Here is a 72,089-nt window from a genome sequence, read left to right as displayed (position 1 = left end):
TGCCTGCGATGTGACACTCGAGGCTTCCAACATGCTCAGACCAAATATACTAGTCTCCCCAAAGCCATCACCCCAATTGCAGCCATACGAGGACGAGCACGGAATATATGCTATAGTATAGTATACCTTATGTACACCTGCCTTTCATAGCTACACCAGTACATTACAATGGTAGCAGGGCAGATCCGTCCTACAAAATGAACACTATGCACAACTCTAGCAAGACAGCACCTCCTCCGAGGTCTACTCACTGAAGATTCCCATCTCAGTAGGCACTGTGGGGTCTACCGCAACACACCATACATGCTATGGCAATGCCATTAAACACTACCCGATTTACACAAGCCCTCATCCCTCCCACCGATCTCTTGCGCCAAGTGGCTGGCCGTTACAACCACCCTTCCTATTCAATGATTTTTTGCACACTTGGCCGATCAAGCGCTGAAGCACGCTGCAGGTAACGCCCTGAACTGAGGGCACAGCATCGAGACATTTTTCTTAAGTGCAATAAAATGTTTCTTTTTCTTTCTGTTCCTCTGGAATGTTGTATGCACAAGCATTTCAAAGAGGCAGGAGTACAGTCGGCACGAGATCGTGATGAAGAATCAAACAGGAGCAGAAATGACTCGAACCCCTAGAGATTTATGCCCACGCTGTCATTGGGCTATGTAGAGAAGAGAAGAAGCTACAACGAGCCCTCTAATTGGGGCAGCGGGTATTTTAGACGTTGGTAGTCCGGTCTTGAAAGAAGAAATTTGTGTGCAAACGCGAACATTCTTATTTATTTCGTCTGCTGATGGTGCTTATATGTGTTGAAGACACCGGCCTGAACGTAATGGGAGTGAACGTGTAAGGACGCGTACATTTCCTGTTTAAAGCCTGTTTAAAGGATGCAGAACTCTACAGGAAAACCTTGATTCAGATCAGTTTCATTCTAATCTCTGAACACCACAGGGGAGCGGCACTTAAGCTTCGCATTATCTGTTCACATTAGCAATCTGCTTTGAGAAGATCTTAGCGCTACCACGTTATGACCAAGAAGTACGCGAATGAAAGAGCTCACCATGGCCAAATACAAATGCCGAAAGCAGTACAAATCCAGCTGCAAGCTTGGTAAAAGTCGTCGCTACCATCCTGGGCAGTTGCTGTAATTGACCAATTGCTGTATTGCGGGTATATGCTATTGTCTCTCAGCTTTATATAAGGACAAATGTCCGGTTCAGTGGTCAGTGCTTACTTTGGTCAGTTTGTTATTGTCATCTCACATTTAATTAGTCGTACTATCTGATTCTGTCTGCCGGCACCTACAACTTCATATTAAAAAGATTGCTTATCTATATCTCAATTGCATGTTCTTCAGTTCCTTTTTAGGAGCAATAACACTATGCCGCGGAGGCAAACCTTTGTGGTCCTTTGCCTCCAACGCGCTGACGAATTCCCACTGATACTGCACTGCCTTCCATGTATGGGTTTTGACACATGACACGCAGGACAAAACTCATAACTGGTGATATTTACATAATGTTATCTACGCATCCGCTTTGTTCTTCAGATTGCAACTAATATTGTTCTCTTGCAGTAGTTCGTTCATATTGACATAGATTGTCCTCCTCGACGTTCGGAAACACAAAATATTCTACAAACAGTGCGGTGCTTTTTTTTTCGTATTCCCTATAATGCACTAATGGTCAGCACCAAGCGAAGGCAGTCGTAGAACTGAAGACGTTGTCAAGACATTTAAGCCACCAAGATGCACGCCAAGCGTAGAAATAAAGTTTAAATGTGACCTGTGCTCGTTTTATTTTCGCTTTGTGAGGCGCGCAACAACGGCGGTTCAAGTCTACTTGAATTTGCCAGAAGTACTTTTTTTTCTACATTTTTGTATTCCCACGAACTATATTGCTTTGCTGTTTTCTTCCTGTTATTGCAGCAGTTGTGAGTGCGCCCTAATAAAAAATTTACATTACGGTTACGAGTGCCTCACACTAATATCTAAGCGTTAGCTGTGGAACGGGCTCCCGATCTCGGTTTCGTCGAATAGCTTGTGGGGCTGAATGACCTGAAGGTCCTTGTTCCTTCATTACAATTCAGTGTGAAGGGCGATTTATTGCGTTATCATTTAAACTAATACGCTTCTCCCGATGTCCGAGTGCTCGCTGGCTTTCTAAGCCTACACTGGCGCAGCCGAAGAGGGTGTACGACGATGACCGTAGGACGACAACTTTAAGAAAATTCTGAAATGAGGACGATGCTATAAGGACGGCGGCCTGATGATGATGGCATGGTGTCAATGGGATAACTACCCAAACGGCATGATTACGATAGCGTGTGACGACTGTGTGAAATAGGCGGCATGATCAGAATGAGATGAAGCTTGAATGACAACGACTTCATGAAGATGATAGCTTCACGACAGCATGACAATGACTATGATGCAAACTGCATGATGACAATGACATGACAACGGCGACATAATCACGATTGAATGACAAAAGCAAGCGATGGAATAACGACGAATAAATGGAGCCGACTCAACAACGACGTGCGCTATCGTTGGGTTACGCAGGCCATGATGCGAGACGGGCAATATTAACCAATGGCGTTCCAAAGAATGAGGGAACCGAGCTTTGCAACGCCATGACCAAACTGTCTTCTCTCATTAGGGGAACCACCCACATCATCGCGGGCATTTCAACCAATGAAAGCCCGTTCTGGCGTGGCTGAGGTCTGCGCCGTGAATGGCACCAATGTCTCGAAACGCAGCTGTCGTATGTTGTGTTGAAGTCGCCCTGACGGCTTCTACCAAGCTATGTATAACCATAAAAAGCACCACTGAGCGCCACGAAAGACGCACACGCCAGTGGCCTCCAGAAGAAGCCAGAGATTGAAACTCGTGCTCACTCTTCTCTCTGCGGTGCGTGCTAATGCCGCAAGACTGAGCAACTGTCTAAGAGCTAACACTTTAAAGCATGAGACTGTGTGCCTGGCAAATATCTACTCAATATTACGAAGTCCCCGAATGGTTCAAGTTACCCAAAGCACTGGGGAGGTATTCTGTAAGAGTCCAACTGGTGGACATGTCCATTTCGTCTGCTGCTGAATTGAATTGCTTTGGCGCCTCGCTGCTGCAGACGCGCAGCATTTAGTACACGCGAAGCTAACTGCGACACAACGCCAGGCGTGGCTACTGTTCGTGAAAAGTGAACTAACAAGTAACGAAATTAGTTGCAAAAATTTTGTGGGTCAGAGAAAGCTCCAAAATATGTCCCGGTAAGATTCAGTACACGCGAAGCTGCGTCACACGACCGAGGTGCTTTTGGCTAACTGGGTCACAAAGCCAGGTGCGGCGAGCGCGCCCAAAAAAGCACCGAAATAAGTTATAATAATGTTGGGGCTCATGGAAAGCGTCGGAAACATCTCCCATTACGAGTAATTAACTCAAATTAACCAGACCAGCACGGCCGACTTGGTTTTCGCTAACTGCATCACGAGTCTCGGTTCTGAGCCGTAAGCCTAAAATTGACAGAAATGCGTCGCAGACTGTCAGACAAAATTTGTCACCTTGTCCTAGTCCAATAATGCAGTGGTGCCGCGTAGAAGTGGAGAAGGAACGCAAGAAAACACCGGGAGCCCAATAAACATGCTACATCCAACATAGACGGGTCGCCGAACAGGCGAACTCCATATGCACAACCGGCCTCGCTGGCCTCGGTGGACTGGCATATGACGCATGCATCTGTCGTGCCTGACGTGCCGTTAGCTTGTTGCTACGTAACGCAAGAAAAATAAGCCTCAATGCAAAAGTAAATTGACACGCAAAACTTTCTAGTTTTAGCGGGAAAGAATAAATAAAGCATTGTCTGTAAGTTCATTTTACATTCTTTTATCGGATGCTCGCGTCAACTAAAGGATGGGATTAGCACTAGCCGGGAAGTGTTTCCCGTTGCCAGTTTTCGCCGAGTGTCCCCTCTTGTTGAATTTCTTTCTCTATGGTGGCACGCGGAAAGGAAGCAACGTCGTCCCAAATAAGCGATAGGCTCGACATGCGGTTGAGAGCGCTGCAGTATGATAGCGCACGATAGGACTCACGTGGTTTTATTTCATATTTCATGGGTTTGCTTTGAACGCCGAATAAAATCGCCACGCAGCGTGTGCGTTGGCACTAAAAATTGGATCGTTCGTTTCTGAAACCCGTCTACAACACGACGAAACGCACTTCACCCTAAACGAATATTAAACATTTCGCATAATTGAGCCAAGTTAATTCACTCATTAGGCGCAGTATAAGACCTATACTATGGAGCACCACATGACGGCAAACCATATGTCGTGGGTTCACTCAGTTGAAGGTTGTACAAGGTGAAAATGAAGGTTGTGCAGGTCTACGCCCCTACATCCAGTCATGATGACCAGGAAGTCGAAAGCTTCTATGAAGACGTGGAATCGGCGATAGGTAGAGTGAAAACAAAATATACTATACTGATGGGCGACTTCAATGACAAGGTAGGCAAGAAGCAGGCTGGAGACAAGACAGTGGGGGAATATGGCATGGGCACTAGGAATAGCAGGGGAGAGTTATTAGTAGAGTTTGCGGAACAGAATAGTATGCGGATAATGAATACCTTCTTCCGCAAGCGGGATAGCCGAAAGTGGACGTGGAAGAACCCGATCGGCGAGAACAGAAATGAAATTCACTTCATACTCTGCGCTAACCCTGGCATCATAAAAGATGTGGACGTGCTCAGCAAGGTGAGCTGCATTGACCATAGGATGATAAGAACACGAATTAGCCTAGACCTCAAGAGGGAACGGAAGAAACTGGTACATAAGAAGCCGATCAATGAGTTAGCGATCAGAGGGAAAATTCCAGATCAAGCTACAGAACAGGTATTCGGCTTTAACTCAGGAAGAGGACCTTAGTGTTGAAGCAATGAACGACAATCTTGTGGGCATCATTATTCAGTGTGCAATAGAAATCGGTGGTAACTCCGTTAGACAGGATACCAGTAAGCTATCGCAGGAGACGAAAGATCTGATCAAGAAACGCCAATGTATAAAAGCCTCTAACCCTACAGCTAGAAGAGAACTGGCAGTACTTTCGAAGTTAATCAACAAGCGTAAGACAGCTGACATAAGGAAGTATAATATGGATAAAATTGAACATGCTCTCAGGAACGGAGGCAGCCTAAAAGCAGTTAAGAAGAAGCTAGGAATTGGCAAGAAGCAGATTTATGCGTTAAGAGACAAAGCCGGGAACATCGTTACTAATATGGATGAGATAGTTCAAGTTGCGGAGGAGTTCTATAGAGATTATTACAGTACCAGTGGCATGCACGACGATAATGGAAGAGAGAATAGTCTAGAGGAATTCGAAATCCCACAGGTAACGCCAGAAGAAGTAAAGAAAGCCTTGGGAGCTATGCAAAGTGGGAAGGATCAGGTAAGAGCAGATTTGTTGAAGGATGGTGGGCAGATTGTTCTAGAGAAACTGGTCACCCTTTATACGCAATGCCTCATGTCCTCGAGCGTACCGGAATCTTGGAAAAACGCAAACATAATCCTAATCCGTAAGAAAGGGGACGCCAAAGACTTGAAAAATTATAGACCGATCAGCTTACTGTCAGTTGTCTACAAAGTACTTACTAAGGTAATCGCAAATAGAAGCAGGAACACCTTAGACTTCTGTCAACCAAAGGACCAGGAAGAATTCCGTAAAGGCTACTCGACAATAGACCATATTCACACTATCAATCCGGTGATAGAGAAATGTGCGGAATATAACCAACCGTTATATATATAGCTTTCATTCATTACGAGAGAGCGTTTGATTCTGTCGAAACCTCAGCAGTCATGGAGGCATTACGGAATCAGTGTGTAGGCGAGCCGTACTTAAAATACTAAAAGATATCTATAGCAGCTCCTCAGCCACCGTAGTTCTCCATAAAGAAAGCAACAAAATGCCGATAAAAAAAGGTGTCAGGCAGGGAGATACGATCTATCCAATGCTATTCACAGCGTGCTTACAGGAGGTATTCAGAGACCTGGATTGGGAAGAATTTGGGATTAAATTTAATGGAGAATACCTTAGTAACTTGCGATTCGCTGATGATATTGCCTTACTTAGTAACTCAGGGGACCAATTGCAATGCATGCTCACTAATCTGGAGAGACAAAGCAGAAGAGTGGGTCTAAAAATTAATCTGCAGAAAACTAAAGTAATGTCTAACAGTCTCGGAAGACAACAGCAATTTGCAATAGGTAGCGAGGCACTGGAAGTGGTAAGGGAATACATCTACTCAGGGCAGGTAGTGACGGCGGATCCGGATCATGAGACGGAAATAATCAGAAGAATAAGAATGGGCTGGGGTGAGTTTGGCAGGCATTCTCAGATCATGAACAGCAGGCTGCCATTATTCCTGAAGTGAAAAGTGTATAATAGCTGTGTCTTACCAGTACTCACCTACGGGACAGAAACCTGAGGCTTACAAAAAGGGTTCTACTTAAATTGAGGACGACGCAACGAACTATGGAAAGAAGAATGATGGGTGTAGCGTTAAGGGATAAAAAAGAGCAGATTGGGTGAGGGAACAAACGCGAGTTAATGACATCTCAGTTGAAATCAAGAAAAAGAAATGGGCATGGGCCGGACATGTAATGAAGAGGGAACATAACCGATGGTCATTAAGGGTTACGGACTGGATTCCAAGGGAAGGGAAGCGTAGTAGGGGGCGGCAGAAAGTTAGGTGGGCGGATGAGATTAAGAAGTTTGCAGGGACGGCATGACCACAATTAGTACATGACCGAGGTTGTTGGAGAACTATGGGAGAGGCCTTTGCCCTGCAGTGGGCGTAACCAGGCTGATGAGGACGATGATGATGACTTTCTTTAAATCCTTGATTCATGTTACGTGAAGCACCCTTCTTACATTTCGCACATATATACTTTCATCCACTTTGAAACTCCTAATACTACCGCATAAGTAAGAGTAAATCGAATTCATTTAGTTGAGGTTCATCATCTGCGATCTTAGAACTCGGCTTTCATCTAGAAAATATTTGCCGCCCTCGACCTATTGTCATGGTCATGCGGTGTCGTCGTCGCCCTGTCGCAGTCATTGCGACATACTTGCATCAGAACCAGTTAGACAACGCCGCACATTTAGACAATGAAGGTTTCGTGTTGTGAGCAATTGGACTCGGGAAGATTTCTGATAATATGTAAAGCGAAGTTGCGATTATGTTATCTTTCATTGTGACAATGTAGCATTGCAATACGCTGTTTTGCCTGTTTTTCAGTATGCAACCACATAATCAAAAATGCCTTTAGGTTAATTCTTTCAGAATGTGAGACGTGATAAAATATTGATTGCGGTCCTACATAAGATCATTTCAACCGGTTTACATTAGATGACTCTTTTATGATGATACGTTCAGAGAAAGCTCCGGTATTCAATAAATCTTGTTCCGACAAACGCGTTCATGGCTTTTGAATTGATGGGAAGAACTTCTATTCTTGTATTCCTCGTGAGCACCTGCTCATGACTATTAAAGAGTGTCATTCCGTATAGTTATGTAAGCTTTCTAAGCATGTCCGGTGTACCTGCGAAGAGCTTAAATGTATTTTCTTTCTATTTGAAGACAATGTGCACCTTTTCTTTCTTTATTTATTGATTTATTTAAGAGAATATTCGAATTGTCTTGGGGACACCGCTAAAGGCAAAGATTGGCCTGACTAGGCCATGCCAGCCGTACACTGGCAGCAGTATGGCAATGGCAGGCGTTCAAAAGAGCACGCATGAAATTAAACTAGTACACTTCTTTAAACACTTAAGTACACAATTCATGTGAAAAGAAAGGATACCTTAATCTTACACACTTTGCTTGTAGGATTGAAAACATTTTATTCAGAAAGCCAGAAAGTGCATTGGGTCCTGTATTATTCTTGTCTTGGGTGATATTGTTGCGTGAACGCTCAGTAGGGAAACTGTTTACAGGGTGTATTCACAAAGCTAACAAGCACTGGCCAACATGGAAGCCAGCCAACATCAAGCAGCGCACGTTGTCGTAATCAGATAAGCAGTGGCTACTTAAGGGCACGTCCCACTAAATCTAAGAATCGACGGCATCGTCTTCGAGCAGCACGTAGCATGACCCCCGCCGGCAGAAGCACCGATCCGAAGCCACTGAGGACCCAGAGAAGAAGAAGGGTGTTATGCTTGTCTTGAAGCGTGAGGTGAATTTCGGAGCACAAACAACATCATCGAGATAGCACAGGCATATGTGCAAATTCAAGCCGCGCAAAACACATAATAGTCCATGATGCGCTCAAAGGTTGTGGGCACATTAAAAAGTGCATAAGGCATCACGTTAAATTCGTATAAGCGATCAGGCGTAACAAATGCTGTCTTCGGCCGGTCTACTTCAGCCACTGACACTTGCCAATATCCTTACGCAAATCTAGTGAAGAAAATAATTCCGCACCTTGCAGACTGTCAATGGCGGTGGTGGTGGTGGTGGTGGTGGTGGTGGTGGTGATGTTGAAGCAGGCGGGGTTAGCCTGGCATACATAGCCGGCAATTGTTCCGCCTGATCCTCCTTCGAGTTGAGATCAGGGGTGTGTCACCAGGTTTCGATGAGCCCCGTGTCTCGCAGGAAGGCTATCAGCAGTCGTTGCGCTCTCTTCCTGAATGCCGCGGGCCCTCCGGGGAAAACAACGTCTTCAAAGGTCCTGTGCGTGAGACCGCTTTTTTGCAGGTTGTCGACCAACGCTTTTCTTTCTGTGTCAAACTGTGGGCATAGCCAAATGAAATGTTCGATGTCACCAATGTCACCACAGAAAACACAGAGTGGGGAAGCCCGAAGCCCAGTCTTGAATAACCAAGCTGGGGTGTATGCGGAGTCGGTCCTGATGCGGTATAAAAGCGTCGCTTGTTCGCGTGTAAATCCATGAGTCACACAGGATTCGTTTGGATTCTTGTGCATCTGTCTAAAGTGAAGGCGGATTGCATCCTTAGGGTTTTGAAAAGCTTTTGGAGCTTTCACTTTTGGGACACATGTCAGCGCTAGGCGTGCAAGGGCGTCAGCTTCCTCGTTTCCATCAATTCCTACGTGTGATGGAATCCACTGAAACCTTATGTTGAATCCTTTGCTCGTTAGGTCGTCAATCAGTGCCAGAGACTGCCTTGTAAATTTCTCTAGAGGTAGGCCCCGATATAATCTTTGTAATGCTGACTTGGAATCCGTCAGCACCACGACATCTCGTGCAGAAAAGGCACGTAGTTTCCGCAAAGCCGAGGTGATGGCGTCATCTGTGCGCGGTAGGGAATAGATATATTTGAGAGTGATCTTCATATGACGTCGGTAATCTACACAGAAGCGAAGAGAGCTATCCATCTTAGTAACAAGGACCACAGGAGACGCTCACGGAATATATGATGGTCGAACGCCCGGATGGCAAAGCATCTCACCGACATTCTCGTTGAGGACATCATGCTCTGAAGCAGATACGCGATACGAGATGTGTCGCAATGGCGGGTGGAAGCCGGTATCGATGGCAGGCGTAACGCTGGACGTGCGGCCCAAACAAGTTTGCGTGACATCGAAAAAAGAACGAAATTCGTTTAAGACGCATAGAAGCTGTGAACGCTGAGCGAGTGTAAGATCATCGTCGTTGGAGAGACCAAACACATATGTGGACAATGCTGCAGACGTAGATAAAGCAATCCGGGAAGGTTGGCTGGCAGAAGCGGCATAATGCGATACGTCAATGACTTGCTCGTCAATGACTTCCACACTGCCCAAGCATTCGCTTCAAAGCAGTAACACAGAATACGGAAGCGGGTTCGAAATAGAGATTGCTGCTACCTTGCTTAATGTCAACAGCAGCGAAGAGTAGCACAACAGCTTTTCGTTTGAGGAACACGCCAGATGGAGACAACAGTGCTAATGCGTCGGAGAATCTGCTTCATACGCAAACAGAAGAGCGGAGGCGTAGGGGGAATGTTCATAAGTTTAGGGGGATGGGTGGAACATTGGCTGAAGTCACATTTACCATGGTGATAGTTCAAGTTCAGTACGTGTGCAATGAATGGTGGCGTTATGGTGCGAAAGAAAGTCTCAACAGAAATAAGAACAAGCCCAATGATATACAGGGCATCCTCAATGACTACACGCGCGATGCACACCGCGAGAGGTTGAAACTTCTGAGCGCTTGCTGCGTGACGGGTGAGCCAAGAAGGTGGCATCGTAATTTTCCGAAATGAGTGACAAAGCTTTGCATACATAACCGAGACGACGGCTCCTGTGTCCACGAGAGCAAATGCGCATACACCTGCAACACAAACTTTGATAACATTTGATGGGAGACGGCGAGGGCTATCGTAGTTCAACGGCGCTGCAGTCTTTGCCTCGCGGACTGCGACGATCAGTTTCCCTCTTCTATAGCTACACAACGAGGTCGCATCAGTATAGTGAGCGGCGACGCAGACATGGTGAATGGCGGGTAACGGGCATCGGTAGAACTGCTGACGGGACCGAAGATGACTCATAAAAGCTGCAGAATGGCCTTGGTACACCTGTATCACGGGAAGTCATGGGTCATGCGGCACCAGCCAATTGAGCGCGTACACAAACGCGGGCAATGTGACCGGCGCAGCCACAGGCAAAGCATATTGGCCGATCATCGCACGTACACCACGACGGCAAATCCAACCCGGGTCAACAGAACGCAGTGGACGTGGCGTCTAGAAAAACAATGGCACGGCGACTTGTGGTCAGGGACTAGGGACCACGTGGGAGTAATTGAGGGGTGGAGCTGCAGGTGCAGGGGAGAGTTTGGCCCTGGTGAAGACTTCAGCATAACTGAGCGGCGCCTCTGCAATGATCTGTTGGCGGTGGAGAGGCAAGACAGAGGAAATTTCTTCCTCTCTTGCGTCGCGGAGTGAAGGCCCGAAATCTTGACCAGGCTGTTCAATCTGCTGCCGCTGAGCGAAGTACTATGAGGAGAGCTGACGGGAACCTTCCCTCCCGCAAAAACGCCTTTATCTCGGCGAGAAGCGTTGACTTGTCGGAAAGGGCAGCCAACCCCGCCAGATGTTGGACATGGGAAGAAGGTTGGCGGGTCAATGATCGCTGCCTTTGCAACTCCTCGTAGCTTTGGCACAGAGTAATTATTTCTGCAACAGTGCGCGGATTCTTTGGAAGTAGCATGTTGGAAACGCCGTCCTCTATTCCATTCATAATATTCTTAATTCTAGAATGAAGTCTAGAATGTCTTCGATGTAGCTCAGGAATGATTCACCCAGCTACTGAGCTTATTTATGCAAATGCTGCTCTGCGTGCAGCTTGCGAACAGCAAAGAGGCCAAACACGTCTAGGAAAGAGGTCTTAAGCGCTTACCACGTCTGGAAATCCGTCTCATGGTTCTTGTACTGGAAGCTGGCCACTGAAAACAGCGCCACTGGAAACAGCAAGGTCCCTTTTCCAGAGCACATAGGTGAACGGACCCAATACAGGACCCAAGAAAGGCGTCAGGCAGGGAGATACGATCTCTCCGATGCTATTCACAGCGTGTTTACAGGAGGTATTCAGAGACCTGGATTGGGAAGAATTGGGGATAAGAGTTAATGGAGAATACCTTAGTAACTTGCGATTCGCTGATGATATTGCCTTGATAGTAACTCAGGGGACCAACTGCAACGCATGCTCCCTGACCTGGAGAGGCAAAGCAGACGGGTGGATCTAAAGATTATTCTGCAGAAAACTAAAGTAATGTTTACCAGTCTCGGAAGAGAACGGCAGTTCACGATAGATAGCGAGGCACTGGAAGTAGTAAGGGAATGCATCTACTTAGGACAGGTAGTGACCGCGGATCCGGATCATGAGACTGAAATAATCAGAAGAATAATAATGGGCTGGTGTGCGTTTGGCCGGCATTCTCAGATCATGAACAGCAGGTTGTCATTATCCCTCAAGAGAAAGGTGCATAACAGCTGTGTCTTACCAGTACTCACGTACGGGGCAGAAACCTGGAGGCTTACGAATAGGGTTATACTTAAATTGAGGACCACGCAACGAGCTATGGAAAGGAGAATAATGGGTGTAACGTTAAGGGATAAGGAAAGAGCAGAACAAACGCGAGTTAATGACATCTTAGTTGAAATCAAGAAAAAGAAATGGGCATGGGCACGACATGTAATGACATGTAATGACATGTAACCGACGGTCATTAAGCGTTACGGACTGCATTCCAAGGGAAGGGAAGAGTAGCAGGGGGCGGCAAAAAGTTAGGTGGGCTGATGAGATTAAGAAGTTTGCAGGAACAACATGGCCACAATTAGTACATGACCGGGGTAGTTGGAGAAGTATGGGAGAAGCCTTTGCCCTGCAGTGGGTATAGCCAGGCTGATGATGATGATGATGATGATGATGATGATGATGATGATGATGATGATGACAGGTGTACGCGACTGACGGAGGAGGAGGCGCCTGCGGGAATGCTTGTCGCGTATTTTAGACGATAGTGTGCGGGATTGTAGTTCCAGCGTGGTGGCTTTCAGAGTACCCTGCACTTTCCACCATTTGTGAAGAGGTTTACGGGCTGCGGACTGCGAGGGGCTAACGCGCCGCTCAAGCAGCAGCAAGAGTACTAGTACGAGCGACGAACCCAATGCCCAGCGGTGGCAATGATGGTTGGCCAGCGTTCGTCGTTTTCACTAGACTAAATTTAGCTCCGATTTCGTCATGCGTGGCACGACAACGGTGACATTTGTGCGCGCGGCGAATACATTATCAAGTAATGGCTTGAGTCTTCTACAGAACAATACCAAAGTAAGGCGCGGTAATAGTATCGGTTGCACACATATAACATTACAAGTACATGTTTCATTACATTCATTTGTCGTTAGATGCGCCTTAGCGGGCGAAGGACCGTGCTGACCAAAATGAAATGTGTTTCACGTTAAAACTAAATTATCAAACTGACAAACACGCAATTCAGCAATAGACAATGATACGACAATCCTATAAAGTGCGCATATCAGGACATCTAAGGCAATGAACTTGATGTATTAGTAAGGGCTGTACTACTGATTTGCCATTGCTCGACCCATTTCTGAGCACAACTATTTCGAGAGCCTCCAAAATGGTGTAATACTCTCACGTAAAATTTGACTTCACAAGAAAACCTTCCGCTTGAAATATTCAACTGATGCAGTTTACACACTGTGCTATATGTTTTAATGTGGAGTTTAGTAAATGTGGACTTCCTACAGTTTTTTTGTTTACCGATTTCGACACTTTTAGTTGATAGTGTGATACCCTAAATAATGCTTCGATTGCCCCACTAACTATACTTTACCCATTTGTTTTTTCATATCAACAACTTTTTTTGAGATCAGCCATGCCGCTGCCTCACGAGAGCGTTTCTGCATTTTACATGTATTTCTATAAGTAAACCGCAGTTTGCCTGGAGCTGGAGCTTCCTCTTTAGTGACCAGATGTTTCTCCCATCTGTGCGATTGCCGCTCGTCAATCAGCTGGCATCGCGTGTGATGACCCATTAGATACAACCTTTATTCAAAGTGGGCGCTTGCAAAGTGAAGTCCAAGAATTGTTGTAACCAATACACCCGAACATGAAAACGTGCGAGAACGGGATACAACTCTGCGCACTGCGGCATACCATTCCGTGACTTTATGGTTATGTTTTTTTGCTATAGTTGTAACAATAGCACGGTCGTCAATCGTTAAGTACACTCTAAACACCGTAACATTTGCTAAGGTGCACATTTTCACACTTTCGTGCACCTTTACCATACAGGTTACAACAATGTAACCTTTACATTTTTAACCTTTGCAAAAGTTGCAATGAAAAGGTTACTTGTTTGTGTATGTGGGTTACATGCTTTTTTTGGAATGTAACCTTTACGAAGGAATAAAACCTTCAAAAAGGTTACTTGCTAAAGCCCATATAACCATTGGACGGCGCAATGCTTCTCGTAAAAAAACTTATTAAAATGTCCTTGGTGTTTGATCAGGGTCACGAAATACAGAAGTCCCATGGGCTGCGATTTCACGTGCACGAATAATACCCATCGAAAAAAAAGGTCTAGAGACAAGACAGACAAAGATATTTAAAAAATGCTTACCGCCTTTAATATCACTGATGACAGACATATATGTACACAAAGCACCTTAACCACAATACCAACGCATACCTCCCACAACAACAACGCTTTCAATTACACAATGTAGCCTGACATCTTGAGTCTAGGCTATAATAAAGAAAACCTACGTTATACAGGTGATGCATATAAGGTCAAGGCACTATATTTGTAAAATACATTTCTTATGTAGTGAACAGGTACTAGAGCAAATATCTATCACAATAAGTGCTGCATATAATGCACTATAAGTCTGAGCTCATAGTATATCACTGTTTGCAATGCGAAAAAAGAAACCAGGATGAAGGCGCCGTGTAATAAAGCAAAGTTCTAACATGAAATCACAATTTCCAAAAAGTCCACAACAGATTGCTCCCCTCACAATATAAATAAAAGTAGACACTGCTATCATGATGTAAAAATATGCACACTAAAAAGCCATGTTTTTAAATGAGGTATTAAGTCAGCTTGACTTCTTTATGAATGCCACAGTAAACATACAACTGGTATAAAAAGTGGCAATGTAGTATTGTGACTATAGACTTTAGCACATTTCTGAGGAGACATTAAAGCAGACACATGTTGAAAGCTCAAGAATGATGCTATAAGCACAGACAACACAAAGACCGTCAAAGCTTGTAGCCAAATACAAAAATAATGGAAGAGGGCCGTGATTTTAAACAACTATGCTAACCTATATGTATGTCACGTGCATGCGCCTGCAGTTTTTAGAGTATGAGTTTAGCAAATACAGCACGTATCGCCAAGAGTATACCAACATATACCTGCACCTTAAATACCATAGTAAAATATAACATCTCGTATCATCTCGAGCAAACACGACATCAACTTGTAACTCTAATAGCATTTTAAGTTTGACAACACGCAATGCAACAAATGAAACAAATACACTGAAGTTCAGAAAAAGACTGAAGCCATCCTTTGAGAACATCATTCAGCATCTTGGTACGTACCCTGTCTTAGCACATTTGTTTCTTGAACTTAACACAAATTCTTCTTTTTCAAGAGTATCAGAAGATTCTTCAGGTGGTTTGTGAGCAGTCCACGAGGCACTGTTGTGTCAGGCACGGCAATTTTTTGCAGCAGCACAAGCGTCGGTGAGAATGCCGGCGGGTACTCAAGGTTTTTGATGTTGGAGCCCGCACGTGGATTACATGAAACGACGCCTCACAGCAACCTCCCAGTTGTTTAAATACCTGACAGGAAAGACGTGGGGGATGTCAGTAGACGCAATGCTGAGACTCTACAGAGCTCTCTTTCTCGGTTTTTTAAGATACAGTCTACCTGTACTGAACAACACCTGCAAGACAAATATTCGTGTTCTGCAAGCAGCGCAAACTCAAGCACTCAGAGTTTGTCTTGGTTTGCCGAGATGCACGTCAACTGAGGCAACTATTGCGATTGCTCGGGACCATCCAATGCAGACTCACATCACGGTGGAAACCCTGAGAACGCATATCAGCCATTTGGCACGGGCCCCCTATCACCACCTTGCAACACTACCTTCAGACAGGCACCAAGCATCATTCTCAAAAACTATCTTCAAGTACAACGACAAACTTCCCTCGGGCTTCACCGCTGCATCTAAACCATCGATACCCCCTTGGTGCCTTGTCAGCCCCACAGTCCATCTCAGCGTACCAGGAATCGGGAAAAAGTCTGAGCTGTCGTCGCCTGTGCTGAAACAACTGTCTCTGTTTCTTCTGCACGAGAGGTACGCAGACAGTGCACATATTTATACTGACGGTTCCACAAACATCCAGTGTTCGTCCGGTGCTGTAGTCGTCCCAGAAAGAGGTATTACCATCAGCTTTAGGACTGACCACCCAACGACATCTACATCTGCGGCACTAGTTGCTCTTCGAGCTGCACTTTGTTTTGTCAATCGGGAACCACCTCGACAATGGTCGATTTTCAGCGACTCAAAGGCAGCCCTACAATCTGTACTATCAGCTCTGCGTCGCGGGCCATTCGAACAGCTCGTATTCGATATTAGATGCCTACTCCATACATCACATGAGAAAGGACATCACGTGACGTTTCAGTGGCTGCCAAGTCACTGCGGCGTCATCGGAAATGAAGACGCCGATAAAGCCGCTCGGACAGCTCTTGAAGACACACAGGAAGAGGCCATACCACTTTCACGGTCCGACGCAGCCAGCAGACTTCAAGTGCTTGCACGGGAGATCACGCTCTCTCTATGGTACACACCAAGCAGCCAGACCAACCGCAGCAATCATCAACATGACCTGCCCTCCTTGATGCATCTGTGTATGCCAACTGGACTCCGCCGAAGTAAGGCCACCCTGCTTTATCGCTTATGGCTAGGGGTGGCCTTCACGAAATCTTACTCGTTTCGCATTGGAATGGCCGACAACGCTCTCTGCAATGCCTGTCTTTGCGAGGAGACGCTGGAACACATTCTGTGCGACTGTCCTGAATATAATGTTCAGAGACAGTCCATGGCGTCCGTTCTAGCTCACCTTGACAATAGACCATTGTCAGTTGCAACCATTTTCATATATCGCCGACTGAAGACATCGCAGCTGAAGGCGACGAAGGGACTACTTCGGTTTGTGAAGGATACGGGCTTGGACAAGCGGCTGTGACAGTGATGTCACGTACCGCACAAGAGTGACAGACTGTAACCAACGATGTGTGTGCCGTGTTATGTGCCCTCTATCTCTTCTCCCCATCTTTAATCCCCCCCCACCCCGCTCCCATGTGTAGGGTAGCAAACCGGTTAGGCTAAACTGGTTAACCTCCCTGCCTTCCTTCTCCACTTTTCCTTCCTTCCTTGATGTAGCAGATAAGCAGGCAGAACATGAGGGCCCGCTCTATTTTTCCACTTGTGATCCATGGAACTACATCAGGGCTTCCAGCTTAAACACAAGTGTGTGCAAAGGCGACATACACATGAAATGCTATGATTTGCAGCTAATTAGGCAGAGCAGTCTCTGGAATGTCACATTAGAGGCATGAGTAAACATCCATCAAAAAACCATGGCATAAATGCTCCCCAGTGTGAAATAAAGTCATCGAAAATGCTACGTTAATTTCAGAACATTCATATATTCACTGAATATGAATTTTAAATAGTGACAAAGCACGTGTTGCCACAGCAACTGCTAGATAAATGCAAAATTGTCCCACAAACCTCGTTAATGAGTGCGTGATTTAAATGGCCTTGTAGATGCTTGCCAATGTCGATAACTGTGCACACACGTTGCTCTTTGCATGAGAACGCTTCTGCTATTGCCTCTAATTTTTCCTCCAGGTCACCAATCTTGCATTTAAACTTGAGGTCGACTTCGATGTAGAGCTGGAAAAGGGAGGTATGATGAAGCGAAAGTTGTCAATACCATTAAATGCAAAATCAAACTTTTGATACCCCTCGTACCATCAGGGTTGAAAGCAATAGAAATTTTAATTTCAATCACTTCACTAACAGTTGACCTGATGGCAAGTATTCTTTCCACAGTTGATAATTTTATAAACCAGTGACTTTCCATTCCCTACAGTAAAGAATTAGACAAGACGGTGTTTCTCTTTTTTTCTAACACTGAGACATAGACATGCACTAACAATGTTTTCCGACAAGAAATACTGAGGCAAATATTCACCTGTTACGCACCGTGAATTCTTGAATAGCACATGGTGACCTATGTGGACGAATGTCCTACGCGTCGTTGCAGCAAATGAAACACTCCAGAAACCAATATTCTACGTATATGGTGCGTTTACGTTCAGAAATCACTAAAAAACCCGCAACACTAAACATGCAAAGTGATCGGCGAGTAACGCGCAGAACTCTAAGAAAAAAAAAACTTTTACAAAATTTGCATTTGTGTTCAGACCACTAACATTTCGGGCAACCTGGCTGTGGGCCCTGTTGGGGTACTTCGGCCATTCCAGTATTTTGCTCTGTGTGACCAAGGGAGAATACAGTGTAAAACACGGGGTAATTTCACAACAAAGCGCGATATTATGCCATGCTATCCAGAGTCGCTACCGCGATGGAAGGAAGTGAGCTGCTACGACGGCACGGCCACGCTGTGGGGAGAGCGCCGCACTTAAAAGGCCACTGAGAAAAATATAACACATTTTTGTCGTTTCCAAAATCTCATACTGAGCCTTTCATAGCCTTTTTTTTTTTCGCTTGGCCAAAGTCGAAATACGCACTTATTCTTGAGAGACATAGAAGTTTTTCCCGCCGCTCTGATTCAACCCCGGACTCGCTGGTGATGCCAACTGGAAGAGTGACGTACATACATTATGAACACGCTCGGCATAATGTACCACAACCAGCACGGCCAGAAAATGCAAATCCGCAAAAAATCAGAGAGACCATTACGGTGGCAACAATTCCAAGAAACGTGCACCCCGATTACAACCGAGGTAGAAGAAAGGCAAGAGCCGAGGCTCTGCTCCGTTCATTCGGCAGGGAAAGAAACGCGCGCTTTGTCGACGCAGCCCAATATGCGAATGGAGAAAAATATACCGCCGTAGTCATAGACGCAGAGTCAAAAATCAGTACCACATGCAGTGTATGCACCAAACACTCGGAAATAGCGGAGGAAGTAGCGATTGCGCTGGCCCTCACAGAACAGGAATGCGAAGTCGTACTAAGTGACTCTCAAACGGCAGTAAAGAATTATGCCAAAGGTGGAATTTCCAAGGAAGCCCTGTCCATTCTGGTCAAAGCGGGCAGATCCAAAACCGTGAGCTCGAGGATCATATGGTTCCCCGCGCACGTCACCACGGAAGGCGACGCTCTCCCGAACCTAAACGATACGGCGATCCGCGCCACGCCGAACAGGGCAACGCCTCTCGCACGATATATAGCGAACGCTTCACGAGCACAACGGGACAGGCTCACCAGATACAACGAGATAAGCAGTGCATATTTGAACGCCAGAAGGATATACCCACCGCCGAGTCCCAAATTGAACAGGAGGCAGGCCGTCGCCTGGCGACAACTCCAGTCGAACACCTTCCCTAATCCATTCCGTCTGAAACGTATCTTCCCAGATAAGCATCAGGACGACACGTGCAAATTGTGCCAGGAAGAACCAGCAACACTCAAACACATGCTGTGGGAGTGCAATGTAGTTATAGGAGGGATGGCAGTTACTCCGGAGACACTGTCGTCGAGGTGGGCCGCCGCTCTGCGCATCTCAGACCTCGGAATCCAGATGTGGGCAGTCTAGCAAGCCCGTGAGGCGGCGTTGAGGCAGGGCCTTGACGTTCCCCCGTGGGGGACCTGAGCCCGGGTCGCGTTAAACCTTGCCGGACGTACAAGAAAGTTGCATCCATCCATCCATAAAAAAAGCTAATTTGAATGTTTGTAGTATATTTATGTACCTATTTCCTCTTTATAATATTGGAATGCAAAAAGCACCCACGCTTATATCTGACTTCCGTAAGGTGGGTGATTTATCAGAGGAAACAATCTTGTGCCATCAGCAGAAAAAGATAACACATGAAGATAACCATTTGGGGATGTACTTAATATGTGCGAGGAAGAAAATGGGCTTCTTTTTGAACGAATGTTTTTTTTTGTTGTTGTTGAAAGAGGGTGAAATTGGGGTACTTAAAATTTGAAGGTATAGACTGTTTTTGTAGCTTCTTGGCCAGGTCTTCCTGTCTATTTGTATCTATGCTTTATTCGTCTTCAATGTAGGTAGAGTGGAACTGCTCAACATTGCTCCCAGTAGGGCAATATTAGACGATACTAGTGCCTGTATTGCCTTTATCTAGTGCCTTTATCTAAATTCTCTCAAGAATATAGCTGTTTCATTTATTTTGTCGTCGCACTCACGCGATGCTAGCGCAACACGTTTAAAAACCAAAGTCTGAATGGCCCACCTAGAAGTACGAAGCAATGTTCACAGGTTTTGGCATTTTTGACAACTTCCACCATTCAGAACCTCCTAAATTGTCTCATAACTTAGCAGTCCGCCATACCTCAGGACATACCAGCAACCAGAGGACAGTGTACTCACCACATGTTTGCGATTGTTTCAGCATCATTCAGGGAGTAGTTAAGCCGTTCTACTTTACTGCTGAGAAATGTTCAGTTATATTAGTCCTGCATGAGTACGTCGACACCTGGCTATAGGACTGGACTTGTAGTACAGGCGCATCAGTAAGCAGGAATTGCTCTCGCAATTTATTCGAAGCATGTCTTTGTTGAAGCATGGGGAGGTCATTGAAAGTAAGCGTTACTTACGCTCTTTGATATGACCGAGATGGAAACCCTCGGGATGAAATTGTAATTGAACTGTCGAAACGCAGATCAGTGACATCATTCCTGCCATCTCCAGAGCTTTCAAAACGCTGGGATCCACTTTAACTGGGTTACTAGCAGGAACGCGGACACCTTGTTTAAAAAGTACATTGCGGGAAAGCCTCCTTATAAACTTTTGCATATCCTCTAAACCACGTTTAATTTGTGCTTTCTATGAGCCTGATCCTCACTTTCCTGTAAATGTTTAAAGGAAACGTGGATATTCCTGAATCCAGAAATCCTCAATTGTTTGCGTACTGTAACCATATCGTTCGCGTCGCCAAGCCAAAACGCTAGTTGTCGGACAGGGCGAAGCCCATCCAGCCAAGCGGTCATGTTTTGTTAAGGGACAATTTAAAAGAACGAACGGACGCAGAAAGATCATGCAGTGTTGTGATAGTTGATGGACACGGCAGTTGTTCAAGGCGCGTCGTGAGACGATACAGTGCTGCAAAGCCTAGGATGAGCGTAGGGGCTACAGCTTTGTTAGTACGAGGCGAGGACTGGCGGCATTTTTCGATGCTCGCTTGCAGCCTCCATGGGAGTTGCTTTCGACTCAGTTGTGCTCAGCTGCCTTTGAGCGAGTTCTCCGCGAATAAGCTCCACGTTAAAAACCTGGAGCATATGCTCGTCCAGGTCCTTTCATAGAATATGCGCCCTAATTCCAACATTAGTCAAGGCTTAAGAGCAATAAAACACGTTGTGGGGCTAGTTGGTGCATAGCTTTCAATAGATTAAGAGCAAAACGGTTCACCGCCAATGTGACTTGAACCATTCCAAGCAGGATGAACATTATCACATCGAGAGGGTCACTGTCGACTGCCCCAGATGTCATATGCGGGGCTCAAGCCAAGGCTAATAGGCTTAAGAGTAATGAAGAAAAGATTTTATGGAATAGACACGCTTGATATATGGAGAGAACCGGCTTCGCACAAATGCTTCCACACGCCGTTAAAGTCGACTGCTTTATTGCGCGCGGACTTTGCACCTGGATTTAGCAAGATAATATGTCGGCACACGTGAAAAATATAGTTTATAAAAGTTAACAATTTGGCCACTTGTTATACATTCATAATGGTAACAGCGTGAACAAAATGACGATGTAGTGAAAGGACACAGGATGAGCGCAGACCTGGGTCCTTTCACTTCGTCATGGTTTTGTTAGCGCTGTGTTCATTATGAAAAATATGGTTGTCGGAGATAAGCGTTCTTTAACTTGCACCCAGTGCAAGGTAATCAGATGGTTTTGTTATCCGACCCCATCGACATTCGAATCCGCGAGTCTGTAGTTAGCAGCGTGACGCCAAAGCCGCTAAGCCACCACATCGCGGAAGAGTAACGGTGCCTGTATATATCAGACACGACACCAGTATTCCTCCAATTGGGCGGTTTGTGTCCATTTCGAGTTGGTGCTTTGTTGATTAAGTAAAGTATTATATCGGGAATGCGAGTGTATCACTACTAATAGGACTTCGTGCGTACACACTGCAGTCAGCGATCAGTATTTGTGAACCTTTATATTAAACACTTCCAACTTCCGTGTTCTGACGCCAAGGACCATCTAATAGGACCATGTTCATTGAACAACACGCCTCGAATGGCTGTTTGTAGCAGGGATATATTTGCCATTCATTCTGTCTTTTAAGTGTAGTGGTGGTTATGACCTGTAAAACTTGGGAATAATCAACCTCTAGTTCAGTTAAGCCAAGATCCTATCAAAAAAGGTATACAGAAAAGTCAAGGACAGAGAGAAATGTTTTTATTGAAATGCAAGTAACAAAGCGTCACGTGATCTTTCGTGGTATCCTTTGGCCCAAGGTAAAATACGGCTCTAGCGTTTTGCTGATTGTGGTATGTCTCTGCCAAAGTATTCCTTCAATAAAAAGTACATCTCATTCACGAATACTTTGAGCAAATTGCACACATCGCAAAGTTGTAGAATTTTATTGTCGCTTAAAAATTGTGTCTTCACTCCTTGATGCTCCCGCAATAAAATAAAATCCGTAAGTGCTATTGTGGTGGCAATGGGAGCTATCGTTTGGGCGCCTAAATTGTGGGCCGTCCCACGCGCGGTATCGTGATGACATCTATTGAGAGCGGCGTGATTAACCGAACCGGTCTTCCGAGATATCTAAGTTGAAACAATCAATGATGTTGCGAGCAAGGAACCACGCACCGCTTCGGAGTTTGGAGGCTGTGTGGCAGCTAGGCATGCCAGTTTGAGCGGAATTTTACTGCATGCGGGTTATGGTCCTTTTCCGCTTTGTAATTCCAGCGGTTACTGCGTGTGTTGACGAAATACCATTCAGAGGTATTGTTATCGCACACGTAGCCTTTTTTAAAGTCCGTCCATGCACTCAAGAGAATGTGACTTGCATAGACCACGGATTTAGAGCAAACCAAATTTTAGAATGAATGCAAAGCGCCTGTTCAATGGCATTAATAGCAAAACACTTGCGTGGCATAACTTCTAGCTTTCTTTGCTTAAAAAAACAATATCAGCAAACAACGGCAGAGCGGCTGGGAAGCCACAAAAACAAAAGCAGATAAAAAAACAGAAAACCCAATTTCTGCGGTTCATGCTGCTTCGTAGATTCAGTGCATTTTATAACACCAAAGCACTGTACGACATAAAAGAACTATAGGTGATGATGATGTTAGATGTTAGCAGAAGAATGTATTCACTGCTAACATTAAATAGGTCAAGCTCTATGAATTGTGCGTTGTATACAGTCGTCAAACGATGACCAGGGGAGACTCGAGGAACCTAATGACAGCGATGTTGCAGCGCCATTGGTAGAGTTGACGTCGGTTATATCGCTAAACCATGATGTCTGTGGCATGGCATCGTGTGGTATAGACACATTGCTGGAATGGGCACACTGCTGAGGGGTGTATGCAATGTTTTATTGTTTTTTGTAAATGGTTAGTAATGCTAAGTTTGACAGCACGCAACCGCCCATACCATTGCTGCGACAACATTGAACTGAGTTGCTAGGCTGGTTATCTTAAAAACGAGAGGCTATGGAGGTCACTCCTATGTCACAAGCTGCCGTCGCCGCGGCAGCTAGGGCAACAGTAGTCTTTGCCGGGGAACGTCCGCGGGGAGCATTACGTGCTCCGCATTGTTATCGGGAGCGCCTTATTGTCAAATATGTGGTTAGGATGATTGTATCGCACTTCTTTTTCATTGAAACGTATGCTACTTTGTACGTCGTATGCGGAATTCCAAAGAATGTTTACACAGTTCGCTTCGCATTTCTGACTTCGTGAATCCTTTGCCTTACGGGGCGCGAGCCACGGCTCCTGGCCCTGCACTGCCTCCAGGATCGGCCCACATTTTTTCCACGGACCCAGACAGGAAAAATGCCGACCATCTAGGGGCTAACAGCTTCGCTCTAAGAGAGGACCGTATTGATAGGGCGACACCAACAATAATTACGCGAGTTCGCTTGTACGTCTTGTCATGTCCGTCGACTTTTTACGAATGCTAATATGAAAGATTTAGAAGGTTCGTTTTTAACATCAAGGAACATTTGAGGAGGCCGCGTCAAAAAAAGATAGACGCCCTAACTTCTAGCTGCTCTCCATGGTAGTGATACTTATTACATCATTTCCGGCATATTTATAGTTTTGATGTTTATTGAACCTGCAAAAGCTAGCATTTAATAACACAGCCGAATTGAGCGAATATGCAGCCGAAGAATTCATGCACGCAACAAACGGAGAGACAGACAGAGTGCTTTATTTAAATACAAATAAAATAGACTCGCATCGGAAGTTTCGTGGCATTACTTGATGCGACATAAATTATGGCCCGAGTATTCAACCCTTCGTACTGTGCTATGCCCAAATAAACCTCCGTGGAAATTCCTGTAAGACAAAATGTACCCCCACACCCCTTTTGTATTGTTTTTAGACGACTGCCTACATCAGACAGTAGCACTTTCTGGCATCGTAATGACCAAGTCTTCGATGCATCGATTACTGTATTTTCTCATATACATCACTCCAATCAGGATAAGGACGAGCGGCTCCTTGAGGGGCTCCAGCCTGGACCACGTGCAACCTACTGAGAACTGGCGGACTAAACGATACTGTCTCAAGAGATCTCCGTGTAAGAGAAAAGAGAAGTATTTTGAGTTCCACGTCATTCCCCGCTTCGCGGACTTTGGAGCGGTTATCGCAGCTAGGTTTACTAATGAACGGCAGATTACAGTCGGCGAGATCCGCTTCAGTATAGAGTATTCGGCGTTTCGCGTGCTTACACTTGGAATAGTTCCTCACGTGGGAATTTTTTTTTTTCACATTGCTGCTGATATCATATGCGTATCCGCCATTGTATCCTGTTTCTTTCGCAAACCAAAAGAAACTCTGCTTGAGCGCACATCAGCGATTTTGTTTTAAAATAATCTATTCAATCGCATCTTGCTTTAGAAAACAAACATTTTAAGTTTTTACTGTCCTCCCACATAAACAAAAAAAAGTGAAACAATGGCACTAAATTCGAGATCTAGAGAAATAAGTTTAGATAAACGGACGCAAGAACTAAATGGTTACCTTTGTTCAATTACGTAACCGCGGCGTGGCACACTGGGCCCTTATCCTTCCAGAAATATCTTTCTTGTTAGTATTTGGCCAGCCCATCCCTCTCTCCACCGCTCAACCTCGTCGTGACCAGCCAAGTGGGTACCTCCCATCCACCCCCTAAAAATGTTTCTGGCTACGCCGCTGCTGTAGTTTGGGTTTTGGAGTTTCAGCGAACTTTTACGGCACCGGTACATCTCGCAAGATCACAGTTTTCACAAGTGCTTGAAGGAATAGAAAATTGGGTAAATATTAATAATAATAAACTCTTCTACTATTATTCTTCGAAAACATAATACATTCATCAGGCCTGACAAAGACACATTGGGCTTGACGGGCATAACGTGACAGGCTGCATAGAAACTGTTACAATATCATTGGTGCAAAAAAACCTAAGAAGCAAAAACAAATAAAAAAAGTGAATAAAGGTGTATATATAGACGGATACGCACATGGTACGCATCTGTACCCCATGTACATATATGACCACATAGATGTTTTAGAAGTACATCTGGCGCGCACAATTATCACTGCGCCACACGATTACTTTGCATGGAACAATAAAAAAATTAGTACATGGTTATAAACAACAAAATGAGGTAAAGAACCAGCAATGCTCCAATAAAACATTTGCAGAAACAAGCGTTCTGGTCCCTTTTTAACCAAAGCCACTCTATAGACGTAATACTGATGGATGTAATTGAGATCTATTTCTTTCTGCGTTATAACCGCTGAAATCCGCACGTTTTGGTGCTTTCTTGAGCTTATAGTTTTATGTTGACTGCAGCGCGTTACAATGTAAATAATTGAACAACGCCGGAACATAGCATTCTGGCATTCCTTTGTGGTATTTTGGTGCACATCGAGGTATTTGATAACGCCATTTTGGTCTAAGGCAAGGGGGTATGAGGTATCTTGAAACTATTGTCCCAGAAATCTCTCAGGGCTATGCTATGCAGCCAAACCGAAGAAAAATCATGCATTGATAATACCTTAAAATATTGTTACGGTGGAAAAAGAGGAAAAGACGGTGAAGAGGACGAAGTGGCAAGAGCCTCTCGGGATTCTCGGCAGCTGGGTATATACGCTTTGTAAATACAGCGTGTAAATAGTTTTATACTCGTGGCATTGTAGTGGACGTGCGGGGTACGCGTCTTCGCCACGGAGCTCCGCAGCGGACGTCTCACCCACCCTGGGACGATGCTTCCAGTGGAAGGCACCGCATCTGCAGCTGCAATACCGACTACGCATACCCAGTACGTTGCCCTACCTCAGCCGCAAGACCCCGGCAAGTTCACTGGCCTCGTAAGTGTTGACGTGGAAGAATGGTTGAAGATGTACGAGCGCGTCAGCAAGATGAGCAGGTGGGATCCAACTATAATGCTGGCGAATGTCGTGTTCTACCTGGACGGAACGCCACGAAAGTGGTTTTACACGCACAAGGAAGAGCTCACCAGCTGGGGCTTGTTCAAAAAAAAGCTGTCCGACGTTTTTGGTAATCCGACCGGTCGACAACTAGCCGCCAAGCAACAACTCGCCACGCGTGCCCAAACTGCTACCGAGTCGTATGTCTCCCCACATTCAGGACGTCCTAGCCCTCTGCCATAAAATGGACACGTCCATGCCAGAAGCAGAGAAGGTTGGACACATTATCAAAGGCATCGCGGACGACGCATTCAACCTCCTGGTCTTTAGAAACTTGTCGAATGTCGACGACATCATGAAGGATTGCCGCCGTTTCCAGCAGACGAAGAGTCCCCGTACATACAAGCAGTTTACACGGCTTCCAAGTACTGCAGCGACCTCTTCTTGTACCAACCCCACCGACCAATCTAGCTCGCCACCTCCAAGCGAAAACGTGACCCGAATTGTACGCCGCAAAATCGAAGTAACGTTTCCTGCATCGCCTCAACAGACACTTTGGAACAACACTGCTGAGACGATATCGCTGATCCAGTCCGTGGTTCGCCAAGACTCATGGATGCAGAAAAAGCACCGGGACGGTGCTTTTGCTGCCGGGATTCGTGTTACGGTGGAAAAAGAGGGCAAGGTCGTCGACGGTGAAGAGGACGAAGTGGCAAGAGCCTCTCAGGATTCTCGGCAGCTGTGTATATACACTTTGTAAATGCAACGTGTATATTGTTTCATACTCGTGAGAATATGTCGGTGTTGCCTTCAAGAGAAGTCATAACCTACAATTATCAAAATGTAGCCCATAAGTGAGTTAATTTTTTTTTGGCAACGAAGAGCGCAATGACCGTAGGCAGTAACCCCATATCGAACTGCATGCACTCTAGCATAACGCATGGGCTGTGGTTTTTCTGACTGATATCGGCATGAGGTAACGGGTTTTATAGAGCAAGCACAGCACTGAGCGAATCCTCGGACAAACATAAGAAACATGCGAATTCCATTAAAGATCGCGGTCACAACACAACCGATATATGTTACGGCTGATGTGTAGTCGATAAGATTGGAAAAGCATGGATTAGAATGCGAATTTTGTAATATAATTTCCCTAGTCAGGTGTATTCTCTTTAAAGGGCTTCGAAAGCAGGCCCATGGCGTTCTTAATACGTTAATGTGGATTGAATTTGTCGCGAACTAGTCGATTGCCTTCGTTGCTGCTTCTTGTAACTGAGAAGCAGCATCAGAATATTGATTTGCACGAGAAACTAACACTGTATCGTCTGCATACTGAAATATTTTAATGGGGATTATATTAGACAGATCATGAATGTAAATGTTAAATAACAGAGAGCTTTCTACTGTACACCTTGTGTAACACCGGCTTCGTTTTGAACAGTACGTCCCACTTTTGAACTGAGACGTACGGAAACCGGTCCCGGAGAAAATTATTGAGAAATAATAGAGATAAACCACGGAATCCCATCATCGAGAGCTTTGTTAACCATGGGCCATGGCAGGCACTGTCAAATGCCTTGCTTAGATCAAGAAACGATGTGCACGCTACCTGGTTACTTTCTAAGCAGAAATTCAGGAAATCGTAACAATAATCCAAACTCGCCTGAGTGCCTTTGCCTTTTATAAAGCCGTATTACCACGGTCACAACATGCTGCTGGTATAAAGGAAGCTATTCATAGTGAGCAACATGATTTCTCTAAAGTTTATGTCATGCAAGTTAAAACTGATTTGGGCGATAGTTTTCAACTTTGCCTCTAGATCCTTTCTTATAGAGTGGTATAATGATTGCCATTTTCATCCTGACTGGATTAACGCCACATGACCAAGATGTGATTAATTATTGCTCTCAACGCGGCGTTGATGTAGCAATGGTTTCTTCGAAGCTCAATGACGGAGATGCCATTGGTACCTACGGACTTGACGAGTTTAAGAATAGGAAGAATTCGTTTTAGGCCACAATCAGTCAGAAGCGGTAGATAAGTCGAGTGCAGGTTACTTGTTTTTAATGTACATGAATCCGGATGTGGTCTGGTGAAACCTGATATTCTAGAAAAAGAATCCTTAAGATCATTTGCTATACGCTGGCTATCAGATGAAAAGTGGGAAAGAAAGTAGTTATCGTTACGTTGTTTCAGACCAGCACCTCTGACGTCATTTTGCGGCTATCAAACCGGGAGTCCCATAACATTTTGCGAAAGTGGTTACGTTTACCGAGGCGAATAGCTGCATTAACTTTGTTTCTGCAAAGCTTAAATTATAAACAAATTGTGTTGGAGTTAGAGGCTCGGTGACACAGACTCCAAAGCATATCTTTTTTCTTTTATAGCAACAAGAATTTCTGCTCACAGCCAACCATCCTCAGCGCTGTGCAGTTTAACTGTTATAATTCGAGTAGATGCTATCCTAAAGTCATCGAAAAGAGGAGCGAATTTTTCATAAATTTCACACGGCGGCATGGTTGATAGAAAACTGTGCCGACCATATTGTTGGACTGGATTATCAGACAACCTTTAATCAGTTAATGCAATTTCTTTCTTGGAGGTGCTAGAAGCAATGGCAACAGATGACTGTGCTAGGGCAGTGTAAATGAAGCAGTGATCAGCTAATTTTGTTTGCACTACTGTGGAAATTACAACTAGACTACATCACCACACGTTTATCTGGTCGATGCAAGAAACCGTATGGTTATCAACCAAAAATTCTTCGCGCGTGGCACAATGGATCGTTGTTTCTAGGCCCCATTTTTAAACAGTGTCAAGGTAATCACTCACAGGTGCCTTTGTAGGGCAGATAATGTCTATTTATTTCGCCTATCGGCGACACATATTCATCATGTTCATTCAAACACCGCGCTTCAACACGCGGTTGTTTCTGAAAGATATTCCGTACTAGAATGCGCTGGGCTACACGGCATATATGCCTGATAGGGCGATCAGGAGGAGAAGCAAGGCACCAAGGGGCAGCATTACGGCAGCGCCGCTTTGCAATGCAGGTGTTAGGGTAGGGTTGCCGTCAGTATCATTAACCTTGGTTGTCGTTGTAGTCCAAGCGGAAGATACGGCCTGGTGCATGGACGCACTGCTATCCCAAAAGAGTTCCGTCAAGGCCAGTCCGTACGAGTTGATGATGTGGTCCTTGGCGTAGTGGTGTTCTCCCTTCGAGCAGGATGACAAAGCGTCATGGAGGCAGCGATGCAGAGTCAATGCAGCCCTGCAGTTATAAAAGAAAGCAATAGACACGCAATCGTCTCGTGAGGATCCTTGTGGTTTGTAAGCGCCGATATTGAAGTTCTGACTGCAATGGCGAAAACTATTATCTCAGATGAAATGTGCCAATTATTAGAGGCAGTATAGAAATTTCGTTAGCGGCATAAGCTCGACCCAGCGTTCAATGCGAAGACAATGACATACAGTTCAGTAATTTAAATATTTGTTCTCGTTTTCGCCGCGATATTTGTTATCGCTTCTCTGTTAGGCGGTGATCATAGATGATTGCGGGAGGTTCAAGAAATTAGCCGCTAGCCAGATCTGCGTTCGCTGAATGTGATGCCACAATTGTAAACCACTGGACCACCGAACTTAGTGGAATTGGATTCGATGACCATCGAAGCCTGCTGCTGCTATTGCGGGAAGCGACGTCCTTTGCAAGTTCCCGGCTGCAAAATGCTCACAGTTTAATTGTTCTTGGCTTCTTCGGTACCGCCCTACGCACACTTGCGGATGCATGCAAATATAGTATCGTACAGTATTGCAAGAAAACTCAGTGGAATGACCATCGAAACATTTACATTTACACCATTTGCTCACCTGCCAATTGTTCAAGATCTGCTTACGCCCACCAAATGGGGCCAGAAAAAGCATTCGGCGGATTTTAGAAGCATATACGTCATTGAATTCACGAATACGTCGCAACTAAATATCGACCGCTTCATTGTACTAGCGAAATCATAGAAACTTTTGGAATTTGCATTAAAGGCCACAACTACAATCAAAGACTACATTGTAAGCCTAGATGAATCGAAGGATATGCCGTTATCCTGAGGAAGAAGGTGTAGCCTCTTTGTTTCTCGGTCATGGGAACCGCACTGCAACCAAGCCAAATACGAAAACGTTTGTACACTTTGAGTAATTTACAAGCCAAGTAATACCAAGTGATCAAAGAATATCCGAGAACTTTTCGCTGCGCCGTCTCCGAAGATGTATTACTACTTTGAGACGTTAAACCTGAAAAATTATTTCCATTTTGAAAAACTTCTTCTGGCACAAAGAGGACGAATGTGTTTATTTTCGGAAGCATGGTGTATCTTTGGTTTTAAAGACGTATGCGATAAATGAGCCTTGGGATAAATGGAATGACAAAAAAAACATTCCGGGAACAAGTCATTTCACAATGACTTCAGATATTAGGGCGATTAGCATTTGCGCAAGGTAGCAACACATTGTATTGCTGAAGACACCTTTGTTTAGAAAATGCAGTGCTCATTCGGACATTTCCATGCATTCGCCTATATGTGACATGCACTATCTCCCAGATCAGCCCATGTCGCTGAAACTCAGTCGCCAGGGTCGGCCGTGACCATGACCGCAAGACTACGACTGTATGACGACGACGCAATGAAAACGACGAAACCAAAAATAAGGAATCATGTGGATGGACCAAAGAAGCCGGTATAACAGCGATGGCATGGCAACAATGGGATGATTCTGGAATGATGGCCATAGTATAACAACGGCAGTGTGACAGCGATGTTATGAGGGTTATAAGATGATGACGATGGAATGATGCCAATTGCATGATGACGATGGTATCACGACAATGGATGGACCAAAGAAGGCGGTATAACAGCAATGGCGTGGCAACAGTGGGATGATTATGAAATGATGGCCATAGTATAACAACGGCAGTGTGACAGCGAAGTTATGAGGGTTATAAGATGATGACGATGGAATGATGCCAATTGCATGATGACGATGGTATCACGACGATGGATGGACCAAAGAAGGCGGTATAACAGCGATGGCATGGCAACAATGGGATGATTCTGAAATGATGGCCATAGTATAACAACGGCAGTGTGACGGCGATGTAATGAGGATTATAAGATGATGACGATGGAATGATGCCAATTGCATGATGACGATGGTATCACGACGATGGATGACAAAGAAAGCATTACTACCACTGCAAGACACGACTGAGTGGCGGCGATAGTATAATGATGGAGACATAATCACGATAGAATCATAGCCACATCATTACGAAGGAGTGATAATGACGGAATTACATCATTGGAATGACCTAGGCTGTATGAGAAAGGCAGCATGACGAGACTGGCATGCCGTTTCTGAAAATTTATTTATTTACCTGGTTATTTATTTATTTACAACACTGCCAATTTAAGTCTGAGGACATCGCAACGGGCATATGGTTCAATCAGGTTGGATTTCCACACTCAAGAAAGGAGAACGTGCCTATTTATAGAATATCTGAATAGGTGCAAGGTTAACAAGGCGGGTAAATGTCATCATCATCATCATCATCATCAGCCTGGTTACGCCCACTGCAGGGCAAAGGCCTCTCCCATATTTCTCCAACAACCCCGGTCATGTACTAATTGTGACCATGCCGTCCCTGCAAACTTCTTAATCTCATCCGCCCACCTAACTTTCTGCCGCCCCCTGCTGCGCTTATCTTCTTTTGGAATCCAGTCCGTAACCCTTAATGACCATCGGTTGTCTTCCCTCCTCATTACATGTCCTGCCCATGCCCATTTCTTCTTCTTGATTTCAACTAAGATGTCATTAACTCGCGTTTGTTCCCTCACCCAATCTGCTCTTTTCTCATCCCTTAACGTTACACCTATCATTCTTCTTTCCATAGCTCGTTGCGTCATCCTCAATTTGAGTAGAACCCTTTTCGTAAGCCTCCCGGTTTCTGCCCCGTAGGTGAGTACTGGTAAGACACAGCTATTATACAATTTTCTCTTGAGGGATAATGGCAACCTGCTGTTCATGATCTGGGAATGCCTGCCAAACGCACCCCAGCCCGTTCTTATTCTTCTGATTATTTCCGTCTCATGATCCGGATCCGCAGTCACTACCTGCCCTAAGTAGATGTATTCCCTTACGACTTCCAGTGCCTCGCTACCTATTGTAAATTGCTGTTCTCTTCCGAGACTATTAAGCATTATTTTAGTTTTCTGCAGATTAATTTTTAGACCCACTCTTCTGCTTTGCCTTTCCAGGTCAGTGAGCATGCATTGCAGTTGGTCCCCTGAGTTACTAAGCAAGGCAATATCATCAGCGAATCTCAAGTTACTGAGGTGTTCTCCGTTAACTTTTATCCCCAATTCTTCCCAATCCAGGTCTCTGAATACCTCCTGTAAACAGGCTGTGAATAGCATAGGGGAGATCGTATCTCCCTGCCTGACGCCTTTCTTTATTGGGATTTTGTTGCTTTCTTTATGGAGGACTACGGTGGCTGTGGAGCCGCTATAGATATCTTTCAGTATTTTTACATACGGCTCGTCTACACCCCGATTCCGCAATGCCTCCATGACTGCCGAAGTTTCGACAGAATCAAACGCTTTCTCGTAATCAATGAAAGCTACGTATAAGGGTTGGTTATATTCCGCACATTTCTCTATCACCTGATTGATAGTGTGAATATGGTCTATGGTTGAGTAGCCTTTACGGAATCCTGCCTGGTCCTTTGCTTGACAGAAGTCTAAGGTGTTCCTGATTCTATTTGCGATTAGCTTAGTAAATAGTTTGTAGGCAACTGACAGTAAGCTGATCGGTCTATAATTTTTCAAGTCTTTGGCGTCCCCTTTCTTATGGATCAGGATTATGTTAGCGTTCTTCCAAGATTCCGGTACGCTCGAGGTCATGAGGCATTGCGTATACAGGGTGGCCAGTTTCTCTAGAACAATCTGCCCACCATCCTTCAACAAATCTGCTGTTACCTGATCCTCCCCAGCTGCCTTCCCGCTTTGCATATCTCCCAAGGCTTTCTTTACTTCTTCCGGCGTTACCTGTGGGATTTCGAATTCCTCTAGACTATTTTCTCTTGCATTATCGTCGTGGGTGCCACTGGTACTGTATAAATCTCTATAGAACTCCTCAGCCACTTGAACTATTTCATCCATATCAGTAATGATATTGCCGGCTTTGTCTCTTAAGGCATACATCTGATTCTTGCCAATTCCTAGTTTCTTCTACACTGTTTTTAGGCTTCCTCCGTTCCTGAGGGCATATTCAATTCTATCCATATTATTAAATTATATATTATCCATATTATATATCATATACTATCCATATTATTATATTATATATTATAATAATAATATTTTAATATGGGTAAATGTACGTATCTACAAAAATATTTGCGTCCACGTACTTCCGCCATTGCGTCCACGTAGTCCGCCATTCGTCCGGCAGGGTGCCGGACGAATGGCGAACTGCCAATGCAGTCATTATCCTCAAACCCGGAAAACCTCTCCGTGCAGTAAATCTGAGACCCACATCTTTTACGTCGTGTCTCCGGAAGGGCCCGGAACATGCCCTCCACAATAGAATTGGAGAGCACATTGAACAAAATGGCCTATTCCGCCACGATCTCATAGGCTACAGAAAATCACTACCCACGCAAGATGGCATGCTACTCATCACGAGCGCCGTCATAGACAACAAATCCAGGGATGTAAAAAGCATCGTCGCGCTCGACTTAACGAAGGCCTTCGACACGGTCAGGCATGAAGACACCCTCCACGAAATGTCCACTTTAAATCTCGGAGTAAATTTCCACAACATTGTAAGATCGTTTTTGCCTAACCAAACGGCCACCATAAACGTAGGACAAATCAGAAGCAGAAAGCACAGGGTAGCCAAAATCGGCACCCCGCAAGGATCTGTGGTTTTGCCGCTTCTTTTCCACATCTCAATGCCCGATGTCTCCAAAAACTCTTGAAAGTCTCGCGAGTAGGACACGCAATTTACGCGTACAACATCACCATTTCGTCTCTCTGGAGCAGAACCTACAGCAAGCGCTGGGCACAACGGAAGCTTTCCTTACAAACACGGGACTAAAGTTCCCCAGCAAATCAGAGCTCATCCTGTGCAAACAAGGGCCCAGGGAGAGACAGCCCCTTAGCTCCCTCCCCGTTCACCTACACACCATGGACGGAGGAAACATCCCCAGGTGTAACACAATGAAAGTCCTGGGCAAGGTAATTGGGGCTTACAGCAATGACAATGCGGAGGCACTAAAACGCATCGAAAAAGCACCCTAAACTTCACTAGGGCCACATCACGGGTCGCCAGTACAAGGGACGGATTGTAAGAAGACAACCTGATGAAATCATTGCTCGTCTTCCTCATCAGCCACGTAACCTACACCGCCCCATTCCTCAACTCGAAGAAAACGGAGCTGAACGAAATCGACACACTAATCAGAACAGGATTAAAAAAGGCCCTAAGCCTCACTAGAAACACTAGCACGGAATGACTCCTCAAACTGGCGCTACACAACTTGGCAACCAAACTCTCAGGCAAAGCGAAACGCCCCAATTAGTCGGCCCTCACTCACAAGGGCTGGGACCGACATCTTACTAGAAGCAGGAATACATCCCCGTTGGACGCCAGCAGAGAAGTCGCAACTATACACAAACGCCAAGAGGGCAATAACACTTGATCCAATCACAATAAACATGCAGCCGACCCACAACGAAGGGCGGAGAAAAGCGAGAGTGAACGCAATCCTCAACAACGTCAAACGTTACGAAACGCAAGTCCTTTTCGTTGACGCGGTCAAATATTGGAATAGAGGCTCCTACGCCGTCTCCGTGGTGGGCGCCCATGGCTCACTCGTCAACGCAGCCACGGTGGTTACCAACCTCACTCATGAAGTAGAAGAAATGGCCATCAGGGTGGCCCTTCGACGAAGATTAGCCAAGAACAGGACTCAAGAGTTGCAGACTAGAACACACATCACACCAACAACACTAAGCAGGATCAATGCAGACCTTTCTACTGACTGCCCACATTGCGGCCACGAATACAAAAACTTCGAACACATGCTCTGGATGTGCCCTGCCAACGCGGACACTGACTTTCCTGACCAGTCCTCCTGGGACTCAGCGCTCAGGAGCACAGAGCTCATCGCTCAGCTCAAGGCTATCAAGAGGGCCCGGGCCATCGCCGAAGGACTCTGTCTACCGCCGGATTGATTTAATTCTTTCTCCTCAGGAACTAAACGAAGTTCGCACAATCTCACTCATTGCAAAACAGACACACACACAAACGCGCATACACGCAAATTGCTTATTCAAAGCTTATCTTTAGAGATAACATGGCTATATTATGCAATATTAAGAGTGGAATTGAAAAATCTTAATTTATTTTATGCCTTGAGATAGAATTAAAAAGGCTGTATATTTCAAGATAAACTTTTAATTGGGTGAAAAACGTAATCAATGTTGCCTTGGCGCAGAAGTGAACATATGCACATTAAAATAGTGAGAATAAATTTATAACTTGAGACGTGCACTTGGAAGCCGTGTGCTAGAAGACTAACGTGCTGTATACTTGTAGCGAAAGGCTTTCCTTGAGTTACCAGCATGTCAGGTCTGCCCGTCTATCAAATCGCCCTTTTTGCTTGCTTCCTTCGCTCCATCAGACGGCTGTAAGGTGATTTAATGAGGTCGCAGTGATGTTTCATATGGCCAGGTTTAACACTGAATCAACCAAGTTCAATTTCAGTTTCTCACAGGAGACAAAACTGTGCGGCTTGCATTGGTAAAGTGGCAGACATCACGAGAGCAGTAAAACGTTAGCATTGACAGGCTCACGTACATATCCCTCGAAACCCTTTGCCAAATCAGGCAATTTATGTATTCATCGGCACTCTCTTTCAATGGAGCGAATTTTACAGCAACTTGTCTGGGGACATGGCTCTCGTGACGTCATTGTTTAGGTGGTCGTTTTGGGGGAATCCCTTGTTTTTATAGGTCTGTTCACCCACAGCTAACACTTTGTTAAAGATGCACCACTACTTCACTGGGTGGAGTGCAGGCGATGTTGTGGGTTGTCACTTTACTACCACCAGGTTAGTTTAGATGGAATTTATTTTAGTTGCAATGGAAATACCACACATAGCTGAAAAAGCAACGTGGGCCACTGGCCACTGTGAACATAACCTGACGGATAAGGTTCATCTGGCACCCATTAGAAGAAGAAGTATTTTAATGATTGGCAAATGTAGAGAGGTCGGCCGGATAATGGAGCATCTGGCCTTCTACTCTACGTAAGGGAAGGGGAAGAGGGGCAGAAAAAGGGTCACAATGGGGGATGATAATAGGAGGAACGAAGTGAAGGACATATTACACAACTGGTATCACAGGCGTGAGTCCAGGCCCGAGTCACCTAGGAAACGTGAAAGTGCACGCATTGTCTCTGTCGTCTGCCAACTCTGTGGCCATTAGAAAGCTTTCAGCATAGCGTTGGCGAGACATTGTAAAATATGTATTTTTCACAATGTGCTTATGTAGGAGAAAACAATAATACCAATGTGACATATTTTTACTCTGAGACACAATAACAAAAAATTGTGAAATCGAAAATTGTTAGTTTCGGTTTCCTCAAGCTTGGTGTAGCCTACAAATTAGCCTATTATTTTTGTACCCTACAATGTAGAAGCGTCCTTGTCATAGGGAGACCTATGCATAAGATAAGAAAGATAAAAGAGAGATGCCTCTTTTAAAGCAAATTGGTATTCAAAATGTGATCGCAGCTTTAATTTTTTTTAAATAAAGATTTCTTTTCGAAAGTTATTTACATTTCTTGGGTACCAAAAAACAAATAACTGCACAAAATGTCAAGGCAAAATTATGCATTATTCTTGCCTTCGCATTGTTCCTTTAAAGGAACAAATGGTAAATTTAGTGTCAATCCACTCGTCTTTCTTTCTTCCTGCTCTCTTACAGTTTAAAACCGACAAATTACCTCAACGCTCTTTTTTAGCCAGGTCAAACAGTACGTTTCGCGGAAACCTTTCACTGTCATTGTATTGTACACTTTACCTATCATACGCGAGCGTTCAGAGGAGCATTCGTGACCTGCATTGATTGCTCAATTTTAATTAGCACCTTTTCATCTCGACAAACTATTCGTCCTGCCGCCCCACCAACAAATTTCCTAATTTCGCCCTTGCATCAGAAAATACTGCAAAAAACCTAATTCCCGCAATTTGAGTATACTGGTGTTTGTTTGCCGTAGCACCTCACTGAAGTAATTTCAGATGCGAGCATTCGGGTTTTCGTTACATACGGTTTGTACTAACGATAGTGGCAGCATTTTAAAAATAAATGTCACCAAGACTTGCATTATTGCCTAGCTGTCAAAAAGAGTGACCTTGATTTCAGCCGACTTACTTGTAGTTATTTTGAGCATTCTCAACCGTAGGTTCCAAGGCAAGACTAATACGGCAACTTCGTAGCAAAGCAGATGAGTCGATGCAGGAGTTCAGTACGCCCAGTCCTGTAGGAGATGAAAATGAACGCTTTGGTCGAATTCTCGTCCAGCATGCAGTCATACACTTATGGAACCATAAACTGAATTGAGTTTTGGTAAAATAATAAAATGTTACCACCAAGAATAGCACTTCGAAACGAAAACCGGAAATATTAGAAACAAAAGCTGAGCTTCTTCCCAAAAATGTTATGTTTTTATTTTGGATTGTTACTTCACCTAAATATATCTCCTTCTGTTGCTACATATACAAAATGGACGCGCCATGATGATTCCTTATAATTCCGATTCATAAATAAAAAGCATACTTAAAATATACGTAACACGTTTAATGAATCTGGTCATGATTGGGCCGCTTGTGCCTTGTAATGCATTACGCCTGGACTCTGGCTAAAATACAAACAAAAAAAGAACTTGACAAGGTTAATGTCCGGGTCTTTTTGGGTCATATACAAAACTCAAAAATTGCTGGTATCGAGAAATTATGCGGTGCGCGAAATATTTTGTTCCATTTGTGAAGTATCATTCATAGCTTCATGATGGATTCCACATTAGGGGACAGCAAGAAACTTTCACAGCAATTTTAAAATAATAATGTGTTGTTCCGCTGTTTCAGTAAAGTTGACTGAGCCAGAAAGTCCGTAAAGGATAAATTTCAACTAAGCGCATTTATTTTTCGCCTGGAAAGATACTTGTGCACAAGAGAAGCGATGTCGCACTCCGTAATAGTGCACAGTGTTCCGGCTTGGGGTAGGGTTAGGGCAAGCAATCCACCAACCCCATCGACTGGTACGTCAGGTTCTGAGAATATGGTTATTGACTTAGTTACTCGGCTCCAGTTACGGAAGCCCACTCCATGCAGGAGCAAGTTAAATGTCCGAGTTGACATCAGGACCCTCTGTCCCAAACTAAAAAAGCATTCGCTTTAATACCGCTGTCTTCAATAGGCGAGTCCACTAGGGTAATCTGAAGACTGTCCAGCAGCCAACCACAATCGTCGGATCCATTTCGATACCATGCCCATACTCGCAACACTGCGCCGTAACCCCGTATCCGATGCCCGATGGTTTGTAATATGTGGCAAGAAAGCAACCTGTGAATGCAAGGTGGCCGTCATTGTTTGGTAGTATTCGATGGGGCTCACCTTTCATCCTTAGTTCAGGCTGTCAGGTAATGGTGGGAGTCGTGGCGTTTTGTGGACCCGTTACAAGAGTCGGTGCTCATGCTATGTAGACTTCGGGATAGGCGCTGATGTACGGGCGGAGGTTTTCCTCGTGGGAAACGTCTAATTCACTGCGACTCTGAGATCGCCCTCGTTGTTTGGTAGCCTTAAATGGGCCCCCCCTCTCATATTTAACTCAGGCTGCCAGGCAATGGTGGGGTGCTGGCGTTTCTCGAGGGGGGGGGGGGGGGACCCGTAAAGAGTCAGTGTCCACGCTGCGTTGATGTCTGCATAGGTGCTATGGGTGGGCAGGTATTTCCCTTGGACCGAACGTTCAATTAACGCCTTTTTGGTGTTGGGACGTAACAAACACCTCCGCGCAAAGCGATTCTACCTGAGTGTGACCAGATGTCAGGTTGCCTAAAGCGTCTGTGTTCGGTCGCGGCATTGTGTATAGTTCCTAGTAGTGATGACTGATGTGACACGGCAGCTCGCTGGCCCAACCCTCGCTTCGTTGTGTCCACCATTGGGAATATCCAGACACACAAACACACACACTCGTCGGCGTGCCGTAGCAACACGCCTACCGGACGCTCTGCTTTCTAGTCGTGATCAGCGCTCGACAAGACAGAAATAGGTTGCCTAAATCAGTAACATCACTAGCGATGCGTGCAAAACCCGTTCCTAAAAAACTTTACTCTGAGTTCCTTGCTTAAAATCCCCGGCTCAAGCCATCTGCATTCTTATTCTTGCTCTCTTTTTTATACTTGACCTCTAAGTTGTATTCCTGCAAGAGGAGACTCCATCTCAGTGGTCTCCCGTTTTTTCCCGACATTTGTCTCAGCCATGCAATAGGGCTATGGTAGCTCTCGACCGTGAATGTAGAACCTTGAATATTGCATCCTAGTTTTTGAATGACCCATATTATACACAGACACTCTTTCTCCGACTTGCTAAACGCCTCTTATCGCGGTGTCAATTTTTGACTGATGTACAGCATGGGATGCTCTTCTCTGCGTTCATTTAGTTGGGCCTCATGGTTCCGCTGGATCATCCTCTTGCGCTATCGCCTTTGTTTCAGCTCACACTCAGCGCTCCGTGTTTGCTTTCATTCTTCGCGGCGCTCTTTCGCTTGGTTACGCCGACATCAAAGCACAACGCCAACGATCGACGCAGGAGGAGGCGCCTCAGAGCTGCGCTCTAATGTATCCGCCTCCATTCCACCCAATGAAAGTGGATGTGCGGCAAAGCTGTTGCCGACGTTACACAAGCACGACCGATGTTAGACAAGCGCTGCCATTACAAGCGAAATACGGCACGCACACACGCACATGTGAGGAATTGCTGCATAAATTTTCGCCCTCCTAGGTCCTCCGCCAGCCAAAGGGTGTTATGCAACTGAATAAATTTATCAAAGTTAATTTCGTCAGAAAATTCGTAAAGTACGACTTATATATAAGCTACAGACATGATAGCTTTGGGTTTTAACTATCGGCGTTGTCACGTGACGATGTCGCCTGACGACGTAATCTGATCACATTTGCACGTAATGTGTGACGTAACGCGATGGCGTCTTCGTCTATTGATGTCACCCGTCTTCGTCTAGTGATGCACATGTCACCTGAAGACGTCGTGTGATGTCTGTTGGATAAGCAACACTCTGTGCCCTTGCCGTTTCTTTTTTTTTTGTTTTTACTCTCTTCAGAATGGGCTCACATTTTTGTGTCAGCGCCGCGCACGCGCACTCAGCAATCCCGACGAGTTAGGGAATAACAGCTTCACTGTAAAGAACCTTGGCATTAGTGAAGTTACAAGCAATAAAAAAAATTATTATGGGGTTTTAAGTGCCAAAGCCATGTTCTGAGTATGGGGCACGCCGCAGTGGAGGACTCCGGAAATTTTGACCAGCTGGGCTCTTTAACGGGCACCTAAATCTAAGTACATGGATGTTTACGCATTTCCCCCCCCCCCCCCCGTAATGCGACCGCCGTGGCCGGAATTCGATCCCGTGACCTCAGTCTCAGCATCCCAACGCCACAGCCACTGAGAAACTATGGCAGGCTCTGAAAGCAATAGTTTCCATTTGTAGTGCAACACATGGGCTCGTCGAACTGGGCTTTTCTGTAGCCTACTTCGAGGATATCGTTGCCGGTGAGGAGGGCGCTATTTCACTATCATGCTGTGTTATTAACTGCTACCATAAAGTAGCGCAACAGTATTGCAGTTAGTTTTTTCTTCCTTATTATTGTTCGACTAGTGTAGCGTAAGTATTTCATGTTACACGTTCTTTTCCTTTTCTTTAAGTTCCGTTAAAGGGCACCAGCACCTGAGCTGTGATGTAATCTGTGGATTGCTTGGAGCATGCATCCATGATTTCTATTTTGTCGTTGATGTCACGCGGGGGAATATCATGGGAACTTGCCAGTTCGAGCGAGACAAAATTTGAGATATGCTTATGATTTCACTAACGATAACTGTTAATAGTATATATCCCAAGAGTTATCCGAATTGTTCTTGCGTGGCCTGTGGTGAGGTAGCTACGTTGCCTCATATGCTCGGGGAGTGCGGGTCGCTGGGCCCGAAGTTCACTAAGGAAGAGTGGGACGCGCTCCTGCGAAGTCCCGTCTTTGAGGACCAAATCCTGGCCGTCCACCGCGTCCGCGATCGGGCCGGCAGACTAGATCTGTCAGTCCCGTCGTGGGATTGGCCGGGCGCGCGTTTTATCGCGCTTTGCTGGACCAAATAAAAGTTTATTCACTCACTCACTCAACTGTTATTGATGGGAAAGCATCAAATGGCCCATTGAGCAGAAAAAAAAGAAGCCAGTGTCTGTAACAGCGAAACGGCACCTATATTCCCAGTGGTTGCGACGCCACGTAACGAGAGAGCCTTGACAGAGCAGTGCGGCCGAAACGGTGTTGTGTGAAGGGAGAGCGCGTTGCCGCGACTCCACGTCTCCGGTGGCGTTTTTACAATTGCTGGTAGGTACAGCAGGGCGTGGCCCCTTTGACGGCGTTCGACATTGCTGCGCAGGCGCGAGTAAGAGTGGGCGCGAGAGAGGAAATCTGGGGGCTTTTGCTTCTTGAATATATGACTCAGCCTAGGCACTACGGAAGAGGTTTCTTAGAGCACGTTGTATTCGTTTGTCCCCTAGACATGCCGGCATTGCAGAGTGCGGTCGAGTTGGTTTATACGCTCCGCCGCTGGCTGCCCATGCGGTGAGGCAGTGGGTGCGGACGCCGCTTTGCGATCGCTGTGTATGAAGGGACAATGTTTGACAGGTGTTGTATAAGTCGCGGGTCGTTTTTTTCGTCGCAACGATAGATCAGATTTTTTACAAGCACTGCTCCAGGAGGGCACATGTAACCGGCAAATGGAGGCCTCAGGAGAGCACCTGAGGTTATATTAAAGCAGGTGGCGCAGGATCTCCGGGGCACCCAAGCGGTAGCGGGGGGATCAAAGCTGGAAGCAGGGCGGCCCGTGGGTTGGGGCCGCAGAGGCCGAAGCTTGCCAGGCGCTGTTCGCATAAAACATTGGCTGTCCGTGATAGCGGACAGCCGATCTTATACTTCACTGGCACGCTTCGGCCTCTGCGAGCCCCAACGCACGGACCAGTCCGGCTTCTAGCTTTGGTGTCCCCGCTGCCGCTTTGGTGTCCTGCAGTCGCCGCCAATAATGCGAAAAAATGACACCTTGTTTTCATTGGCAAAAACATGATCGAATAAATATAATTGCGTCGACCCGCCAACTTGCGATGCTAAGTTCAGCCCTACCGCGCCCCGCGACTTCTGCCGGCAGGCCTAGGGACAAGCGCATACAACGCGCGCCAAGAAACTCCTGCGTACTACCTAGACAGAGTCGTATTTTCAAGGAGCAAAACTCCCTACACATCCTCTGTCGCACCCACTCTTACAAGCGCATGCGCGCAAACGTCCGTCGTCTCCGCAAGTGCCACGCCCCGCTGCACCTACGAGCAATTGGAAATACACTCCCCGGCGCCCCTTAATGGAGCAGATGTGGTGACGCGATGGCGCAGGGTAAGACAGGTTGTCAACTACATTTGCGCATTGTGTTGTGAATATCCGCAATGCTTCCCATTGAACTAAGTCACTTCAGTAGACGGAGTTGCCCTTCGTGTTGCAGCTATTGTTGTCAAGCCTTCACATGAAACTGAGTTTCATTTGTAGTATACTAGCATTCGAAGTAAGAAAACGCTTGCCCACTGCTTAAGTAGTGCTCTTACCTTCACAGTTGGCCCGATCCATAAGGTCGTTTTGCACTATGCGGTAGCCGTGCTCTGGTACTCCGAAGTGCCTTCGAACCTCTTCGCTGCATCCGGCATACAAGGCCGCACAGTATGACACAGGCGGCAACGCTTCCTTTCTGAAAGAAAATTTGACACTCATGGAGATTTGCTGTTACACGTTGGCGTTTTAATTGAAACTCAATGAGACTTTAGTATTAGTTTTTACGAGCAAATGAGTAAGAAGTGTTGCTAGCGAAGTTCGAATTTTCTACCGCAGAGGGGACAGGAGGTAGAAAAGTTATCAGTGTGATTATACAAAACAAGTTTAGTGGCGTCCAGGGCTGACACAACATTTAAGAAAACATGGGTGAGCACAGAAAATCCTGAAGCTAAAAAATTCATCAAGGTACCTAGATGAATTATAGGAAGCACCATATCTAAAGCTGCATTTAGCCTCGTCACTATCATTAAAATGAACATCAGCAGCCAATTTTTATGTCCACTGGACAGGACGAAGGCCTTTTTCAGCGGTCTCAAGTTACCGTTGTCTTGCGCTAGGTGATTCCAACTTGTGCCTGTATGTTGTCCGATTTCATCGCCCCAACAATCTTTTTTTGCTATCCCCGACTGCACTTCCTAAATTTTGTACCCATTCTGTAAGTCTAATGGTCCACCTGTTATCTACCTTACGCATTACACGGCCTTCACTGTACTTTATTATTAATATTGACACGTGCACTTGTTCACCTTCATCGGGGACTCGCGTTTCACCCTACAACAAATATCGCTCCGCGCAGGGCGCGGCTGTATGTATCGGAAGTTTCCGGAATGTTATCCATGAGTCTCTCCGCTGTCTGTTGTCACCGAACTTTGTGTAACCTGTTTACATGCATGCGCGACGGAAATTGTGTAGAGTACTTCTTGGAAGACACGCGGGCACCAGAGATTCCTCTGAAACCTTCGATGAATCATGTATAAAACCCAACACGCTTGATCCGCTGATCAGATTTTAGCATTCTTAGGATATCTTAGATGATTAACATTCTTGGGATATCTCGCGCGCTTTCTGGTTTGCATGGACCTAACTTTTTATGGCAACTTGGGTTACTGGGTAGCTCGACGTCAAATGAGTAAGGCACTTGGCTGCTTTCTTGAGGGAAGCAGGTTCGAAACAAACCGTCGGACATGTTTTATTGGGATTAGCATTCATTGCGCACACCACCTGTATCAACCGTTCATGCTAGTTCCAATTACTAATTTGTTAGCTACGAACAGACAGTACATTTTATATAATGGAAAGTTGAACGGAACCATCATAGCAGTCCAGTTCTGTGTTCTGAATAACAAAGTAAGCGTGTAAGAAGAAATAACTGGCGCCAAAAATTTGCCCAGATTTTCGGATTACGCACACGGCTCCGCAAAGCGCGGCTGTTTATGCAACCAACCTGCGACGTATAGCAGAGCGGCTTAAGATAGCGCGCCACCATACCACTCGATAAAGTGATCTATCTCGTCTCTGTTGCTGAAATGACTATGCATTAAATTATCGGTAACCCAAACCGAGAATCGGAGACGGCTCATGGAAAATCCGAAATGCGACTGCAGTTTAATTTTCCGCTGCACTTTGACATCTCACAGAAGTTGGACGGGGTGCCGCGTTTGGCGGTGCAGCAGTGGTAATCACGTCAGTTATGCCATTGTTAGACGTCAGTTATTTCAGCTTACATGGCCAGTTATAATATCTTAAAAAATTGTAAGTAAGCGTTTATGACAATTCCGCCCGACTCAACACTATAAACATGTGCCATAAATTGCAGAACAAAGTTGATTGTTGTGTTCAGTTCAATTAGTGAATTGATTACAATGTACTTTTTGCACGTGGATTCCGTCTGGACAGATAATTCTTCTGTTGTGGCATATTCATAGCACATTTTTAGGTTTAATAAACTAAGATGCTTAAAGCAATGACATAAATGTTAATTCTTTAGAATAGTAGCGCAAGTGCTCACTCACCACTGCTGGCTATATCAATAATGACGAACATGGTGCAGATAACTTAGCTATCGTATGTCGAGTTGACGGCGCCATGACGGCTTCTACCGAGCTATACGTAGCCATCAAAGGCACCACACTCAGTTCCACGAAAGATGCACGCCGTGAGTGGCCTCCAGAAGAAGCCAGAGATTGAAACTCGGAGTTAGCAAACGCAAGCAGTCTAGTGGTTACCACTCTCGTGCGCAAAAGCAATGGTACGTCATACTGGCGATGCTTAAACAGGAAAATACAGCAACCCACGATCATTAAAAACGCAAATCTGTATCTCAGTTAATGTCGGGTTAAGGCCCTCTTGCAGCCAAGCTATCAATGCACATTGAAGCGCTCGAATTAGGTATATGCGTGCTTTCATTGAGCCGAAAATAAATAGACCTTCCACCAACTCAATATTTAGAGAAAACGGCCATCATTGTGGCATGCTCTGACAAGTTTGGAGTGACGGGGTTATTTACAGGTTAAATGAATATTGCCAAAGCGTTGTTTTTGTCAACATGCGGCGCCTCTCTATAAAGATCTGATATGGTTTGCCCGCTTTGTTTGTAGAGCCAAAGGTGACAACGACTTATTATTTAGCGAGGTCAGCAGCATTTTGTGGGTTACGTTTCAGATATATTAATATGCGTAGGGAAAATAACATCTCAAAAGAAAATTGTTTATACCATTCATTGTTTCCGATTGTTCCGGAGCTTTTCAATCACATTTTATGATTCGAGCAAGCAGATTGCCAGACATGAACACTTCGGCTGAAATTATTTATCAAGAAATGTAACAGCTAGGCTTAGGTAGTGGGACGAACAAATAGCTACTCTGCATGCCCCGCACGAATTTATGAAAAATGGAAAAGCTTTCAGTTGTCTCCAATACTAAATTAACAGGCTGCATATTACGACGCCATCACTTCCATCTTCTTCAAATGTCTGCGTAACAATATGCAGGGTTGTATTCTGCATACTAGGCATGGCGTTGTCGTCCCCTTTTCTTGATGTTTTTAATTATGGTTATATGAGTGTACCTTGTTTTTTTTTGTTTGTTATATGTATCACATTTATTTTATGGCTAAATTTCAATAAAGTTCTTTGGCTGGCTGCCTATTTGTCTCTCTGTCACTAAAATTTCGAGTCCTTTTGTTCTACGCGAGACCGTGGCGTTAACTTACTTGCTTCTTGTCCAAGCTGCAACTTGTATCTCTTCTACGCGATCTGTGCTTTCCACTGTATCCCATGTAAACGACACGGATCAAGACTGGTCTCTTTAAGGCGTTTCGTCCACGTCCCTAAACACTGCATAATGTTTTATTAAGGTGTGGTAATTCGCTATTACGCAGGTCGTTACGGTCACACTTGCTTTAGCTATGCGTACCACTTCCTTTTATGCTTGTTTAACGTGTATATATGAGCATTCTTTTCGAACTGAAGACGATTTGTAAGTTACGCCTTCTTTCGCCTCTTTTCATGCCTGATTTGTGGCTTACACCGAGCTTATTATTGCGCCTCTGTCTCTTCAATAAGTAAAAAAGCTTGTTTTTGTGCTTTGGAAAAAGATATATACAACTTATAGCTGCTATGTTCTTCATTTACTTGCACTTGAATAGCGCCTCCAATTGTAAGCCCGGAGGTTTCATGGTGTCATGGCTGTGAACGGTGTTTACTTACATGCCACATAGCTTTTTCAGGTGCGCTGTCTCTGCTGCGAGCTTGAAAACTATGTCCTTTACGACGTACTTAACCGCTGTATTCCAATAGCAGGAGGCTGCTTCGAGAACGTTGCACGGTTGGTCTCCACAGTTTCCTTGAATGAAAACAAATGCCGTGTAAGCTTTCTGACCAGACGAACAAAAAATTTCGCACCTCCCTTGGAATGGAGGAATGGGTGTAAGTGAAACTTAGTTGAGCCGGCCAGATATATCAGCGAATGACGATAATAAATTAAAAGGTCATTTCGGCGACGAACCCATCCCGTAACGGTCATCAGCCATGGTGGCGCACGTTACAGTGCAAGGGTAAATTTTACTCAAGGGCGCTGTTGTAAAGCGATTACATTTGGTAATACTATCACCTAAAGGACATTTCGCGTGGCTCAGCGCCGGACGCGCGAAAGTAGACTGCCGAGAGCATTCCTGCACTTGGCAAATATATTAAGCTTTGCACAGTGCCGGAAACACTGTCAGCTGTTTATTACAACGCGCTTAGTGCAGAGTCACGCAAAGCCTCGCGAAAGTGATCCTCTCACCACCCACGCTGATTCCTTCTAAAAACTCCATTTGGAGGAGGTTCTTGCACGAGCCCTGGTAACCACGTCCTCACCGTGCTACCATGACGAATGCCGCAAGCTAACCGGTGCTTGATAAACACTTTGACGGCGCGGGCGAGTCTCCTGAACAAACCCTCTTGCCTACCTGCAATGCTGGCGTTCGCTTGAGCTGGAATAGTCCTTCACCTGATGCGATGGGTATCGAGCAGAAACCGCGGACTAAAACAAGTGTCTATGCTACTCCTCTCGCGACGCGCTACTTATATGCACATTCCAATACCACTCTTCTCACACGAACCTCCCCAAAGAAAATGCTACACGCATCGACGCGCTCATTCGGAAGGCCACCGAAATAGAATTACAACTCTATCAACACACGCATACAATTGCTTGGCGACACGGAGTGTCACAGCATTATCTCCACAAGAATTATCAAGCACGAACGCAAGGCAAGCACCTTCAAGTTCAAATCACTGCACAGGGTAGCCGCATAAATTTAGTTTAGACTTTCAACCTTGCACTACACTCGTATCTGCCACATTACCAATGCTCTCGCAAACTATAGTGCACTCATGAAAGACGCACCACTCCACAAACACATGCGCCTTACGAATAACAAGGCTTGGCGGACACAGCAGCTCGCTGTTATAAAAAAAATTGCATAGGGTGCAAAATAAATGGCACATATACTGCTATACAGGTGATATTGTGTAAGGCAATGGCAATGCAATAGTAGATAACGTATGCGGTAGATAACGCACTTGAAATGATACGTAGTATCAATGAAATGAGCCGTAGTATCAGTCATGCATCTGCCAGTAGCACTTGTCAGTACATCCACCCATCACATTTACTAACTCAATGTGTGCATGCCGGAAACTTTTACATAACGACTTACTTAAACATATCACAAAACAATTAAAGAATATAATTAGGAAGACCAAATATACTAGTCTCCCCAAAGCCATCACCACAATTGCCGCCATTCGGGGATGAGCACGGAATATATGCTAGAGTATAGTATACCTTATGTACACCTGCCTTTCATAGCTACGCCAGTACATTACAATGGTAGCAGGGCAGATCCGTCCTACAAAATGAACACTATGCTCAACTCTAGCAAGAAAGCACCTCCTCCGAGGTCTACTCACTGAAGATTCCCATCTCAGTAGGCACTGTGGGGTCTACCGCAAAACACCATACATGCTATGGCAATGCCATTAAACGCTACCCGATTTACACAAGCCCTCATCCCTCCCACCGATCTCTTGCGCCAAGTTCCTGGCCGTCACAACCACCCTTACCATTCAATGATTTTTTGCACACTTGGCCGATCAAGCGCTGAAGCACGCTGGAAGTAACGTCCTGAACCGAGGGCACAGCATCGAGACATTTTTTTTTAAGTGCAATAAAATGTTTCTTTTTCTTTTTCTCCCTCTGGAATGTTGTATGCACAAGCATTTCAAACAGGCAGGAGTACAGTCGGCACGAGATCGTGATGAAGAATCAAACAAACGAGCAGAAATGACTCGAACCCCTAGAGATTGATGGCCACGTTCTCATTGGGCTATGTAGAGAAGAGAAGAAGCTACAACGAGCCCTCTAATTGGGGCAGCGGGTATTTTAGACGTTGGTAGTCCGGTCTTAAAAGAAGAAATTTCTGTGCAAACGCGAACATTCTTATTTATTTCGTCTCCTGATGGTGCTTATATGTGTTGAAGACACCGGCATGAACGTAATGGGAGTGGACGTGTAAGGACGCGTACATTTCCTGTTTAAAGCCTGTTTAAAGGACGCAGAACTCGACAGGAGAACCTTGATTAAGATCAGTTTAATTCTAATCTCTGAACACCGCAGGGGAGCGGCACCTAAGCTTCGCATTATCTGTTCACATTAGCATTCTGCTTTGAGAAGAGCTTAGCGCTACCACGTTATGGCCAAGAAGTACGCGAATGAAAGAGCTCACCATGGCCAAATGCAAATGCTGAAAGCAGTACAAATCCAGCTGCAAGCTTGGTAAAAGTCGTCGCTACCATCCTGGGCAGTTGCTGTAATTGACCAATTGCTGTATTGCGGGTATATGCTATTGTCTCTCAGCTTTATATAAGGACAAATGTCCGGTTCAATGGTCAGTGCTTACTTTGGTCAGTTTGTTATTGTCATCTCACATTTAATTAGACGTATTGTCTCATTCTGTCTGCGGGCACCTACAACTACATATTAAAAAGATTGCTTATCTATATCTCAATTGCATGTTCTTCAGTTCTTTATGAGGACCAATAACACTATGCCGCGGAGGCAAAAGTTTGGGGTCCTTTGCCTCCAACGCGCTGACGAATTGCCACTTATACTGCACTGCGTTCCATGTATTGGTTTTGACACATGATACGCAGGACAAAACTCATAACTGGTGATATTTACAAAATGTTATCTGCGCATCCGCGTTGTTCTTCAGATTGCAACTAATATTGTTCTCTTGCAGTAGTTCGTTCATATTGACATAGATTGTCCTCCTCAACGTTCGGAAAGACAAAAAATTCTACAAACAGTGCGGTGCTTTTATTTCGTATTCCCTATAATGTATTAATGGTCAGCACCAAGCGAAGGCATTCGTAAAACTGAAGACGTCGTCAAAACATTTAAGCCACCAAGATGCACGCCAAGCGTAGAAATAAAGTCTAAATGTGACCTGTGCTCGTTTTATTTTCGCTTTGTGAGGCGCGCAACAACGAAAGTTCAAGTCTACTTGAATTTGCCAGAAGTACTTTTTCTCACGAACTATATTGCTTTGCCGTTTTCTTCTTGTTATTGCATCAGTTGTGAGTGTGGCCTAATAAAAAAATTACATTACGGTTACGAGTGCCTCGCGCTAATATCTAAGCGTTAGCTGTGGAACGGGCTCCCGATCTCGATTTCGTCGAATAGCTTGTGGGGCTGAATGACCTGAAGGTCCTTGTTCCTTCATTACATTTCAGTGTGAAGGGTGATTTATTGCGTTATCATTTAAACTAATACGCTTCTCCCGATGCCCGAGTGCTCGCTGGCTTTCTAAGCCTACACTGGCGCAGCCGAAGCGGGTGTACGACGATGACCGTATGACGACAACCTTAAGAAAATTCTGAAATGAGGAGGATGCTGTAACGATGGCGGCCTGATGATGATGGCATGATTCCAATGGGATAACTACCCAAACGACATGATTACGATAGCGTGTGATGACTGTGTGAAATAGGCGGTATGATCAGAATGAGATGAAGCTTGAATGACAACGACTTCATGAAGATGATAGCTTCACGACGGCATGACAAAGACTATGATGCAAACTGCATGATGACAATGACATGACAACGGCGACATAATCACGATTGAATGGCTAAAGCAAGCGATGGAATAACGACGAATGAATGGAGCCGATTCAACGACGACGTGCGCTATCGTTGGGTTACACAGGCCATGATGCGAGACGGGCAATATTATCCAATGGTGTTCCAGAGAATGAGGGAACCGAGCTTCGCAACGCCGTGACCAAACTGTCTTCTCTCATTAGGGGAACCACCCACGTCATCGCGGGCACTTCAACCAATGAAAGCCCGCTCTGGCGTGGCTGAGGTCTGCGCAGTGAGGCACCAATGTCTCGAAACGCAGCTGTCGTATGTTGTGTTGAAGTCGTCCTGACGGCTTCTACCAAGCTATGTGTAGCCATAAAAAGCACCACTGAGCCCCACGAAAGACGCACACGCCAGTGGCCTCCAGAAGAAGCCAGAGATTGAAACTCGGGCTTCTCATTCTCCTCTCGTGCTCACTCTTCTCTCTGCGGTGCGTGCGAATGCCGCAAAGGTGAGCAACTATCTAAGAAGAGCTAACACTTTAAAGCATGAGACTGTGTGCCTGGCAAATATCTACTCAATATTACGAAGTCCCGAATCCTTCAAGTTACCCAAAACACTGGGGAGGTATTCTGTAAGAGTCCAACTGGTGGACATTTCCATTTCGTATGCTGCTGAATTGAATTGCTTTAGCGCCTAGCTGCTGCAGACGCGCAGCATTTAGTACACGCAAAGCTAACTACGGCACGACGCCAGGCGTGGCCACTGTGCGTCAAAAGTGCCCTAAAATGTAACGAAATTAGTTCCAATAATGTTGTGGGTGAGAGAAAGCTCCAAAACTTGTCCCGGTATGATTCAGTGCACGCGAAGCTACGTCACACGACCGAGGTGCTTCTGGCTAACTGGGTCCCAAAGCCAAGTGCGGCGAGTGCGCCCAATAAGCTACCGAAATAAGTTATAACAATGTTGGGGCTCATGGAAACCGTCGGAAACATCTCCCATTACGAATCATTAGATCAAATTAACCACACCAGCACGGCCGACCTGGTTTTCGCTAACTGCATCACGAGTCTCGGTTCTGAGCCGTAAGCCTAAAATTGACAGAAATGCGTCGCAGACTGTCAGACAGAATTTCTCACCTTGTCGTAGTCCAATAATGCAGTGGTGCCGTGTAGAAGTGCAGAAGGAACGCAAAAAAACGCCGGGAGCCCAATAAACATGCTACATCCAAAACAGGCGGGTGGCCGGACAGGCGAACTCCACATGCGCAACCGGCCTCGCTGGCTTCGGTGGACTGGCACATGACGCATGCATCTGTCGTGCCTGACGTGCCGTTAGCTTGTTGCTAGGTAACGCAAGAAAAGTAAGTCTCAAAGTATAAGTTCATTTACACGCAAAACTTTCTAGCTTTAGCGGGAAAGAATAAATAAAGCGTTGTCTGTAAGTTCATTTTACATTCTTTTATCCGATGCTCGCGTCAACTAACGGTAGGGATTAACACTAGCCGTAACGTGTTTGCCGTTGCCAGTTTTTGCCGAGTGTCCCCTCTTCTTGAATTTCTTTCTCTATGGTGGCACGGCGAAAGGAAGCAACATCGTCCGTAATAAGTGATAGGCTCGACGTGCGGTTCAGAGCGCTGCAATACGATAGCGCACGATAGGACTCACGTGGTTTTATTTCATATTTCGTAGGTTTCCTTCGAACGCCGAATAATATCGCCACGCAGCGTGTGCGTTGGCACTAAAAAGTGGATCGTTCGTTTCTGAAACCCGTCTACAACACGACGAAACGCACTTCGTCCTAAACGAATATTAAACATTTCGCATAATTGAGCCAAGTTAATTAACTCATTAGGCACAGTATAAGACATATCCTATGGAGCACCACATGACGACAAACCATATGTCGTGGTTTCATTCAGTTGAAGGTTGTACAAGGTGAAAATGAAGGTTGTACAGGTCTACGCCCCTATATCCAGTCATGATGACCAGGAAGTCGAAAGATTCTATGAAGACGTCGAATTGGCGATGGATAGAGTGAAAACAAAATACACTGTACTCATTGGCGACTTCAATGCCAAGGTAGGCAACAAGCAGGCTGGAGACAAGGCAGTGCGGGAATATGGCATAGGAACTAGGAATACCAGGGGAGAGTTATTAGTAGAGTTTGCGGAACAGAATAATATGCGGATAATGAATACCTTCTTCCGCAAGCAGGATAGCCGAAAGTGGACGGGGAGGAGCCCGAACGGCGAGACTAGAAATGAAATAGACTTCATACTCTGCGCTAACCCTGGCATCATAAAAGATCTGCACATGCTCAGCAAGGTGCACTGCAGTGACCATGGAATGGTAAGAACACCAATTAGCCTAGACATGAGGAGTAAACGAAAGAAACTGGTACATAAGAAGCCGATCAATGAGTTCCAGATCAATTCCAGATCAAGCTACACAGCAGGTATTCGGCTTTAACTCATGAAGAGGACCTTAGTGTTGAATCAATGAACGACAATATTGTGGGCATCTTTAAGGAGTGCGCAGTAAAAGTCGGTGGTAACTCCGTTAGACATGATACCAGTAAGCTATTGCAGCAAACGAAAAACCTGATCAAGAAACGCCAATGTATGAAATCCTTAACCTTACAGCTAGAACAGAACTGGCAGAACTTTCGAAGTTAATCAACAAGCGTAAGACAGCTGACATAAGGAAGTATAATAGGGATAGAATTGAACAAACTCTCAGGAACGGAGGAAGCCTAAAAGCAGTCAAGAAGAAACTAGGAATTGGCAAGAATCAGATGTATGCGTTAAGAGACAAAGCCGGCAATATCATTACTAATATGGATGAGATAGTTCAAGTGGCTGAGGAGTTCTATAGTGATTTATACAGTACCAGTGGGACCCACGACGATAATGGAATAGAGAATAGTCTAGAGGAATTCGAAATCCCACAGGTAACGCCAGAAGAAGTAAAGAAAGCCTTGGGCGCTATGCAAAGGGGGAAGGCAGCTGGGGAGGATCAGGTAACAGCAGATTTGTTGAAGGACGGTGGGCAGATTGCTCTAGAGAAACTGGTCACCCTGTATACGCAATGCCTGATGACCTCGAGCGTACCGGAAACTTGGAAGAACGCTAACATAATCTTAATCCATAAGAAAGGGGACGCCAAAGACTTGAAAAATTATGGACCGATCAGCTTACTGTCAGTTGTCTACAAAGTTTTTACTAAGGCATTCGCAAATAGAATTAGGAACACCTTGGACTTCTGTCAAACAAGGGACCAGGCAGGATTCCGTAAAGGATACTCAACAATAGACCATATTCACCCTATCAATCAGGTGATAGAGAAATGTGCGGAATATAACGAACCCTTATATATAGCTTTCATTGATTACGAGAAAGCGTTTGATTCTGTCGAAACCTCAGCAGTCACGGAGGCATTACGGAATCAGGGTGTAGACGAGCCGTACGTGAAAATACTAAAAGATATCTATAGCACCTCCACAGCCACCGTAGTCCTCCATAAAGAAAGCGACAAAATCCCACTAAAGAAAGGCGTCAGGCAGGGAGATACGATATCTCCAATGCTATTCACAGCGTGTTTAGAGGAGGTATTCAGAGACCTGGATTTGAAGAATTGGGGATAAAAGTTAATGGAGAATACCTTAGTAACTTGCGATTCGCTGATGATATTGCCTTGCTTAGTAACTCAGGGGACCAATTGCAATGCATGCTCACTGACCTGGAGAGGCAAAGCAGAAGAGTGGGTCTAAAAATTATTCTGCAGAAAACTAAAGTAATATTTAACAGTCTCGGAAGAGAACAGCAATTTACAATAGGCAGTGAGGCACTGGAAGTCGTAAGGGAATACATCTACTTAGGGCAGGTAGTCACGGCGGATCCGGATCATGAGACGGAAATAATCAGAAGAATAAGAACGGGCTGGGGTGCGTTTGGCAAGCATTCTCAGATCATGAACAGCAGGCTGCGATTACCCCTCAAGAGAAAAGTGTATAATAGCTGTGTCTTACCAGTACTCACCTACGGGACAGAAACCTGGAGGCTTACGAAAAGGGTTCTACTTAAATTGAGGACGACGCAACGAGCTATGGAAAGAAGAATGATAGGTGTAACGTTAAGGGATAAGAAAATAGCAGATTGGGTGAGGCAACAAACACGAGTTAATAACATATTAGTTGAAATTAAGAAAAAGAAATGGGCATGGGCAGGACATGTAATGAGGAGGGAAGATAACCGATGGTCGTTAAGGGTTACGGACTGGATTCCAAGGGAAGGGAAGTGTAGTAGGGGGCGGCAGAAAGTAAGGTGGGCGGATGAGATTAAGACGTTTGCAGGGACGACATGGCCACAATTAGTACATGACCGGGGTTGTTGGAGAAGTATGGGAGAGGCCTTTGCCCTGCAGTGGGCGTAACCAGGCTGATGATGGTGATGATGATGACTTTCTTTAAATCCTTGATTCATGTTACGTGAAGCGCCCTTCTCACATTTCGCACATATACACTTTCTTTCAATTTTAGGCTCCTAATACTAACGCATAAGTAAGAGTAAATCGAATTCATTTAGTTGAGGTTCATGATCTGCAATTTTAGAACTCAGCTTTCATCTAGTAAATATTTGCCGCCCTGGACCTATTGTCATGGGCATGCGGTGTCGTCGTTGCCCTGTCGCAGTCATTGCGACATACTTGCATCAGAACCAGTTAGACAACGCCGCACATTGAGACTACGACGCTTTCGTGTGATGAGCCATTGGTCTCGGTAAGATTTCTGATAATATGTAAAGTTGCAATTATGTTATCTTTCATTGGTGACAAAGTAGCATTGCAATACGCTATGAATTTGGGCTTGTCGTTACATGATATTCCTATTTACTAGCTCAAGACAACCACAGGCAAAAGAAAGTACTACGACAGCACCAGCCAACCACTCCCACCCCTCCACACAGTTCAAACAAATTTTACTTCCACATATACATCGCCTCATTCAGTGTAACATAACCGGCACGACAAAGATGGCTCGTACGTGTCTTGGAACGATAAAGCCTATACGGCCGTGAGCCCCATTTTCGTCTACCTCAATGATGCGTGCATTTCAAAAGTCAAGGCCGAATCAATAAAGTTTTGTACAGACTAAAGCCTTCCTGGGGTAGTAAATGAAATCGCTAACTGCAAGCAACAGTTCCTTAGGCTGTTTTTCAGTATGCAACCACATAATCAAAAATGTCTTTAGGTTGATTCTTACAGAATGTGAGACGTGATAAAATATTGATTGCGGTCCTACATAAGGCCATCTCAACCGGTTTACATTAGATTACACTTTTATGATAACACGTTCAGAGAAAGCCCCGGTATTCATTAAATCATGTTCCGCCAAACACGTTCATGGCTTTTGAATGGGTGGGAAGAACTTCTGTTCTTACATTCCTCGTGAGCAGCAGCTTATGACTATGACAGAGTGTCATTCCGTATAGTTATGTAAGCTTTCTAAGCATGTCCGGTGCCTCTGCGAAGAGCTTAAATGTATTTTCTTTCTATTTTAAGACAATGTGCAGCTTTTCTTTCTTTATTTATTGATTTATTTAAGAGAAAATTCGGATTGTCTTGGGGACACCGCCAAAGGCAAAGATTTGCCTGACTAGGCCATGCCGCCCGTACACTGGCAGCAGTTTGGCAATGGCAGGCGTTCAAAAGAGCACGCATGAAATTAAACTAGTACACATTTTAAACACTTAAGTACACAGGTTACGTGAAAAAAAAGAAAACCTTAATCTTACACAGCTTGCTTGTAGGATGGAAAACATTTTATTCAGAACGCCAGAAACTGCATTGGGTCCTGTCTTTATTCTTGTCTTGGGTGATATTGTTGCGTGAAAGTTAAGTAGGGGAACTATTTACAGCGTGTATTCACAAAGGTAACAAGCACTAGCCAACATGGAAGCCAGCCAACATCAAGCAGCGCACGTTGTCGTAATCAAATAAGCAGTGGCTACTTAAGGACACGTCCCACTAAATCTAAGAATCGACGGCATCGTCTTCCAGCAGCACGTGACATGACCCCGCCGGCAGAAGCGCCGATCCGGAGACACTGGGAAACCACAGAAGAGGAAGGGTGGTTATGCTTCAGCCTTGAAGCGTGAGGTGAATTTCGGAGCACAAACAACATCATCGAGATAGCTCAGGCACATGAGCCCCTTCAAGCCGCGCAAAACACATATAAGCCCATGATGCGCTCAAATGTAGCGGGCACATTACAAAGTGCAAAAGGCATTACGTTGAATTGGTATAAGCGATCAGGCGTAACAAATGCTGTCTTCGGCCGGTCGACTTCAGCCACTGGCACTTGCCAATATCCTTACCGCAAATATAATGAAAAAAATTCCACGCCTTGCAGACTGTCGGCCACGGCGGCCGCATTTCGATGGGGGCGAAATGCGAAAACACCCGTGTACTTAGATTTAGGTGCACGTTAAAGAACCCCAGGTGGTCGAAATTTCCGGAGTCCCCCACTACGGCGTGCCTCATAATCAGAAAGTGGTTTTGGCACGTAAAACCCCACAATTTTTTTTTGCAGACTGTCAATGGCGTCATGTATGCGCGATAGTGAATAGACATCTTTGAAAGTGATCTTGATAAGACGTCGGTAATCTACACAGAAGCGAACAGAGATATCATTTTTAGTAATAAGGACCACAGGAGACACCCGTGGAATATATCAAGGTCAAAAACCCTGGCGGCAAAGCATCTCGCCGACTTTCTCGTTGAGGACATCATGCTCAGAAGCAGATACGCGTTACGAGCTTTGTCGCAATGGCGGGTGGGAGCCGGTATCGATGGCATGTGTAACGCTGGACGCGCGGCCCAAAGAAGTTTGCGTGACATCAAAAAAGAACGAAATTCGTTGAAGACGCATAGAAGCTGTGAACGCTGAACGAGTGTAAGATCATCGGCGTTGGAGCGACCAAACACATATGTGGACAATGCTGCTGATGTAGATAAAGCAATCAGAGAACGTCGGCTGGCAAAAGCGGCATCATGCGATACGTCAATGACTTGCTCGTTGTCAATGACTTCCACATTGCCCAGGCATTCTCTTTGAAGCAGTATCACAGGATACGGAAGCGGGTTCGAAATGGAGATTGTTGCTACCTTGCGTAATGTCAACGCCAGCGAAAAGTAGCACAACAGCTTTTCGTTTAAGGAACACGCCAGATGGAGAAAACAGTGCTAATGCGTCGGAGAAGCTGCTTCATACGCAAACAGAAGAGCTGAGGCGTAGGCGGAATGTTCATAAGTTTAGGGGGATGGGTGGAACATCGGCTGAAGTCACATTTACCATGGTGATGGTTCAAGTTCAGTACGTGTGCAATGAATGATGGCGTTATGGTGCGAAAGAAAATCTCAACAGAGGACAACCTTATGAGAGCACGAAGAAATAACAAGCTCATTGGTATACAGGGTGTCCTCAATGACCACACGCGCGATGCACGCCGCGAGAGAGAGAGTGAACTTTAGTGAGCACCAGCAGTTCAGTCGGCTGGGCCTAGGCCTCCCACGCCGCGAGAGGTTGAAAATTCTGAGTGCATGCTGTGTGAAGGATGAGCCACGAAGGTGGCATCGCAATTTTTTTAAATGAGTGACAAAGCTTTGCATACATAACAGAGACGACGGCTCCAGTGTCCACGAGAGCAAATGCGCATACACCTTCAACACAAACTTTGATAACATTTGATGGGTGACGGCGAGGACTCTCGTAGTTCAACGGCGCTGCAGTCTTTGCCTCGCGGACTGCGACACTCAGTTTTCCTCTTCTCGAGCTACACAACGAGGTCGCATCAGTATAGTGAGCGGCGACGCAGACAAGGTGAATTGCGGGTAACGGGCACCGGTAGAACAGCTGACGGGACCGACGATGAGTCGTAAAAGCTGCAGAATGGCCTTGGTACACCTGTATCACGGGACGTCATGGCTGATGCGGCGACAGCCAAGTGAGAGCGTCGACAAAAGCGGGCAATGTGACCGGCGCAGCCACAGGCAAAGCATATTGGCCGATCATCGCACGTACGCCACGACGGCAAATCCAACCCGAGTCACAGAATGCAGTGGACGTGGCGTCTAGAGAAACAATGGCACGGCGACTTATGGTCAGGGACTAGGGACCACGTCGGAGTAATTGAGGGGCGGAGCTGCAGGTTCAGGGGAGAGTTGGGCCCAGGTGAAGACTTCAGCATAACTGAGCGTCGCCACTGCAAGGATCTGTTGGCGGCGGAGAGGCAAGACCGAGGAAATTTCTTGCTCTCTTGCGTCGAGGAGTGAAGACCCGAAATCTTGTGCAGGCTGTTCAATCTGCTGCCGCTGAGCGAAGTGCTATAAGGAGAGCTGACGGGAATTTTCCCTCCCGCAAAAACGCCTTTATCTCGGCGAGAAGCGTTGACTTGTCGGAAAGGGCAGCCAACCTCGCCAGATGTTGGACGTGAGAAGGTTGGCGGGTCAATGATCGCTGCCTTTGCAACTCCTCGTAGCTATGGCACAGAGTAATTACTTCTGCAACAGTGCGCGGATTCTTTGGAAGTAGCACGTTGGAAACGCCGTCCTCTATTCCATTCATAATATTCTTAATTCTAGAATGAAGTCTAGAATGTCTTCGATGTAGCTCAGGAATGATTCACCCAGCTGCTGAGCTTATTTATGCAAATGCTGCTCTGCGTGCAGCTTACGAACAGCAAAGAGGCCAAACACGTCTAGGAAAGAAGTCTTAAGCGCTAACCACGTCTGGAAATCCATCTCATGGTTCTTGTACTAGAAGCTGGCCACTGGAAACAGCGCCACTGGAAACAGCAAGGTCCCTTTTGCAGAGCACACAGGTGTACGGACCCAATACAGGACCCAAGAAAGGCGTCAGGCAGGGAGATACGATCTCTCCGATGTCATTCACAGCGTGTTTACAGGAGGTATTCAGAGACCTGGATTGGGAAGAATTGGGGATAAGAGTCAATGGAGAATACCTTAGTAACTTGCGATTCGCTGATGATATTGCCTTGCTTAGTAACTCAGGGGACCAACTGCAACGCATGCTCACTGACCTGGAGAGGCAAAGCCGAAAGGTGGGTCTAAAAATTAATCTGCAGAAAACTAAAGTAATGTTTAACAGTCTCGGAAGGGAACAGCAGTTTACAATAGGTAGTGAGGCACTGGAAGTGGTAAGGGAATACATCTACTTAAGACAGGTAGTGACTGCCGATCCGGATCATGAGACTGAAATAATCAGAAGAATAAGAATGGGCTGGGGTGCGTTTGGCAGGCATTCTTAGATCATGAACAGCAGGTTGCCATTATCCCTCAAGAGAAAAGTTTATAACAGCTGTGTCTTACCAGTACTCACGTCGGGGCAGAAACTTGGAGGCTAACGAAAACGGTTCTACTTAAATTGAAGACGACGCAACGAGCTATGGAAAGAAAAATGATAGGTGTAACGTTAAGGGATAAGAAAAGAGCAGATTGGGTGAGGGAACAAACGCGAGTTAATGATATCTTAGTTGAAATCAAGAAAAAGAAATGGGCATGGGCAGGACACGTAATGAGGAAGGAAGATAACCGATGGTCATTAAGAGTCACGGAATGGATTCCAAGGGAAGGAAAGCGTAGCAGAGGGCAGCAGAAAGTTAGGTGGGCGGATGAGATTAAGAAGTTTGCAGGGACAACATGGCCACAATTAGTACATGACCGGGGTAGTTGGAGAAGTATGGAAGAGGCCTTTGCCCTGCAGTAGGTATAACCAGGCTGATGATGATGATGATGACAGGTGTACGCGACTGACGGAGGAGGAGGCGCCTGCGGGAATGCTCGTCGCGTACTTTAGACGATAGTGTGCGGGATTGTAGTTCCAGCGTGGTCGCTTTATGAGTACCCCGCACTTTCCACCATTTGTGAAGAGGTTTACCGGCCCCGGACTGCGAGGGGCTAACGCGCCGCTCAAGCAGCAGCAAGAGAACTAGCACGAGCGACGAACCCAGTGCCCAGCGGTGGCAATGATGGTTGGCCAGCGTTCGTCATCTTCACTAGACTAAATTTAGCTCCGATTTCGTCATGCGTGGCACGACAACGGTGACATTTGTGCGCGCGGCGAATACATTATCAAGTAATGGCTTGAATCTTCTACAGAACAATACCAAAGTAAGGCGCGGTAATAGTATCGGTTGCACACATATAAGTAACATTACAAGTACATGTTTCGTTACATTCATTTGTCGTTAGATGCGCCTTAGCGGGCGAAGGACCGTGCTGACCAAAATGAAATGTGTTTCACGTTAAAACTCAACACGCAATTCAGCAATAGACAATGATACGACAATCCTATAAAGTGCGCATATGAGGACATCTAAGGCAATGAACTCGATGTATTAGTCAGGGTTGTACTACTGATTTGCCATCGCTCGACCCATTTCTGAGCACAACTATTTCGAGACCCTCCAAAATGGTGTAATACTCTCACGTAAAATGTGACTTAACAAGAAAACTTTCCGCTTGAAATATTCAACTGATGCAGTTTACACACTGTGCTATATGTTTTAATGTGGAGTTTGGTAAATGTGGACTTCCTACAGTTTGTTTACCGATTTCGACACGTTTCGTTGAAAGTGTGATACCCTAAATAATGCTTCGAGTGCCCCACTAACTATACTTTACCCATTTGTTTTTTCATATTAACAACTTTTTTTGAGATCAGCCATGCCGCTGCCTCACGAGAGCGTTTCTGCATTTTACATGTATTTCTATAAGTAAACCGCAGTTTGCCTGGAGCTGGAGCTTCCTTTTTAGTCACCAGATCTTTCTCCCATCTGTGCGATTGCCGCTCGTCAATCAGCTGGCATCGCGTGTGAAGACCCATTAGATACAACCTTTATTTCAAGTGGGCGCTTGCAAAGTGAAGTCCAAGAATTGTTGTAACCAATACACCCGAACATGAAAACGTGCGAGAACGGGATACAACTCTGCGCACTGCGGCGTACCATTCCGTGACTTTATGGTTATGTGTTTTCGCTATAGTTGTAACAATAGCACGGTCGTCAATCGTTAAGTACAGTCTAAACACCGTAACCTTTGCAAAGGAGCACATTTTCACATTTTCGTGCACCTTTAACATAAAGGTTACAACAATGTAACGTTTACATTTTTAACCTTTGCAAAGGTTACAATGAAAAGGTTACTTGTTTGTGTATGTGGGTTACATGCCTTTTTGTGGACTGTAACCTTTACGAAGGAATAAAACCTTCAAAAACGTTACTTCCTAAAGCACATGGAACCTTTGGACGGCGCAATGCTTCTGGTAAAAGAACTTATTAAAATGTCCTTGGTGTTTGATCAGGGTCACGAAATACAGAAGTCCCATGGGCTGCGATTTGACGTGCACGAATAATACCCATCGAAAAAAGAGGTCTAGAGACAAGACAGACAAAGATATTTAAAAAATGCTCACCGCCTTTATTATCACTGATGACAGACATAAGTACACAATGCACCTTAACCACAATACCAACGCATACCTCCCACAACAACAACGCTTACAATTACACAATGGAACCTGACTTCTTGAGTCTAGGCTATAATAAAAAAAATCTACGTTATACAGGTGATGCATATATGGTCAAGGCACTATATTTGTAAAATAGATTTCTTATGTAGTGAACAGGTAGTAGAGCAAATATCTATCACAATAAGTGCTGCATATAATGCACTATAAGTCTGAGCTCATAGTATATCACTGTTTGCAGTGCGAAAAAAGAAACCAGGATGAAGGCGCCGTGTAATAAAGCAAAGTTCTCACATGAAATCACAATTTCCAAAAAGTCCACAACAGATTGCTCCCCTCACAATATAAATAAAAGTAGACACTGCTATCATGATGTAAAAATATGCACACAATAAAAAGCCATGTTTTAAAATGAGGTATTAAGTCAGCTTGACTTCTTTACGAATGCCACAGTAAACATACAACTGGTATAAAAAGTGGCAATGTAATATTGTGACTACAGACTTTATCACATTTCTGAGGAGACATTAAAGCAGCCACATGTTGAAAGCTCAAGAATGATGCTATAAGCACAGACAACACAAAGACCATCAAAACTTCTAGCAAAATACAAAATTAATGTAAGAGGGCCATGATTTTAAACAACTATGCTAACCTATATTTATGTCACGTGCATGCGCCTGCAGTTTTTAGAGTATCAGTTTAGCAAATAGAGCACGAATCGCCAAGAGTATACCAACATATACCTGCACCTTAAATACCATAGTAAAATATAACATCTCGTGTCATCTCGAGCAAATACGACATCAACTTGTAACTCTAATAGCATTTTAAGTTTAACAACACGCAATGCGACAAATGAAACAAATACACTGACGTTCAGAAAAAGACTGAAGCCATCCTTTGAGAACATCATTCAGCATCTTGGTACGTACCCTGTCTTAGCACATTTGTTTCTTCAACTTAACACAAATTCTTCTTTTTCAAGAGTATCAGAAGATTCTTCAGGTGGTTTGTGAGCAGTCCACGAGGCACTGTTGTGTCAGGCAGGGCAATTTTCTGCAGCAGCACAAGCGTCGGTGAGAATGCAGGCGGGTACGCAAGGTTTTTGATGTAGTAGATAAGCAGGCAGAACATGAGGGCCCGCTCTATTTTTCCACTTGTGATCCATGCAACTTCATCAGCGCTTCCAGCTTAAAGACAAGTGTGTGCAAAGGAGACATACACATGAAATGCCGTGATTTGCAGCTAATTAGGCAGAGCAGTCTCTGGAATGTCACATTAGAGGCATGAGCAAACATCCATCAAAAATTCATGGCAATAATGCTCCCCAGTGTGAAATAAAGTCATAGAAAATGCTACGTCAATTTCAGAACATTCATATATTCACTGAAAATTAATTTTAAATAGTGACAAAGCACGTGTTGCCACAGCAACTGCTAGATACATTCAAAATGGTCCCACAAACCTCGTTAATGAGTGCGTGATTTGATGCTTGCAAATGTCGATGAATGTGCACACAAGTTGCTCTTTGCATGAGAACGCTTCTGCTATTGCCTTGTAATTTTTCCTCCAGGTCACCAATCTTGCATTTAAACTTGAGTTCGACTTCGATGCAGAGCTGGAAAAGAGAGGTATGATCAAGCGAAAGTTGTGAATAATATTAAATGCAAAATCAAACTTTTGATACCCCTCGTACCATCAGGGTTGAAAGCAATAGAAATTTTAATTTCAATCACTTCACTAACAGTTGACCTGACGGCAAGTATTCTTTCCACAGTTGATAATTTTATAAACCAGTGGCCTTCCATTCCCTACAGTAGAGAATTAGACAAGACTGTGTTTCTCTGTTTTTGTAACACTGAGACATAGACATGCACTAACAATGTTTTCCGACAAGAAATACTGAGGCAAATATTCACTTGTTACGCATCGTGAATTCTTGAATAGCACATGGTGACCTATGTGGACGAATGTCCTACGCGTCGTTGCAGCAAATGAAACACTCCAGAAACCAAAATTCTGCGTCTATGGTGCGTTTACGTTCAGAAATCCCTAAAAAACCTGCACCACTAAACATACAAAGTGATCGGCGAGTAACGCGCAGAGCTCTAAGAAAAAAAAAACTTTTACAAAATTTGCATTTGTGTTCAGACCACTAACCTTTCGGGCAACCTGGCTGTGGGCCCTGTTGGGGTACTTCGGCCATTCCAGTATTTTGCTCTCTGTGACCAAGGGAGAATACAGTGTAAAACACGGGGTAATTTCACAACAAAGCGCGATATTATGCCATGCTATCCAGAGTCGCCACCGCGATGGAAGGAAGTGAGCTGCTACGACGGCACGGCCACGCTGGAGGGAGAGCGCCGCACTTAAAGGGCCACTGAGAAAAATATAACACATTTTTGTCGTTACCAAAATCTCATACTGAGCCTTTCATAGCCTTTTTTTTTTTCGCTTGTCCAAAGCCGAAATACGCACTTATTCGTGAGAGACATTGAAGTTTTTCCCGCCGCTCTGATTCAACCCCGGAGTCACTGGTGATGCCAACTGGAAGAGTGACGTACACCATGACATAAGCGCGTTAATTCACACTAACCGCCCGCACCTTGCACAGCCGTCGTATAACTTCCGTCTTCCACCGTGGTCATGCCGTTCAGGCGGCACTGGCCCCTCAGTCGAGCAGTCTTTCTTTTGTTTTGCATAAAAAATGGAGTGTGCCTACACCGGTTCATTATACAGCCACACGAACACGAGCCCGGAGTGTGGCGATGAAAGCTTGCGGAACAGAAATCAATACACAAGGTGCCAACATACGTGCAGAGTTCTATAAAACAGGTTGAATAATACTAATACAGTAGCCGTACATTGAAAACGTGCGCGTTCGTGAACATACAAAAGCAGAGACATAACCAGTAGCGCACACGCATGCAATACCGGCAGGTGAGGGGCAGTGGTTTCACAAAAGTACAGGGTGTTCTTGTTTTTCACAGAAGCTTAAACTTATCAGGTGTGCTGAACCCACTAATCTTTCGAGCTGCCAAGCTGAGAACTCTGATGCGGAACTGCGGCAACTCCACTATCTTGTTCCGGACCACCTAGGTAGAGTACAAAATAAAACACGCGATGGAAATTTCTTCACAGCATAACGACAAATTCCGTCAGGCTATCCATGTTCGCCGCACGCCGTCTATGTTACACGGAAGTCTCAGTCACGGCCGCTCAATGGAACGCACTCCATTGAGCGGCCGTGCCTCAGTCGAGCACGTCGTTCGCTTACGTGCTGCATAAAGCATGGACGATGGTTCTGTAGTGTCACACATATTTTCAATCGTAACCGGCGCACAAACCATTCAGAAGCAGCGAAATTACACGCAGAGTTCTAGAAATCAGGTTTAAAACACTAGTACTGCAGTCGCGTGGTGGAAGCGTGCCCATTTATCACTGCACGAAATCTCGCACACCACCACCACGTGCACACACAGGAAATGTATAAATAACTGTGGATTACCACTATGTTGTTCATAGAACGCACGCGACGACACTAGGCACCTCAGGCACTACTTGATTAAAAGAAGTATATCACAGATAAGCAGGTATATCGACCCAATGTATCGCGAGCTAGGTCAGTCATGCACTCGTATAAACAGAGTAAACCTCATCTATGTTCGAAATATACTCACAAAAGAGCTCTGCAAACAAGCCCGCTTTGGAAAGCAACGCATACACTCGATTTGAGGGGCATTAAACCAACGAGGACCTTGCACGCCATAAATGCGGCTCTGAAACAAAGGGCACTTACCCAAGTCCGTAATTCTGCCATGGGCACCTGGACAGTGGTTGCAATAGTCGCAACGGCTGGAGTTCTCTGCTGAGTCGTCCGACGAACAGACAACGATGTTGCGCCGACAGTCGCAAAAAGGTTCGTTGCAGCTGCCGCGCAGCACACCCCACAAGTCCTTGCTGCTTAACGCCATTACAGATTTTGTCGCGCGCACACACATCAAGACTTCAAAATGGCGAACAAAGCAGAGAAGAAACGCCGCCAGAAAGCGGCGCGGCTCGCCGAGCAGTTTGAAGCGTTCAAACGACCAGTGTTGCCAGGTCGGACAACGTGGCGTAGCCCAAAACGAGAGAAACTGTAGCCCAAATGTAGCCAAACACAAAAAAGAGCAAAACAAATTTGTAGCCAAATATAGCCATTGTTATTTTCAGTTTTATATGTATATACATTTTCACATTCGACTACGGTAATCGCTTTTTGTACAACCCGTCGTAAAAAAAAAAAATGTCCGTGATGCCGTGACGGTCGAGCCTTGACATCTACAACAGCTAAGCATGTTTAAGGGGCAGCGCAATATGACGAAGACAGAAGGCAGGAACACACCGGACAGCGCTGATCTCACAAATAACTTCATTCGAAGGCATGCACAAACTTATATACACAACCCATAGCCAGGTGCTCTCCCATCGATGGCGTCATTAACAGTGCGCAGGCGAAAAACGCAAAACCCTGTAATCTAATGCTACACTATGAGGCGGCTTAAAAATTCAAATTCACTGTCATGCAAATTTAACGATGGCGTGCTTACACAACGCGACCCTTTTTTCCTGATATAGTAGGCCTCCATAACCTCCCTCGTGGTTTGATTTCTATGCGCGGAAAGTAGTGTGGTGTTTGCTCAGAGCAATGCCGCGCGACATGTGAGTAGGCATTACCCGTTAGCGAGCGCCTATGCTCAGACACTCTAACGTTCAGGCAACAACCTGTTTGGCCGATATAGATGTGATCGCAGGAAAATGGAAGCTCGGAAACAACTCCCATTCTACAGTGGACAAACAGGGAAGTATGCTTAACAGTACAGCCTTTCCCAAAATGAGTGAAGGCAGCCTGGGCCTAGAAATCCGCGCATAGAAATCAGACCACCAGGGAGATTATTGAGGCCTACTATATCAGGAAAAAAGGGTCGCGTTGTGTAAGCATGCCATCGTTAAATTTGCATGGCAGTGAATTTGAATTTTTAAGCCGTCTCATAGCGTAGCATTAGATTACAGGTTTTTGCGTTTTTTTTTTTGCCTGCGCACTGATAATGACACCATCGATGGGAGAGCACGTGGCCATAGGTTGTGTACATAAGTTTGTGAATGCCTTCGAATGAAGTTAGTTGTGAGATCAGCGCTGTCTTGTGTGTTTCTGCCTTCTGTCTTCGTCATATTGCGCTGCCCCTTCAAAATGTTCAGCCAGTACCAACTCGCCCAAATGTCGATCCTTCCACAACAGCTACATGATGCTTGCACACAGAACATTTTTTTGTTGGCCCCGGAAACTCAAGTTCCAGCGAATCGCTGCTGAGGGAGAACCTATCGAAATGAATGTCGAATGGAAGCACGCACAAAAAACTTGGAGGACGCTTGGAGGACAACTGGTCAGAAAGTGTTGTGGGACGTTGATGGAAATGAACTGATCATGATTTATGCCGATAGAAACAGGCACGCTGTTCGGGATTGAAGTAGGGATTATAGTTTTAAATTGGCAAAGAATATCTAAAAGGCCAGTAAGTGGCGAGGCCTGGCAATGAAATATTGGTACTTCGAATGTAGTCTATGCGAATACTGTAAGTAAGTCGGCTGTTATGTAGTACAACATAATTATTGCTTAAATTTGCATTTGCTATAGTATTAGACACTTGCGCTTTATTCTATGCTTCGGAAATCAAAAGCGCACGCATGGCTACGGCAACACGCTGAACTGCGTATCACGCGTAAAATCGTCGTTTCGTTTTCAATCCGATTGGTTTCGCTTTGACTGTTTAAATACCAAAGCAGTTGGGCAGGAAACAATGGAAACACGTAGCTGTTACCGCAAAAGTACTTGACACTTCGGAAAACATAAATCGCAGGAACGTCGAATGGTTAGACAAACTACTTTGTCACACCTACGGCCGCACTTGTCTGCCTCCCACTAATGCCGGCGTATAATCACTATCGCGCTGACCTACCACCGCTGCCAACAATCTACCAGTGAAACACTACATCCTCACTGCAGATCAAAAAATTCTGATAAAAAAATGTTCCACGGCGTTTTCCGCGTTAGCACTTCGTGATTACACACTCTGACTAGCAAACTTTCCATTGCATTAAAAATAGGTACCATGAAAATTGCCTCTCAGCTCTTTAATATTCACAATTAAGAGTGGAATGTGATAGCATTCAAAGATCCCTGACTGCTTCTCACGCTTCCCGGCAACTGCAGCGTATGCAACCATGTTTACCTGCAAACGCTGGAGGCGAACAATATGCATGAAGGCGAGCTTTCTGGTACTTTTTTTTCATTCCAGTCGCATGGCAGGCGCCGCCGCTGCTGCGGAGGCGAGTGCCATCTGGATGGTGTTGCATGGAGCCGAGCGGGGCGCGCCGCTCCTACTTGACAGCAACCGCTTGTCCTCGTTTTTTTTCCTGTGTCCCCTGTCCTGCTTCCCGCTGCACCACTCAGTCTCATGGAAAACCAACTAGCCCAAACCATTGCCCCCCCTACTAAGATGTCGAACAGCAGCTGGAAAAGGGGTTTGTGTTCGAGGTTCCGCGTAACAAACGTATGTTTTCTCGTATAATCAAATTACAATTCGATGCTACCATGTCTATAGAGTGAGTGTAAGTCGTATTTTATGAATTGTCTGAGGCGTTTTACTTTGAGAAAATCAATTACTTCAGTAATGCATATGCGCCAGCCGAAGGGCCTACGTGGTTCGGGATCATTTTTTCACAGGGCAACGGTGTTGACGCCGGATTTTCTGCGACACGGGGCCCTTAACGCCTGTCGCATTAAAGTTCATTTCACACGCAAAGGAAAATGGCAATAAAAAGCTTACCGTGGGAAATGCGGATTATGTCGAAAACTGTGCCCAGCGCGATACTTCAACCAGACACCTTCGCCTTGGACACACTGGAGCGTGTCATTTACCCAGCCTTCCCTTCTTTCATGTCGGTGCCACGATGGCACAACCATATTTCTCTCTGTTTCTCAGCATAGCCATGTTAGTACAGTGCACTGTGAAACACCCTCCACTCCCAGGCTCATCCCGATGCCCGGTGATTGGGTGTGGGGATAAGACGAAGATGAGATTGCTGGAGCAAATGTTAGCACGGTGAAGCGCGGTGTAAATTTAAGTTCGTCAAGGATAAAATCATCGGCTCAAAGAATGATGCACTGAGGGGGAGTGGGAGGGGGGGGGGGGGCATTTCGCGCACACACGCACAGCCGCGCTGCTGGCTCAGCCAGCTAAAACATAGCCTTCACGTTTTGTTTCTACTCTATGAGAGTCACCTCTGGAGCGTGGATTAAAGTGCCACTCATAGCCCAAACAAAGCCAAGTCGCAGATTTTCAGTAGCCCAAATATAGCCACGTAGCCAACTCACCCAAGTCGACGCCAAACATTTTTTTCTGTAGCCCAATTTGGCTATATATAGCCAAACCTGGCAACACTGCAAACGACGCGTACGAAGCAGCGCGGGCGGCGCCTGCGCCTTGGCGCCTTCCCGCCGTCTAGACTTCCGTGGTTTCTCTGCGCATGCGCGTCTAGCCCGTATCGGAGCGACCATCGTGCGATATTTTGAGCACTTCTTACAGTTTAGTTACCCGTTTCTCGCGTGCTTGCTGTTCTCATTTTAGCTTAATTCTGACTTGCCACGTTGACTGAAATATTGGAAGGGCCGGCGGAATGTAACAAAATAGCCAGTCGAGTTGCTCACTCGGCCTCGCACATCCGGTTACATCTTCTGCCGCCCTCTCAGGTGCTGCCCTTCTCCGTCTGTGCTATTAGAACGTTAACTGCGACGGTGTTTAATGCATTTCGGCTTACATGGCGAAGAAGACGCAAAAGCTGTATTGTATCATGCCAGGATATTACGCGGTAATTGAATGAATTGCGATTTTACGTCAATTAAAGTGGAGAGCTGGACGAGTTGCTGCATATTTGTAGGAATATAAACAAGTGCAGAGGACGGAGACACAGCATAGAAAAACGCAGAACAACGGTTTCTTTTTCTCGTCGTTTTATGTATCTACTGTGTCTCTGCCCTCTGCGATAGTTTTTATTCCTGCAAAAACGAAATTTATTTGCGAGGTAAATCATCTCGCCCCGCAGTGAGAGCGGGCTTAGAATAAATAGCACATCGACCTCGTTTTGCAGCTCACTTACAGACCGAATAATCAAGCTGTGCTAGCATACTGAACCGCAAAATACTACCATTGCGTTGCCTGCGACAGCTTCTTTCGACGCAGAAATCAGACTTTTAATCACGCGCAAGTCTGCTTGTAACTGCCATCCAAAACGACAGTACTGAGCTCATGCGGCAGACTATCACAAAGAGTTTGTAGTAGAATAACATTTATCCTGTGGCCAAAACCACACCCGCGCTGCCTCTGAAATAAATATATTTGCGCACTTCAAGCAACAAACGTCCTCTCTATACGTATATATGCGCAGCTCCTTGCTTCTGGAAACATGTTACCGCGCTGCTCATAGGTTACGGCGCAAAGGTTACATGGCGCCATTTGTGATGGTAACCTATAGATTGCTTGCATTTTGGATGTTTTAACCTTCAGAAGGCACAAAAATATAAAAAACAAGAAAACAAACCCCTTGTAACCATTATTTCACAAGTTACTCGTGCCCAAAAGTTACATTATAGGTTACTCTGTTTACAGTGTAGCTACGACACTCTATTTTTAACTACAACGTTTACGGGATTCATTCCTGCCAACGGTGGCCGTATTGCAGCTGTAGCGGAAAGCAAGAAGACTCATGTGCAAAACTTTTAGTGCGCTCTAATACCCAGGCATCCGTATTTAACACGGAGCTCTGCCCTTTCACGTCTCTCGCATACATGTGGACACGACGACATTCGTGTCGAATTTAGTCGCCACCTCTGCCCGCGTAGCCTCTGCCGAATGAGCCTGAGCCGAGTCATATGCTGCGGACATCAAGCTGCAAACGATGGGAATTTAATCGCTTTTTAACAAGATCTTGCGGTGTTGAGGCCCGAACAATGATAGTGCAATCAGAGCTTTATTTTGCAGTGATACAGGGGAGGTTACAAGTAGGAAGCTCGTCACGTAAGGCCTTGCGTCGAATAACAATCCTCAAAAATTACGCAAAGCTATGGCCGGCAGTGAAGTGATAGTGATGAGGTCGACCAAACTGACAGCAAACGAGACAGCTGCGCCACCTGTGGCCGACGGCAAAGTGGTACCCTTTTCAGATGCCGTTCCCAGAGGCTTGTGGGTCGTAGTCTCATTTGTCAGGCGTTGCGCAGATATATACTTTGTTTGTGGCTTGTTACTAACTTCTCGAATGTGCGGCTGCATCGTCCATTGCTCGCTAACGGTTGATTCACGCGACCTAACTTCATTTGTTGCCGATGTAACGTTGTGCACATCGAGCATCGTCGGCTCCATACTTGACCGACCATGTGTCGATCCATTGGCTGGTGTC

General features: G+C 45.3%; 2 protein-coding genes and 1 long non-coding RNA gene across 3 annotated transcripts in view; all 3 read right to left on the bottom strand.

Annotated features, from left to right (window-relative positions):
* Positions 1-1,182, bottom strand: part of LOC126527857 (uncharacterized) — a 23,036-nt gene extending 21,854 nt beyond the window's left edge. The window contains exon 1 of the mRNA XM_050175706.3: positions 1,064-1,182. Coding sequence (XP_050031663.1) covers positions 1,064-1,133 — 70 coding nt within the window. The 5' untranslated portion in view covers positions 1,134-1,182. The remainder of the gene's footprint in view (positions 1-1,063) is intronic.
* Positions 1,183-22,207: 21,025 nt separating this feature from the next.
* On the bottom strand, positions 22,208-49,812 carry LOC126527856 (uncharacterized). Its single transcript, XM_055069281.1, has 5 exons — positions 49,688-49,812; positions 47,124-47,259; positions 43,414-43,553; positions 37,912-38,017; positions 22,208-29,693 (listed from the first exon to the last, which is right to left on the bottom strand). Exons 1-5 carry the CDS (start codon positions 49,755-49,757, stop codon positions 29,387-29,389), a joined length of 759 nt encoding a protein of 252 aa, XP_054925256.1. The 5' UTR covers positions 49,758-49,812; the 3' UTR covers positions 22,208-29,386.
* A 14,299-nt stretch (positions 49,813-64,111) lies between these two features.
* LOC129383923 (uncharacterized) lies at positions 64,112-66,680 on the bottom strand. The gene is made up of 3 exons (XR_011890169.1): positions 66,397-66,680; positions 64,758-64,817; positions 64,112-64,215 (listed from the first exon to the last, which is right to left on the bottom strand). It is a non-coding gene; the product is annotated as an uncharacterized lncRNA (long non-coding RNA).
* Between the last annotated feature and the right edge of the window lie 5,409 nt (positions 66,681-72,089).

This window comes from Dermacentor andersoni, chromosome 9 (assembly GCF_023375885.2).
Source record: "Dermacentor andersoni chromosome 9, qqDerAnde1_hic_scaffold, whole genome shotgun sequence".
NCBI classification, from domain to species: domain Eukaryota; kingdom Metazoa; phylum Arthropoda; class Arachnida; order Ixodida; family Ixodidae; genus Dermacentor; species Dermacentor andersoni.
The sequence above is the reverse complement of the archived record's forward strand: the minus strand, read 5'-3'. Positions and strand labels throughout refer to the sequence as shown.

What these genes read in the sequence shown, in the direction of transcription:
- LOC126527856 (XM_055069281.1), bottom strand. Translation starts at nt 49,757, where the DNA reads ATGGTAGCGACGACTTTTACCAAGCTTGCAGCTGGATTTGTACTGCTT. An exon ending in GGATCGGGCCAACTGTGAAG is followed by an intron (nt 38,018 to 43,413) that starts GTAAGAGCACTA and finishes CATCTCCTACAG; the next exon opens with GACTGGGCGTACTGAACTCC. An exon ending in AATGCTCAAAATAACTACAA is followed by an intron (nt 29,694 to 37,911) that starts GTAAGTCGGCTG and finishes TTATAACTGCAG; the next exon opens with GGCTGCATTGACTCTGCATC.